Source organism: Salarias fasciatus, chromosome 12 (genome assembly GCF_902148845.1).
Source record: "Salarias fasciatus chromosome 12, fSalaFa1.1, whole genome shotgun sequence".
NCBI classification, from domain to species: Eukaryota; Metazoa; Chordata; class Actinopteri; order Blenniiformes; family Blenniidae; genus Salarias; species Salarias fasciatus.
In genome coordinates, this window is record NC_043756.1 from 12,462,188 (window position 1) to 12,532,159 (window position 69,972).

Here is a 69,972-nt window from a genome sequence, read left to right on the forward strand (position 1 = left end):
TGGCGGCACATGATCTGGGGGCGAGCTTCTCTCGCCGGCGGGGGGCCATAGGCACACGGTCCGGGGGCTAGCAGCCTCGCCGGCACACGCCCAGTTTGCGAGGGCGTCTTTCGCCGGGGGACCCAGGCGCAGGCAGCCAGGCGGGGTACAAAAGTGTTTATTGTCCAAAATAAGGGAATCCAGAACTCAAAGAAAACCGGGAACTCAGGAACACAGGAACAAAACGGCAAACGAAGCAGAGGTGCAGGCAGGGACATGGAGGCACACAGACAGACCCACAAGGAGCCGACAAGACACACCTGGAGCACGGGACTTCAATACATGGCAGGTGAGGCACATTAGGGAGTAACGAGGCGGGAGAACATGAGGGCAGGTGACTTGACAGGAGAACAAGAGGAGCAGGCAGGTGACCAGGCAGGAGAACATGAGGGCAGACAAACAGAACAGGACCCCAGCGCCTCCACGAGGTCGCAGGGGCACAGGGCGTGACAGAGTCATACAGCCGGCTTGCCCTCATGACCAACTCACTCTGTTACACACACACAGAAAAAAAACTGATACACCTCCCAAAGAGAGAGTAGTCCAGAGCAGGTGTTGAGCAGTTTAGAGGAAAACAACCTTGGAAGACAATGCAGTCATTATTGAGATCCCCAACTCTGCAAAAATGTTATCAGAAAATTTCCCAGGCCCGAACCTCAAAACAACGGGTCTTGTGAGTTAAAATGTAAGTTAAAACAATGTATCATGAAGATAACTGGTAATACTTAAGGAACTTTCAGTCATATGGTTTAACTGTTGGCCGAAAGAACGCAAAAACACTATAATATTTCATTTTGCCATAGCACAAGACACCCTCGGTGGATGGGGTGATTGGGAGTGAGGCAGATAGACACAGGTGGGATTGACGAAGCAAATTTGGAAAGACTAGGACACCGAAGAGGATGGGAGACCCAGCCAGGAGATGGGACTCCAATGGTCCTGACAGTGTGGCACAGTAAGGAGAACTGTCTAGTTTATTGACACAAAATCAAACTTGAAAGTGGCACATATGATTACAGTTTATAAAACTATGAAGAAAGAGACGAAGTAATCGAGGTAAATTCAAACAACCTAGTAGCCCAGTAAATAAAGATGAGACATTAATTCTGGAGTAGGAGTTCACAGGAACTGTCTTATGTACGTTAGTAGGTGCTGCAGCATCACCTGGTGGTTTTACGTTGACATTCACAGAAAAACAGTCAAGTTTGCCACAATTATTTGTCCTTTATTTGATGTAAAATCAATGAGTGGATACAAAATTCGCCAAACTTGCATAAGTTTGATAAACTATGGCTTAGAAATATGTCTGAAGGGGAAATGTTTCTCATTCGGGGGTCTGTGAGTGGCTTTAAAATGTCATTTAGATCAGATGTAGAAGCAATGTGATGTATAGAAAAGCATGGATGTCTACTGTCACTTTTTATGAGTGCTGTGATAAAACACAGTGTATTAGATCTTTGAATTTTATGACATTTTCAGAAGCATCAATCGTGTTCTAGCTGGAATAAAGGTGATTTTTGAAGTCAACGCTACAAAACACAAGGGGATACAGGGGATGTTTAAAATACATTTTCCCCTTGATTTGTAGTCATTCTAAAAAGCCTGTTTTCAGTGTGTCAGAGCTTATATATATTGCGATTTGCATTGACTCATTGGGTTTGTTTGGAAGAACCAGCCCCCCCAAAAAAGGATGTTACCAAATCTATGTTTACTGATGCTTAGCAGGGGAAAAAGTAACCCGACTGGATAAAAATAAATAACTCTGCTAACGGAGTAGTTTTGTTTTAAAAGTGAATAATAAGTCTGTCAGTGCTGAGTTGCTTTTGCTGAGATCCTCTGTATGTTATTTTACACTTGATCTGAAACAAAGTTTTTATTTCATTTGTTCTCATTTTCACGCCTTTCTGAAACATTTTATTTTTTAATGATCTAAATTTCTTCACACTAAGCTTTTAAACTACCTTGTTTTAATTAATTACACTGTAAAGTACTGAATTTTTATGTATATGTGTGGTTGTGGAGAAATAAACTTGACATGTGTTTTTGCTTTGTTTTGTCTCGTTCTTATAGATAGAAAAAAAATGAAAATGTTTTACAGAATTAGTTCTGGTATTAATCTGATACAAAAATTAGAATTTTCGAAATGAAAAACTTTTAGAAGACTTTTTGTTAGGCATTGTATTGCAAATTTCATAATAAAACTGAGCTGGGTGAAATTCACTTCACATCGCATGGCTCTTGTACATGGCGTGCTTTATTTTGAAACTCTTGTACATTACTGTATTTTCAATTAAGTCAATCTTTGCCTATAGAATAAATTCACGAGACATAGAAAAGGCTATAGATTCCTTCTTTCCACCAACCTTTACCCAAGAATATAAAATACTGCGAGTAATTCTTTAAACACAAGAGGGCAGCATTACACTATATGTGTACAGCCTGCCAGAAAGGAAAAGAAGAAGAAGAAGAAGACGACGTCACGTTCCTCGTTGTGTTGCCCGCATCTTCCACCAAACCGAAGGCTGCACGGAGAGGCTGCGCCGCCCGGCTCTCACTTCTCTCTCCGGGATCCGTTCACGTTATAAGTGATGAAGGATGGCGACGTGTTTTGCCAACATTGTCGTCGGTACTTATGTGGAGATAAAGCGCAGTGATGGTGAGTTTCGCCCTGTCTCGTTCGCCTCTCCTCGCTCCGCTCAAGTTGTTTTGATGATCTTTGTTGCTGGCTGCTGTTGAATGTAGCTGCCATGGTTCCCAACCGGCCGCGGAGCGTCGCGTTAGCTTTAGCTTTATCAGGGCAGGGAGTTTCAACCACGGCCTAGCAGCCTTCTGAATGGGCGCCTACCTTTGTTAGCAAACCTTCTCTGGAAATTCAAAAGATAGCTGCCGGTTATCAACGTTACGTTGCAGAAAATGCGTCTAGCGTGAAATTAGTAAAGCAGACCAGCTTAAGCTGAAAAGCATCATGCAAACGGTTTATTGTGAAACTGAATCCCATTTTAAGATTGGCCAGGCTAGCTACATTGCTAATCTAAGCTAACCAGATTCAGTTGGTAAGAAAGCGATGCTAGCTTGTCATTAGCTTGAGGCTAACTGTAACCACTGATGGCTTTCAGAAACAGAGGAGTCTGTTATGGAAACCCAAAGCAAGAACAATATCTAACGTGTAGCTTACAGGGTCAGCCATAAAAAACTTCATACATGTGAAGCTTCACACATTTATTTCACGTTAAATGTATATATTGAGGGAAGGCATATCAGGTTATGTTTCAATATAAATGACCGATTATAAAGTCCCATGGTTGAACTTGCCCAAAGACTGTAATGTGTGCCCTTTTTTCTACAAAAAGTCATTCAAAATATCAATTTTGACGCAATTATTATTATTGCCATTTTGTTGTTGGCCCTCCAGACTTCAGAATATTACATAAAAAAGTGTATCTGATATACAAAACATATCGAAGTCAACATAACCTCGAAAAATTACCATAGACTTACCTGGATGTAAATTCAATCATACTTTTCCATCATTAGACAGACAGACAAAAACATATCATATTATTGTTTTTTAAGGATATATGTAAGGCTTGATCATATGGTTGATTTTGTTATAACAAAAAGTTGGTCTAAGACCCATGCAAGTAAATGTACAATTGCATAGGTCATACATCTGATCCTTAACTGATATTGGCAAATTTAAAATTAGTCAAGTACATGGAAAAAGTATTTTCACAAAATTTCAGGGGATGGCTATTAAAAAGTAATTTAAAAAAAGACAAATAATCAAGCAGTAATTGAAACTTTCAAATATGGGATGATGTAGCTTCTTGTGTTTTTGTTGAGGTCCCTAAGATTGTATATGAATAAGGTGAATTATGTAATAGAAATGATCATATTTTAATTTGGATCCACAGTATACTGTAGCTTCCAGTTGCTTTTGGTGGTCGCTTTTATCCACCACCCTCTTCTCTAATCTCCTTGGCGTACGTATCACGATGTACTCCAGTCTCTCTGTGACTGATCCGACTATGTAGTGTTAATGAATGATCATATTGTTTCAGTGACCGGATTGGTTGAGATCATCCGCTGTGTTTGAGAAATCATTTAACCTCACGCCAAGATAAAACGATCATGAAGATGACCAGGTGACAGGCCAAAGCCCGCACTGTGCCTATTATAGGAGATCTACATAATGTAGCTATAGCAGCTCAAGAAGAAAATGGGATTACAATGCTCCCTCTTGAGCTTCAGTTTGTTTTTGAAGGTTAACAGAGGAGTAGACCGAGAAGCGCAGAGGCTGCTGCCTGTGTGACTCCCCTCTGTGTGAATGTCGGCTTTATTCTGCCTGTGCTCTATGGTTGATGAGCTTTGCTCCAGGGCCGAGCAGCCAAGGATGACTGAAAAGTTTGTGTCATTCCTACAGGCTGCTCCAGGACTGGGATACACCCAGTGATCGTGTTTTGCAATAAACATTTCAACAACAAATAATCGTTTCGATGAAGCACCTGAAAGCATTCTGTTGAAACCTATCACTCAGGGTGTGTTTTAACTATTGTTGTGATCGTTGCAGACGAAACTCTTGAGACATTTAGTCATGTCGCACATATGATGAGATCAGAGGCGAAATGTGAACTAATTGCGCAACAGGCCCAGATAGGGAAGCAGTCCCGCCTGTCAGTTTTGTGCGAGCTGCTGTTGTATTGTATCCAGAGCAGGGATTGCCCTCTCTCTGGGGGTTGGCAGCAGGGCTGGTTCAGATTCAAGAGCCAGATTCAGGCTATTAGCCGCCACCCCATCTGTTGCAGCCAGCTCCCTCAATTTTACCACGACTGATGCTCTCTCCCCCGAGTGTGTTTGTGTCATGTTTTTTTAATTTCATGATCACCGCTTTTGTGTGTCAAATTTAACCGAGTTAATCTAATCTAGTTAGTATTTCATGCTGTCATGCTATCAGCTGGGTCCGATTTCATATTGGGCCTGAGTTTCCAGCAGTTATGAGATTTTGTTTTTGTTTTGTTTTTTCAGATTTTTTTTTTAGAGTTTTGATTGATAAAACTGAGTTTTGTCCTTCCAAGGCATTGATCACCCATTGGCCTGGTCTTTTTACACTGTGTGATATTTCTCCATCTGTGACATGCTGACACACATTCATGAATGTGTGGCTTTGGTCTTATATTGAAACTGATGCTCTGAAGGCTTTGTTTGTTTCACGGGCTTAGCACAGCTTGAAGCACCCCCTTTTTAAGCCCCTCCAGCTCTACTGGGAGGTGTCGGCATATTCACTGAGCTAGGTTTTAGTGTAAAAGTGGGACAGTGTGGATGCTGCACTCATTTCAAGGATGTCAGCATCAGTTGCTGCAAGACGGCTCAGCGAAGGGCTGTTTTGTGTGTTTGTGTGGATGTATTTTCACCTCAGAAGAACAAAAACACTTCGTTTTGCATTCGTCCTTGTACTTTGTTTTCAATTGGGTCAGTACAAACTACTTGTGTTACTTCAATATGACACCACTCGCAGGCAGATGAGTACAGTGCGTACTTCTGCTTCCACAGAGGATGTTAGTGGAGTGGGCCGTCCTTCAGCGTGACTGAGGATGTATTCACAATATGGTGTGTGAGGGGTTTCCTCAGGCCAAGCTGGGTGAATAGGAGTCACATTGGTCTGTGCCTAGATCTAGCTATCTGTGATTTGATCCTCAAGATACTTTAATTAAAAAGTTGCACACAGAGCCTATAAGAAGCCACAAGCATCCTGTGTATCTTACTGATGTCTGGTAGGAAACTTGTGTTCTCTAAGGATGCATTGATGAAAATGTCGGGTCGATACTGCAGGATGTATTCACACTTTTTCTTGTGAAAAGTTCCTGATACAACCTGGTGAGTAATATGTGACGCCACAGTTTAATATTAATGCTGTCCACTTTGCTGCTGTAACCCTGCAGATTTCTTCAGGTTGGGATGCACAGATCAAACATCGTGGGTCTTCGTCATACTGTATTGGACTTGTGTGTGCTCAGATTAAGCAGGCCCCCCATGCTGTTTGTTGTGTGTATTGTCTTATTGAGACTGCTTGATAACCACAAGAAGGATTCAGTAGAATAGATTTGCTTTCCCCTTTTCTCAGAAACCTCTTAAACAGAGCTTTAAACAACATACAAGAAGGATATTAAAATCACATGATGCTAAGTTGGTGTAACACACAAGATACCCCTTTGTGCTGCACTGTGCTTCCATACTGAAACCGCCCTTGATTAAACTGTATGGTTTTTCTGTTGTCTCATATATTTCGATGATTCTGGCTTATGTGGCCATAAATGTCCATAAAGATTTTTTTAATCATGTCCACTGACAGACTAGACGAAATGCTGTCGATGTACGATAAAGATGTGAGGCATTATTTGCCAGCTGGCACAACAAAGAAAAAACGGATCGCTTCATATAACTTCATTTGTGTCAGTGCCGTTCACAGTTGTATTGTGTTGCTATTAGGCTGCCCTCTTTTGTCATCTGTACTGAGATCAAGTGTTTGCTGTTCGTCTTAATCAGTGTCAGCATCTGACATGTTCGATCAGAGATCAGCTAACACGCTTCCAGAGTTTCAGAGCTGCCATTCTGTAATCTAGTTTTATGGTCCATGTTGGTAGACTTATATTTGAGATTCATCCCTAATAGTATATGAACGTCGGCTGCGTTTCTGCAGGCATGAATGTGTGGTTTCATCACAAAAATAACAAACTGCTGTTGCAGTGGAAACGGAGATCTTTTTCAGAACTTTGCCATGTAAATGTTAAACTTTTCTCAAATAAACGAGGCGTTGTCAGCTGGAACGTTGCTTCAACGGGACCTAAACCCCTTGAGCTGCTGACTATTGTGTTTCATGAGAAAGACAGAAAGGAGGCTGTCGCCTCACAGCTGTTCCAGCTTTCATGTCAATGACCCGTCCCCTTCTCAGTGGTCACAGAGCCATCAAGTATTCAACCTTTTGGGTTTTTTTTTTTTTTTTTTTTTTGTGCTTCATATTTTTCAGATCAATAAAGAGCTCAACCACTGTAATCTTGAATGTTGAGAAAACAGCCAGATTATTAAAGATGACTATTTATGTTATACATATTTACATATACAGCTTCAAATTTTTTTCTTAACAAGAGATAATTTTGTCAGTGTGTGATTGATAATATTTTCTACCAAACATTCACAAGTCCTCCCTGGTGCAGCTGCTACTGTGATATGTTGCTAGACTTCATCATTGAAGTGGTTTGAAGGAAGGAGGCAACTGACACCTCTAAGTGACTCGGCTGTGGTTTGCACTAAAGCCAAGCAGCCAGACACATTTCCTTTTTTTTTTTTGTTTTTTTTTTTGCATCAAATGGGAAGTAAAACAGATTTAATAGACTTTAGTCTTCTGTGATCATAAATATTGTCTTAGCATTTCTGATCCCTCTGTTGTTGGTGTGGTGTTATGATTAAGACCTTCAGGGCAAAACAGTATGATTATTGACACATTTCTTGGCGTCATGTTACATTTCAATGCTATTATTTACACTTTCATTATTATTCTAGTTGCCAGTTTGATGTTGATATAGATCCGTTTGCTTCTCATGCGTTGCGCAATAAATGTTTATTCATGGTGAATTAAGAAAACTGGGAATTGTTTGAAGTTTTCATAGCGACCAGCTAGGCTGTGCACACCCATAGAGAAGAGCAGCAGCAAATATGAGGAATAATTCTCAGGAAATCAGTGGACTTTGTCTTATTAGAGAGTTGTCGAATTAATTCTAATTTCTGTTTATACATTTTTCAATGATCCATTCATTCAGCTCCTGCCACATGTTCTGCATCATGCGGTTGTAGATTTAACTTTAATCTTGCATTTTAAACTGAGGTTCATCTGTTTGTTCAACTTAATTTTATTTCTGTAACTCCGAATACACACAGTCATCTTAAGGGGCTTAAACAGAGGGGGGGAAAAAAGCCAAGAATTCCACATGAGCAAGCATAAGCGGCAGTGGAAAGCTAAACCCTCTCTCTCAGCAGTGGCACACCACTGGAAATAAATTAAGAAAAAAGAAAAAGAAAAATGAAAGTTCCCTCCAAAGAAATGATGGAAGATATTGTATCGGGTTGCGTCTCATGTTCAGCTTTGACAGTAAATAAATATTTCCTTCATGCTTTCTGTCAATGTGCTCAGCTCTGTCAAACATATGGCCCATGGGCCAATCCTGGGACTCTACAGGGTGGAGTCCGGCCCGTGAGATGACTGTGCAGATAATTGAGTCATGGCTGCATTTTTTCATTGCAGCAGGATTGGAAAAAGACATTTCACTGTATTTTGAAACAGGATAGAAATTTAAAATGGTCATGATTTTGAAATTGTACTTGTACTGGAAAAAAATATCAAGTTTATGTTATTCTGAGAAAAAATATGTATCTAAATATACATCTTAAGGGTGTGTGTTTACCCTCTGAAGCCTCCTGATCTTCTTACTCCACAAATCATTTTTCACAACTCTCTTTTTACGAGCAGTAGTTGTGCTTTTTCTTCCCTCTGCCAACGTAACGCGCTGCATAGTAGATCAAACAGTTTTCAGCAATTGAGGAAGCTGAAAGCTTCCATGCTTGTTCGCTGCGTGTGCCTCTAAATAATGGATCCTGGAACATGTTGTGTCACCGTGCTGGGAATTCACATCGTGCACGAACATCCACAGCGGCAACGATGGGAAGGCTGAAGGGAATTTTCAAATTCAAAAGATTATATTTTAAAATTATATTTGTTGACCTTTATTTAACATGTATTGAGTTATAAATGAACAAGCACAAAAAGCAAGATTAAGGGAATGTATTTTTCATTTTATAGTCTTTTAATAATTGTTTAATTACAAAAAAAATTCAGTTCCTGCCAGTATTACTGCTTACATTTTTTTTTTTAATTTAAACTATATTTGGATTTTCAGTCTGGCTTCAAAATATACCACAGCACTGAAACTGCTCTCACTAAAATAATCAGTGAATTCATTAGAAATGAGTGCAACATTGGATCCGATTGACCACGGCGTTCTTGTCAATAGTCTTGTGAAATGGGTTAATCTTTCTGTGTTGAATCGGTTCAGATCATATGTCAAACGGAGGACGTCTTTTGTCAGCATTGAACATCATGTATCAAGGAGACATATCCGCTATTATGAAGTTTCCCGAGTCAGCAGCAGCTTCCGTGCACTGTTGTTCTTATATGTTACCAACTAGTTACATATTCGGAGAGCTCAGTGTATCAATTAGTCCATGTCTTACAGGTTATTGTAATGCACTTCTTATTGGCTCACTAAAAAAAAGAAATCCTGACAGACTGCCACTTTTTGATAGTGTCAAGTAAGACCCAGACAGATTTTTTTTGGCGTTACATGTTTTAAATTCACTACAGTATTAAACGTAATGAAATGTTTTCCTGTTCTTTACTGTGCTGCTCCATCTAAGCCCGGGTGTGTTTGAACAGGGCTGCTTCCAGATCCGATGGGGTGGCAGGTGGTCATTAGGCTCTTTGTATTTCGTCCAATGATTCTGTTACCATGCAAATGTGCAGCGCAGGGTGTCGGTGAAATCCAATTCATCTGTCCCCATGTGTGTTTGTTAAGCCAGATAAAGCACACCGGCTAAATTAAATGTTTTTTGTTTTTTTTTGTGATGCCGCTATGAAACTGCTTCTGCATCAGAGTTTGGGTCCTGGTGCTGCTGACTCATTCTTGCCAGTCTGATGGAGGGTTTCTCCTCTCTGTGGCCTCTTCCAGGACGTATCCATCAGGCAATGGTGACCTCACTCAATGAGGACAACGAAAGCGTCACTGTGGAATGGATAGAAAACGGAGACACGAAAGGGAAAGAGGTGAGGTGCCATGCATTACCCTCACCGCCACCAGCAGCTGGTTTTTTCATTATTCGCAGCAATAAAAATGCACTCAGAGACTTTCTGTAGCAGCTGTGATTATACAACTATTGCCACGTATATTTATTGATTGAACAATCGTCTGTTTGAGCAGATTGACTTGGAGAGCATATTTGCACTTAATCCAGACGAGAAAATCGCCCCGAGCCCAGAGACCCCGCCTCCTCCCACAACTACATGCGTGAAGGTCAACAAAATTGCAAAGGTGAGTTGAGAGGTGAACTGAAGTGAAGAAAACGAACTCTAACCTCACCCTCTGTATTAAAGCGCTCTCTCTCTCTCTCTCTCGCTCTCTCTCTCTCGCTCTCTCTCTCTCTCTCTCTCTGGTAGCTACCGTGCAGCTCAGTTTCCTTAATATAGAACATGGATCCTTCTTGGCAACCCACTAATTAGTACTGTTAATCTACCATGCACTACACACAGCGTGCTTAAGTGTGGGATTATTTGGGTAAATATTGTGGCAGTGGTCACCTGGTTCGCAGTGCAGTGTCTTCGGTACACTTCTAACATGGTGCACAAATGTTTCCTTGTATAGACTGAATATATAATTGTGTATCAAGGCTGTAATCTGAACAGGAGCTTCCTTTAAACGCATGCAGTGCAGTGTATTCTTCTTTCAAGTGTGTGATAAAGCCAAAAAACTCTGAAAATCTGTTTGAAACTGGCCTCGTAATTTGGTACCAGCACAGGGATTTTTCTATTTCTGGATTTTCGTTAATGTAGCATTTTATTTCTTGCAGAACCGACGAACAATAGCTCCTGTGAAGAACGATGCTCCATCCAGGGACAACAGAGGTTTGTTTCATGCAACGCTGTGACGTTTACGTCATTGAACTCTGGTATCCAGTGAAGGAAGGAAACATGTCAGTTGAAGTATATTCTCCGGTATTGAGTTATAAAGTTGTTTTTGAAAAGGTATATTTTTGCCTCAAATAATAAATTAGTTGATATGAGAAGCAACAAAATTTGTCATATTTAGTAAAACTAGATAAAATGCAGACGTTTTTCCTTACAAGCATGAATGCTGTCTTAATATTTATGGTCTTTTAATTGTATGTATTTTTCTTTAGCAATTCCAACCCGGGCGAGACCCCTGCAGCCTCAGCAGCCAGAGCCGGCTCCGCCTCCTCCATCCCAGCAGCCCACACAGCAGACTCAAGCTCAGACGCAGCAGCAGCAGCAGAACGGTTTGTCTTTAATCCAGCCTCTGTCGTTTTTGTGACTTTTTTATTGTTTCTTTAAAAAAAAAAAAAAAAGATGAATTCAGGGAATGACTTTGAAGCAGCTGAACTGATCTTTCCGTGGGAAATCCTTCAGCAAGCGCAGCAGCTAACAAAGGATTTGATCTATTATTACACAGTCTACAGATGAAAGGGCGACTCCTCCTAATGAGTTATGCTCTCCAGTCATTTTAGATAAATCTGTAATCTTTAATGTGGTATATTTTTTGTTAATCCTGTTCATCACAGAGTCCTCCCATCACCCGATTTCCAGAAAGGAGTCTGGACAGCTTTGTATGTATCACCTGCACGTTTCCCCTGCCCTCACTGCTTTCTGGTGATTCTGATAGATCCCCCGATAGAATCCGCGACACGCCTGATTTTTGTGAACGGATCAGTTTTTGATCAGAGCGGCGGCGTGGAGACGAAGCGGCACTATAACACTATCCCTCCAGCAGACAGGCTTTCTGGGTATTACGGCATAAAAGCATTTGTGCTGCCGCGTGGCTCCGCCGCCTCTCCTCTGATTTCTGCTGAGTCACGCACACGTACGCTCGCGGCGGCGCCGCTGTTTGTACTGTGTGTCGCTCTGCTGATCTTAAACCGTAACCTGATCTCTTGAGCAGCTCACGGGAGCGATTTGTTCCCCCGTCGTCATCCCGCCTGTGATATTCATTGAATTACATGTAGCGGCGGTTCTGTGCTCCTCCTGCGCTTCCTTGTCCTGATGTCGACCCAGCTCGTCTTCTCCTCCCAGATTAGAGCAGATTATTAATCCCTCCTCTGCTCCATCAGTTGGGGTTCTCAGGAACTGGGGCCAGCAGGAAGCAGGGCCGCTGCTTCACTGGGCTTCAGCCAGGCTTCGCAGTGGGAATTTGGAGCCGCGGCAGCCAAGCCGGGGCTAATCAGATAACACCGGGTTTTAGGAAATTTGCAAAGAATCAGAAGTTGCTTTTACTCACGTGTTGGCTAACTGGTGTTCTGTTATATCGGCTACTAATAGATTGTGATTGATGTGAAAACAATACTAATCTGTGGGTGTGGTGTTCTGGGCTAAATTCTGGATTTATTTAGACATTTCCATTGTAGCTTTAAGGTGCTCCCTGAAAACATGCCAGGGTTATTTGATAGTTCTCCACTGTAAGTAGAAAAATGAATGTGAGCGATTAAAAAATGAGAGCAGATTTCAGAGACCCTGTAAAAGCCTGTTGTTGGCCTGATGGTGAAAGCAGCCTGTGTTGAGCTGGAGATGCCGTGTGCCAGTCGTTACATCCTGCTCTCAGGCTGCTTCATCACTTGTTGGAAACAGCCCAGAGTTTCTGTGACAAGAAAGTAGAAGAAACAGGCTGGGAAACAGACGAGAGGAGAAAAGAGCTCTCTACTGAAACACTGAGAGAGACGTAACGCTTATTTCTTTTTTTGCTCTATGGCAGCGAGGAGGAAGTCAAACTGTGTGCTGGAGGTGGAGAAACTACAGGAGAAACGAGAGAGACGCCGATTCCAGCAGCAGGAGCTCAGGGTGAAGAGAGCTCAGGTACTGAATTCTTTTGACAAAATTCCATTATTATAAACCGACTCATTGGTTTTTAGAGCACAGTGTTTCCTGTTGGTGGTTATATTGCACCATTGCATCGTTTTGTCTCCCTTCAGGAGGTGGACACCACCATCCCCAACTATGAAATCATGTACATGATCCGAGATTTCCGAGCCAGCCTTGACTACCGGCCCCTGACCACAGCAGACCTGGTGAGTGGAGACTCTAAATGTTGTCTTCTCTCTTAATAGTTCCCCCTCAATAACTAAATAATAAAATGTCCTTCTAGATTGAAGAGCACAGAATATGTGTTTGTGTGAGAAAACGTCCTCTCAACAAAAAAGGTGAGCTCCTCCGTCTCTGCTTTTCCCGGCCACGCTGTGTCCAGAGCAGGTTTTTACTCGTCGTGTTAAAAATGTCTCCTGTTTTCCAGAGTTGTCCATGAAGGATTTAGATGTGATCACCATCCCCAGCAAGAATGTGGTGATGGTCCACGAACCCAAACAGAAAGTCGACCTCACCCGCTACTTAGAGAACCAGACGTTCCGCTTCGACTACGCCTTCGATGACAGCACGGCCAACGAGATGGTTTATAAGTCCGTAACAAGCCGGCAGTGTGCCGACAAAAAACAAATAGTTTTTATGTAAAGCAGCTAATGTGATGTGTTGTTTTCTCCCGCAGGTTCACCGCCAGACCGCTGGTGGAGACCATTTTTGAGAGAGGCATGGCCACCTGCTTTGCTTATGGGCAGACGGGCAGTGGAAAAACACATGTGAGTTCTATGAACGTGGCCCGCCTGCATTTGTCGTTTTATTCCTTTAGTTGTCAAACGTTCACATTCACTCACACACACACACTCTCTGTGTTGGGTTTCAGACGATGGGTGGAGATTTTTCAGGAAAAAACCAAGACTGTTCGAAAGGAATTTATGCATTAGCTGGTAAGCAAAGCTGCTTTGGTTTTTCTTCTTCTTGTGCTTTCATAAAGGAAGCTTTGCGGTGGAAGAATTTGTGGACTTTTTTTTTTTGTTTTTGTGTCTTTCAGCTCGCGACGTGTTTCTGATGTTGAAGAAGCCGAACTACAAAAAGTTAGACCTGCAAGTGTATGCTACATTTTTTGAAATCTACAGTGGAAAGGCAAGTGGTGAAGCATTTTCTTTAAATTTCCACTGACTAAAGATCAAACCCTGTGCTGACTGTATTGTCTGCGCACGCTGCAGGTGTTTGACCTGCTCAATCGGAAAGCAAAGTTACGAGTGCTGGAGGACGGAAAGCAGCAAGTGCAGGTCGTGGGGCTTCAGGAGAAGGAAGTGAAGTGCACAGAGGACGTCCTGAAACTTATCGAAGTGGGAAACAGCTGCAGGTATATGCACGCATATCAGAAATCTCTTTTGGAAGCACCTTCCTTGCACACTTCTTCACGCTCGGTGTCTCTTTCTGCTCTCAGAACATCTGGGCAGACGTCGGCCAATGCGCACTCCTCCCGCAGCCACGCTGTTTTCCAAATCATTCTTCGGCGGAAGGGAAAGATGCACGGCAAGTTTTCCCTCATTGACCTCGCGGGCAACGAGAGAGGAGCCGACACCTCCAGCGCCGACCGCCAGACCCGCCTGGAGGGAGCAGAGATAAACAAAAGCTTGCTGGCCCTGAAGGTCCGTGTGCCGCCACGCACTGCCTCCTTCATTCACACTGTTTTTGACTCATTTGATAATCCTGCTTGTGCTCTTTTTAATCCGTCACGTCTTGTTTCAGGAGTGCATCAGAGCTCTGGGCCGTAACCAGCCCCACACTCCGTTCAGGGCCAGTAAGCTGACCCAGGTCCTCAGAGATTCCTTCATCGGGGAAAATTCACGCACATGCATGGTCAGTCGTTTGTAATAGTTCACCATCTCTGGGATGATTATCAGTCTTTTGTAAAGGTATAAAGTTGAATGGTTTCCGCTTTGTCCACACAGATTGCCACCATCTCTCCTGGCATGACGTCCTGCGAGAATACGCTGAACACGCTACGCTACGCCAACAGGTTGGAACACGCAGTAAAAATACTTTAAAGCTCCCTGCCGCTTTGAAATGAATCGTACTTCTACTGTGACTGAATTTCTCTCGCTCTGTTGGTTCTTTCTGACTCTCGTGTCTCCTCTCGCTCCTTTTCCCCCTGCTGTCCTTCCCTCTCGTGTCCCCGCTCCGCCCCCTCTGCCGCCGTGCAGAGTGAAGGAGTTTGGGATTAGTCCGTCAGACATCCCCTTCTCCCAGGGCGGTCAGGGGAGTCGCCCCGACCACTCGCCCACCAATACCTTTGAGTACGATGACTTTGCTGAAACCTCTCCCTGCAGGTCGAGCACTCCTTGAAGCACCGCACTGCACGCAAACACACACACACAACCCTTCACCCACAGTGCATGTGGTCCATGGTGTTTATAACTTCATCAGGCTTCTCCAGTCCTCCATCTGCATGGCGTCACGTTTTATTTCTCTCCATCGCCGCTTTGATTCAAGCCGTCATTGTCATCCGTGGCTCAGCTTTCAGTTTCTCCTGAACAGCCGATCATCCGTGGCCGTGTTGTCGTCACCTGTGTCGCACTCGTTTGGCACGACGAGTGGAAGTTGGAAAGCGAGAGCTCAGAGTTGTTCGCAACTGGACTTCAGGAGTTACGTGAGCGCCTGCAGACCGGGCGGCGGCTTGATCCAGCTCTCGGCAGCTAATTCCTCTCACAGCGCCGCTTAATTAGCAGCGGACCCGCAGGCGCGGCATAATCTCTAATCAGCTCTGCAGCGCCTTGTTAAACACGAGCTCTGACCTTCCACGCTCCTGTTAGCGTCGGCTAACGTCTCCACATTGATCACGGCCATCCCTTCCCCGTGCATGACGACACCCCCCCCCCCCCCCCCCCTCCATCCCCACAGCTGTTGGCAGCGGCGGATCAATAATTGCGCTCCGGTTCTGTCCGCAGGGTGAAGGAGTTAACGGTGGACCCCAACCTGGTGATGGAGGGCGGCCGGCCGAACATCCACGCCGTCAACCAGCTGGACCTTCTAGACGAGGACTGGCTGAGTATCTCGCCACAGAGGGACGACCTCAAGCTGCTCTGTGAGCAGAATGTAAGCACACAGGCGCCTGGCCGGCCGGACGGCCAGCAGTTCTCTTGTTAATGACTCTGTTTGGTGCTGAAACTGTGAATGTGCTTGGCAGGAGGAGGAAGTGTCCCCTCAGCTCTTCACCTTCCACGAGGCGGTGTCCCAGCTGGTGGAGATGGAGGAGCAGGTCCTGGAGGACCACAAGGCCGTTTTCCAGGTGAGCCGGTTGCTTCTGTCCGCGGTGCGCGGGGAGGTCGGCCCCTGCCGGAACGAAAGACCTGAGAGGGCCGGTGTGTTTCTGAGCAGGAGTCCATCCGATGGCTGGAGGACGAGCGGGTGTTGATCCAGATGACGGAGGAGGTGGATTATGATGTCGAGTCGTACGCCACACAGCTGGAACAGATCCTAGACCAGAAGATAGAAATCCTCACTGAACTCCGGGGTAGGGGTTCATCACACACACTCACTCACTCACACACACACACACACCTCCAGTGCCTGCCTTTAGTTTCAAACCCCTCTGATGTGCTTTCTTGTCTTTGCCAGATAAAGTGAAGTCGTTCCGCTCCGCGCTGCAGCAGGAGGAGCAAGCCAGTAAGCAGATCAGCCCCAAGAAGCCGCGAGGTCTTTAGACCCTGAAGAGCTTTAAGTGACACAACATTAACCACTCCCAGGGGGCGGGGTCTCCGGCCCCGGAGCGCTCCTGTCCTCCACGTTCTAAAACTAGACACACTTTATCGGGGATCCTCCTTTCTGAATCGAACTCTCTCCCTGAATCTGATGATCCTGTCGCTGCCAAGCTCCAAACAAATCCCAGTTCCTGAGCGTCACTGCAGCAGAGGCGTTCCACCGCGGTGGGGGTGGGTGGGGGGGGGGGGTTAAACCAGGGGGGCCGGTGGCTCTCCAGGGCCGGAGCTCCAGACCTCGGCCCGGCACCAGGCGGTCTGTCCTGAGCGGCCCTGAAAAACACCATCAGATGGACTGAGCGACGCACCGACAGGCTCCGGACGCCGCGCCGTGACGATCCGTCGCCTCAGAAGTGACTCCACACTCACTGTGGTCCGGTGGGAAAACGAAACGACTGTTTTAGTTGACTGCTTTATCAGAGAATGTTTAGTTTCCGTTCCTCGTTCTTAAATTATTTTTCTTTTTTTACTTGTTTGTACTTTGTTTGAGAAAAAAAGAAAAGAAAAACAGTTTGTGACCCCTTTTAAGAAGAGATCTTCATTTAACATGTTTCCCATACAGATCCAGTATTTGGTTCGGATGCTGGCTGACGTTTCTGCATGTGCGCTCTGTGATAGCTTACCTACCTGCACCTTTGTTTCATGCTTTGGGGTCCTCTGTTGGCGCTGTAAAGTCATATTTCATTAGAAAAGATCTCTTCTCTCGTTCTCCTTCCGTCTGTTTCTCAGCAGTTCAGAGGAAGCCTTTAACCACGTCGTTCTGTTCCCTGTGTTCCTGGCAGGTTTTCTTTTTACGTGTAGTTTCCTTCAGTTTGTGCCATATCATTCTGTGGCAACTTGACTTATCGACTCCTACTTAATGTAATAATGTAAAAACACATTTTCCACCCATTTAACACTTTGGTATAAAAATGAAACTAGGGGAAAATCCTAATAACTACAAAGAGAAGCTCACTGACCGACCATTGGGTAATTGTTGCTCAGTGTTTGCGCCGGGTGTAATGCTGGAAGAAATAAAAAAAAAAAGTTCAAGTTCAACGTGTTGACTTGAGTTTGTCAGAGTGAACGGTCTCATGAACATGAGGAAATATAAATTCTCTTTGCAAAACTCAGCCAAATATGTTCAACAAAGCAAAATAAAACATTTCTAATGGAATAGTTGGTCCCTATTTCAGTGGTCTTCGGGTTAGTAACATATTCAGAAATGATACTTTCACAATCTTGGGTACATCACAACAGAACCCCCTCCACGCTGCTTTGCATTAGAAATGGTCTGCTGAGGCCCTCTTGTGGTGAAAATAAATCACTACACCCACATCTTCCTCTTTTTGCAACCATTCAGATTACACGTCTCACTCCCGATCCTGGTGGTGAGAAGGATGCTAAACCTCAAGAATCGCACTGAAAGCAGTTAAAAAGTTTTAAAATATTTTAATTCAGAACCGTGCAAGTCCCAGAATACAGCCTAATCTGAGGCTGCTGACAGTTCTCTTCTTTAAACAGCTCAAGCTTTTCCAGACTGAAGTGAACAAAGACTGTTTTCAAACCAGAGCAGCTGCGGACAGAAGATGAAAAGCCTTTATCGTATTCTCAAAAACCAGTCATTCAGTGGTGAGAGAAAGGGGTTCACCTGAAACAATGAATTTTCTGACACACTACTAGGTTCATTTTCAACTCCTCTGCTGCAGAAATCATGAAGCAGCAGCCAGATGTGGTTTATCAAACTTCTGAATGGTTTAGATGATAATTTAACAATACACACACAGTTTGAAGACCAATCATCATTCAACAGCTGTATTGTTTGTGTCCAATTCCATTCAATATGCTTCCACTGCCTCCAAATAACACTCAATATGAGTTGTTGACGTATCTAACCCTCCTTGTTTATGACACCCACTGTCCAGGAAAGTCGTTTCAGCTCCATCTTGGAATTAAGAGAAGTGGATTCCTGCTGAGTTGAAAGCGTGCAGCAGTCTGAGGATGAAGGAGAGACCAGAGTAAAAACACACGAACCCCAGAGTTCCAGTAACTAAGACACATCTGACACCCTTACACCATGAAGTCGTCGATATCCATGGACCTGGCTCTCTTCTCGCTGAAGTCCGACTCCTGCAGCACGCTCTCAATCTTCTTAGAGATGCTGAAGTCAGCCGGGACTTCCTAAGCAGGTGGAGCAAAGCGTTCTCAATTCAAACCGAGAAATAAAAAACGTCTCTGATGTTTCACTGGGGAAACAAATCCCACATCTGAACGCTGCGCACAATTTACAGATGGAAAAGAAAACCATGATACGACACTTTCTATATAATCAGCGCCTTTCAAGACAGCCAAGGTCACACGACACAATGGACACATTTATCTGAAGCAGACCTGCAGGCCTCATGCGCACCAGCGTTACAGTACATCTCAACCTTGCGGTATGAACTCACCACATTGTGTAAAGAACAGTGGATTCTGTAGTTTTTCTCCAGCAGCTGCTCCACTGCTGTCGACCTGGAAACGAGAAACACTTTCCTTGTTTTTCTCCGTGTTCGCTTCGCAGACGGAATCCACGTTTAACTTTCAGTCAACTCACTTGAAAGCTGCACTGAGCGTCTTGTTTTTCCTCACAAACGCGACTCGGACCAAACCGTCCCACTCCTGCACGAGAGACACAAACCGTCACGTGACCTGCTGCTGGTCTCTGGTTCTGACCGGTGAGTTTTCCTCACATGGAGACGCGGAGCTCACCTGGAAGTTAACGGGAGGAGGGGGGTTCTTCGGCTCGATCCTGACAACGCTGGACTCCACTTTCGGAGGAGGGCGGAAATTATTCTTCCCCACCTGATGATGGAGGACAGGTCAGAGGTGAACGTCTGTACAGCGATCAGGAGAAGACGGCACAGTGACGTCTGGCTCCGCGACCTTCATGAGGTGGTCGACACGAGCCAGCAGCTGCGTGTTGATGGACAGTCTGCAGTACAGCTTGTCTCCCGGTTTGGCCACCAGTCTCATAGCAAACTCTCTCTGGAACATCAGCACAGCACATCTGAGACAATAAGAAGAATAAACAGTATTAGAAACACTGAACCAACACATCAGAATTCCTCACTGAGCATTAAAATGGTCTCTGACCTGAAGAAAGGTCGATGCAGGAGGAGCTTGAAGACAAACGGAGAAGAAATCTGCACGATAAAGAGGACATGAGCTGTAGATGAAGGCAATAAACAACACTGAAGGGCGAAGACAGATGGAGACGCGTCTTCACCTGATACGGTAAATTCGCCACACAGACGTCGAAGAAAGGCAGGTCTGTTTTTAAAACGTCTCCGATCAACACCTGGAGTTTGGTTTGCAGAGGTCTGTTGATGGCAAGAAAAAAAAAAACATGTATCTTTGATCATGCATGCATGTTTTATTAAGCGCTGCTCTCCCCACTCACGTGCACTGGACTCTCTTCTGAAGCTCGGCCACCAGTCTGCAGTCTAACTCACAGGCCACTACCTGAAACCAGATGTCTCAGAATAAGCAACACGGTGTGTCTGTCCACCGGTTCGGTTTGCATGTTAGACTAAACTACCACATAGTCTGATGACGGATTCTGTGTCAACTCTCACATCTCAGCCTGAGTATTTGATGAACACAGTGCAGATCTCACCTTCTTGGCTTTCTCCAGCAGTTTAACCGTCATGTTACCAGTTCCAGGCCCCACCTCCAGAACCACGTCTGTTGGCCTCAGAGCAGCCTGGAAGGGAAAACATCACAGTTCGGGAGCACCGTGAGCCTCGGGTGTTGGGTGCAGAATAGATTTGTGTAGCTTGAACGTATCAAACCTTCTCAATGATCCCATTCACGACCAAGGGGTTCTTCAGGATGTGCTGGCCGATGCCAGTGTTGAACATGATCCCTGCAGGGGAGAGCAAACTGAGTGAGTGTAATGTTAAAGTGAAGGGATCACTTCAAAGCTGGAGTGTTTCATATATTTAAATAAGGTTCAACCACAGCATCTTATTGTGACTTGCAAAAACACAAGAACATTAACAAAAATGTTGTCCAGTCCTAAATTTCCCTGTTGATTCCTAAAGCCAAGTGGATCATATATCAGGGACTTTAAATCTTAAAGTGTTGACACTTCAAAGTTCATCTGAAAACAAATGGCAAAATAACACAAAAAAACCTATAACTCTATTGACAGTGAGGACATCAACACAGAAACAGGATTAAATGTCAGCATGTTGTTGAGATAGGAAGCTCCCGTGAAGCTACTTCTCTCCATCAGCTGATCCTGACGCTTGCTAGCATGCTAAAGCTAACTGTGCGCTCACCCTGGTTTTTCACCTCCTGGTGCTGCCTGCTCTTCTTCTCCGCTCTCACTTTCGGCATTTTCCGCTGCGTGTTAATATCGCTACAAAGCCAGGCAGAAATAAAAAACAAGAGAAATCCAAAAAACAGATTCCCAGAGTTGGTGAGACACTCCAAACACACACGTGTCCGCGTCCTCTTCTTCACTGTGTAGCTGTTACTGCTCCTCCCGTCACGTAGCGCCCTCTGGCGGAGGCGGTACTGCATTGTAACGCACAGGAAAGAAATACAGAGGCGCTCAACTAGGAAAAAAACATGTAAATACCTCTCAAATCTTTTTATTCTCTCAGAAAATACCCAGCAGTATCGTTTGTGTGAAGTAATAAAGTTACTGGAAGATCTACCTTTAATTTTAAAGCCTCCTCTGATTCATGAATATCTCCCAACATTCAAGTGTTTTGGGATACATTCCAAGCAGTTTGTACAGTACAGACAGGGTATCTTAGTATGAAACATCAATTCAGTGTTCATAAAAAATGTTTTGGCAAAACATGATATACAGGAAATACAACCATGGAGACTTGAGATAAAGACTGAGATTAAAGCCATTTATTAGGCTGAAAAACACAAAGCAGATATATGACTTCATCTAGTCAGAGATGGGAAACTCCTCCAGAGTCATGGCGATGGCTCGGACCTCAGGATCATCCAGCCAGTTGACTTTACAGGCCAACAGGATGCCCTAAGGAGGAAAACACTAATCAATACAGCAGCTGGAATCAACACACGTCTGTCGTCCTGCAGTGGCAACAATACCTCAGAAATACAAACAAGAGTTAAAAATGTGAAACTTGAACAGAAACACTGGCTTTGTCGTGAGCACTTACCTTGAGGACGTTCTGAGTCATGACGGTCATCTTCTTATATTTCTCCAGGACGGTTTGGCCTTTCTCTTTTGCGGCTTTATACTTCTCGGAGTCTGGGTGTTCCTTTCTGGACGTCAGCTCTTCTATCTGTCGCATCTTCTCGTGTGTGAGTCGTTTCATCTCTACACACACACACACACACAGAATTATTAGCGACGAGTCTTTAATCTGGGGTCACCACAGTCAGCTGATAGGAATTCATAAAACAGCAGTCAAGTACACAGTGATCAGAGAAAATCAGTTTGAGTTTTTACCGAGCCTGTTCTTTTGAGTTTCTGTGATTTCATCCTGAAGACTTTTGGACTCCTGTAGAAAATTTAAAAAAGTTAAAACAAAGAAAAAGAAAGCTGTCTTGCCTTTACAAGAAGTGGTTAAATTAACCCAAAAACAAATGTGTGATCATTTGGCATCAGAGAACCAGAAACATGAAATCCTCACAACACACCACTTTGTCTAAAGGTGAAAAACTGTTTTCATACATAAAACTTTCTAAATACAGTAAAATGTGAAACTGAAAGGAGGATGCAGCCGTTTACCTGCTGAAGTTGTTTTATACAAGAACAAAGAGCCATGCAGCGGTCACTCATGGCTTTCAACTGGCTGGGAAAGTCAAATGGGACAAATCAAATCACTGAAAATGTGCTCGTGATTTCAATATTGTAAAAAAAAAAAAAAAAAAAAGGACTCACTCTGAATCTGAATCGGCCTCCTTCAGCTTTTCTGAAATAGCGTGCCACATCTGCATTCTGTAAGGATTCATCAAAGCTCACTGTCTCCATCTTATAATTTGCTCTCTCATTTGTATTGAACACAAAAAAACGGGCATCAGTTTACCTGTGAAGAGTCAATGTGCTGTTAAAATGAACCGTCTTCACGTTTTCAAGCTCACTGATCAAATCTGGCCTGAAACATTTAGATACAAAAAAAAAATGAGTCATGACAATGGATTTGGAAGAAGACAAGGTCTTTGGTTGTAGCAAAGTGACTGGATTTGTGGATGGAATTCAGGCTGAATTCAATCATGGCATTCAGATACATGGTTTTCATAACATAGACACACTGTGGCTCTTAAAATCTAACATGACAGGATCTGGCTTCACAAAAGGAAGCCTGCTATTTTTACTGGGGGCAAATCTGTCATTGCAGACCCACAAACATCAACAGACAATCAATTTGGGGATCATTTTCTTTGATTTCATCAACACTCACAAGTTTTTCTCTGCTTCAGATGTGCTGCAGGACCTTTTATTTTCACCTACGGAAGGAAGTCGGACATTAACTCCTTGGTGAGCAGCATGGGGAAACAGTTTCATGCCTGTACTGAACTTTGTTATGTACCTGCAGTCAGCTGTACCGCCATCTCAAAGCACTGGTTGGACATCTGCTGTTTTATCCTGAAAAGAAAGCAAATCTGCCTTTGACACAGGATATAAATGATTTAAAGGTTTATCTCTACACTGGGGCTTTGGGGTCAGGATGAAGACGGACACAAGAAAGATAATGAAGGAGCACCTCAGCATGTCTGTGGGTGAGGTTTCCTTCTTTGTGGTGGGACAGGAGGGAGCAGGAACATCACTCAGCGTTGCAGCCTCCATGTTGTTATTTAAGACAGCGTGACAGCGCCTGGAGAAATAATGGACCAAACTCAATCATGAGTTGGAACTGAGATCAGTGGGATTTAATCTCAGGGTGAAAATAGATCCTTGACAATCTAAACACTGACTAATGAGTTATTCCCTTGAATCGAGGAGCTGCTTGGTTGATTGTTGTGGTTTGTGTGACAAATCTTGACATGACTTTAAACATTTTGTTTTTGTTTGTTTTGATATCGGATCATTAAAGTACAGTGAATTTACTTTTAAAAAAATGGTTCAAGGCACAGTAGTGTAGTGGTTAGCCTCCCTCACATCAGTGTACCTCTGCCTTGACTTCTTAGCCTTTATCTGTGGACTTTGCGTGTTTTTATGTATGAATAATTATTGGTACCGAATTGGCTTGTATGTGGGGGCAATTCTCTGTTTTTGTTTTTTTTGTTGTTGTTGTTTTTTTTTTTTTTGCCAGTAATGAAGTGGTGACCTCTCCAGGAAGGCTGTGCGACACATAGATGTTGAATTATGTGGTGATACTGCATGAGTCGTCGTCTGTCATCTGATCATAACAACTACCGATTCATGCACTGCCATGAATCGGTAGTTTAAAGAGAAAAACAGAGTATTAACAACCATCATCACTACTATACTACAAATATTTGACGAATTGGTGTGTCCCTCAACCACTGTCTTTTCGGTTCATAGTTTACATTAGGGTCAAAAAAAGAAATATTAGGTCATGTTAGCGTGATTTGTAAAAGCGAAACCTCAACAAAGTCCTTTAGATAGCTTTCCTTTGGGGTCAGTAGGCATTGTTAAGATAAAAAAATCCCGATTTTTATCTTCTTGTTAGATATATATTAATAACGTTAAAAGTTAAGGTTAAAATCCACAAACCAGCATCCAACAACCTGAGTCGCTTTGAGAACACGTCTTACCTGGTTTTAATGAGGACGATACAATGAAAGCAACAATAAATAATTAAAAAACAATAAAAAGTTTTTTGTAGTCTTATGTCCTTTCAGCGGAGCGGATGTTGTCAAAATATACTTCCCGCCAGGAAATGACGTCACGTGACGTGTTCTTCTTCTGTGAATTTGGCAGACCAGACACGTCATTGGTGCATTGCTGCCATCTTCTGGGTGTTTTTCATACTTCACAGAGAATAATCAGTGGCTGTAAGATAGTTGAGAAGTTTCTTTATATTAGTTCACTAAGTCGAAAGGATGGAAAAACACCTAGTCCAGCTGCTCTAAGAGCTTTATACAGTTTCTTCCAATTAGATGAATAAATCTTGCTCTCAAGACGAACGCGCCTTACAAGTATCTTTACTTTACCTTTCAGTCAAAGCTGAAGAAGTGACATTCAAAAATTCAATTGACATATATCCATCTAATCTATCTAAAAAAACAGAAAGAAAAAACTTCATGTATGAATGGTTTCTGCTGCTAAAATGCCGCAGCGCCCTGTACTACAGTGGCCCAGAAGGGCCAATGTCACAATGCAACTGCCAAATCCACCATGCAACAGCAAAAACCACAACGAAACAGCAAAACCACACAAACGGAACCCCATAGTAAAAGTTAAAAATGAAAAAAAAAAAATGCAAAGCCTTTGCTATGGTGTTGTGTATATGTACTACACGTGAATGTTTATTCTTCGATTGTGAGTGGAAACTGAGGTATGTGGAGTTTGTAGAGAGCGAAAAGCCTCCAAAACCTACAATCAAACTTTTGTTTTTCTGATGTGAAGTGGAACAGTGACTCACAATAGATGAGTAGGTATGAGTTTTTGAAGGTACAACCAGAGTGATAACTTGTCAAACACTGACTTATCACTGACTCTCTCCCATGATAAAGGATTGCCGCGGCTCTGGGTTATCGTTCAGCTGTAATGTTGAAGGTTCAGCCCTCATTTCTTCTTGTACACATGTCAAAGTGTCTTTGAGCAACACAGTGAACCCTGACCTGCTCCCACTGAGCACCTTGCACTGTGGCACAGGTGTCTGAAAGGTTAATGTGACTCGGGGACTATCAAATCAGTGGGAAAAAAACACAAGATAAGTGAAATTTGTCTTATAATAGTGTAGTTATTTCAATGCATTATACACTGTATGCTTCAATCGAAACACTGTATTATGAAGCTGTGCTGTGGGAAAGACTCGGCTCAGTGTCTCAGCCCCTCTCTCGCTCCTCCCAGTCTCCTGACATTATCCTCTTTTCATTTTTTTAATTCGCATACTGAATCTGCAGACGACTGGCGTGAACTCTACTCGAACTTCAGGCTGCCATGGCGAACCAGAAGAAGAGGGTAAGTCTGCGAAACACCGCGCAACCAGAAATATGACGAAACCTCCTCGTGAACGAAGCTTTTTCACGTGACGAAATCGAGACGAGCGGAAACGTAAACGGGGATTATGTGACGATAATTATAATTAAATATATCGTGCAATATCTTTGACGGAATGAAAACGAGACTAAATGTGGCTGAGAATATAAAATCTCTGCAAAAAACGTCTCTTCATATTCGTTGACGGAGACAAGACGAGACCGAAAAAGGTTTTAGTGTTTAGTCACGTTGGTTGAGTTTCTGTTTCGCAGCGCAGCGCAGCGCGGGCGGGCGGAGTTTATAACTTCCTCAACCCCGCTGCTGGAGCCGAGAGCCGCGCTGAGAGGATGGAGATATTTATCTGTTTTGTTGATGTAGTTGTATGCAGTCAGTGTCATCTGTTGTGTTGTTTTGGCACTAAATACAAGCAATACAGTCACATTAAGCAACACACACACACACACACACACACACACACACACACACACACACACACACCCTTTATTATGTTAATGTTGTGAATTATATTCATGTATATTCTGTGTATGTTAAACTTGAACATATTCCTGTTTTTTTTCTGTCAGTCGAGCTACTATTCTCTTTATTTATTTTATCTAAATTTATGAGTGTGTGTGTACCTACACACACTACTAAAATATGTTGACCAGAGCATCTACCATGCCTGGATTGGGTGTATTGTTGAGTTTAGAAGGTAACCATATATTAATAGTAAGATAAACATGTTTGATTTGTGAAATGATTTTTAATTAAAAAAAAATTGGTTTTGTCTATACTAGGAGACTATATTATATTGATTGGTTAAATACAATTACATTACTAAAACGAGAGGAAAATACCATTTTCATTGACTAAAACTAGAGTAAAATTATCCTGGGTTGTTCTGACTAAAATGCTCAGACTTGAAGTTGTCTAAAACTTGACGAGACAAAAAAAGAGTATGAATGTGACTAAAACTAATAAAAACTGAAAAGACACTTTGACACAAAGGCGAGCCTAAAACTAATATCAAAACAGGCTGTCAAAATCAACTCTACTGCAAGACAAATGCTTTTCACATAATAAATTAATAGAAAATAAACATTGGCACTTTTTCATCATTGGCCGGATTTTTACTAACAAAGATGAGGAAACAATCAGCGATTTCAGCTTTCTTGATTTTGGCCTGAGCTTAGTTTGATTCCACATTAAATATTTAGTAATAGAACAAATTTCTATCTCTCTAATTATGTTTGTCCAGTATGTTATCTATTCGAATCAATACCCTACTGATTTAAGTTAGATATTAATGATACCTGAATGACACCTAGATTAGTTATATCTAACAGATAATAATAAGAAAAACATGATGACTGTAAAATCATGATAAGATAGAAAAAAAAAAACCGTTGGAGACAGACTTAGATCTGTCAAGGTCTCTGTTGTAAAATTCTCTTCCCCTGCTGTAAATGATTCCTGTTACAAGATTTTAATATGAGTAAACAAAAATAGAAGTGTTCTTCTGGTATTGTCAACTGCAGAGTTCTGATTCAGTTTACATGTATGAAATATCTGCGTTCAAAGCCGATTTCTGGGACAAACAACAAATATGTGTAAAGTACAAATGTAGATGTCCTTAAAAATATGAATATATTCACTACAGAACAGTACACATAAAAGCTTTAATGTTGATACATTTTATGGACTTATTCAGTAATAACTGGTCATTTAAAAAAAATAAGAATGAACATGATTTGACAAAATTACCAATACAAAATAACTCAACAATAGTCACTTAATTAGGGTATTGTGAATAGTTGTAATTTGTGGAATTAGTTACTTCCACCCTTGTTGTCTAACTCGCCTCAGCATATCTGAATGTTTTAACTTATATTCAATTAAAAAATGGGCACCATTATGTGCATTAATCAGAAAAAATGGTATTCCACTTAAACCATGTGAAAATAAATGTTTGCAGTTGCTTGGACAGAATAAAAAAGGGATGAAAGTTTATAGCAGGTGGAATAACAGGCGGTGTTGGTTCCTCTCCAACTGCCCTCTGTGTCTGTTAAACTTTAACCACAGTGTCCTCACATAAACTCCTTCAAAGACTGGACGATTCAGGGCACATATAACTAAATTATTATAAGATTCCCAAAGAATGAAGTTCAAACTTTTTTTTTATTTAACGGAAGGAATTACACAATACATGTGAGCAGGAATATTTTCTTCTCAGTGTGCTAAGACAACATGCAATCAGATTACCAGCCACTGCAGTCAAGTGTACATGGAGTGAATTTTTGTGTGTGTGTCTGTCTGGAGGGTATCTTAGAGCGCCTGGATGCCGGGGAGGTGGTTGTGGGAGATGGAGGATATGTGCTGCAGCTGGAGCGGCGTGGCTACGTGAAGGCAGGGCACTGGACACCAGAGGCTGCAGTGGAGCATCCTGAAGCTGGTATACATGTTAAATAATCTGTTTCTTATTCCTGAATTCCTTACTGACCATTCTGAAAATTGATAACAGTAGATCAACATTTAATAATTACATTTATTCAGCCAAAAAACTACGACAGAAGAAATGTTTCCTGCTCATTCTGGGAGTCTGCTTCTCCCTACATCTTCCTCTGATGTCCTTTCTTCAGTTGGCTCCATCAGCAAGCGGTCCTCACGTCTCCTCTGCTCTCCAAGTGGTTGTTCCAAATGACCTTTCACCCTTCTGGGTGTGACTCTCAGGCCGATTGATTAAGTCCCGTGCCCGTTGTCCTTAATTACTCCCCATAAACTTCACTGGAACATCAAGATAAACTCAAATAAAAGCATCTTCATTTCCCTTATCTCCACACCCACAAACCTCTCTTCTAGTGAGATCTCACATGAAGGTCTGCTTCAACTGAAAACTACCAGTGTGTGTGTAACCAAGTGCTTCACCTTAACCTTATATATATTTCTGTCTTTGTTTCAGTGCGGCAGCTGGAAAGGGAGTTCCTGAGAGCTGGAGCCGATGTGATTCAAACCTTCACTTTCTACTGCAGCGAGGATAAACTGGAGCTGAGTGGCAATGTCTCCAACATCACTGTCAGTGTTGTTTTGGTTTTTTTTTTAGGAGAAACTAAGAGTTGTTACAGTTGACATTGCTTGATTGTGTAATGACTCGAGTCTTTTCCCGTCTACCTCAGGGTGCCCAGATCAACAGTGCAGCCTGCGACCTGGCCAGAGAGGTCGCCGATGAGGGTGGCGCTCTGGTGGCTGGAGGTGTGTCCCAGACTCCACTCTACGTCAAGAAGGGCAGTGAGAATGAGGTCAAAGCCATCTTCAAGAAACAGCTGGATGACTTCCTGAAAAAGGACATTGACTTCTTCATGGTGGAAGTAAGATCATCATTAAAAACAGCATCATTCAATACTGAGTACAGTTTATGAAGTTGAGTGTGTGTCTTTGATGACCGAATGCACATCTTTTCCTGCAGTACTTTGAATATGTCGGGGAGGCAGTGTGGGCCGTGGAAGTCATGAAAACCGGTGGGAAACCTGTAGGAGCCACACTTTGCATCTCACCTGATGGAGACAGGGAAGGAGTCCCACCTGGAGAGTGTGCTGTGAGACTGGTCAAAGCTGGTACATAGCATCTACTGTGCTGCTTTTCATGTATTTCTGAAATTATACCTACATCCTGTAGGTGTTTTATGTGACTGTGTCTGACTTGCAGGGGCGGACATCGTGGGAATAAACTGCCACCTGGATCCACTCACATGTGTTCGCACAGTGAAACTAATGAAAGAGGGTCTGGAGAAAGCTGGTCTGAAAGCACATCTCATGGTCCAGCCGCTTGGCTTCCACACACCAGAGTGTAACATCGGAGGATACGTCAGTCTACCAGAGTACCCCTTTGGTTCGTATTCTAAAAAAAAAAAAAAAAAAAAAAGTTTTTTTTTCGGTTTTGGTTATCTATAATCGACACCGAAAGATGTGACCTGTTCTGTGCAAAGAAAAAGGTTTCGAAAGCTCCTGGATCGCGTATTGTTGCTCTTTATGTTACTGCCTGGAAGGGTTCCTAAATTAACGCTGGAAGCTTTTGAATGTGCTGCTTTGGAAGTGGGCATCCGGCCAAGTTCACTCCAAATGGACAGTGTTAAATACTCTGTGAAGCAAAAAGTAGAAGTTTTTGAAGGTAAAAGAGAAGCTCATGTTGTGAAGGTGACTCTGAGATCCACAACAATGACTGATATACATGGACAAAGCTTTATTTCTCCAACCGAAACTCTGAAAAAGCCCTGTGTCATGTCAGGGGACATCAAAGAAACTGTTTAATGAAACAATTTAGAAATGCAAGTTTGAAATGAGTCAAAAAAGTGTCTCAATATGACTGGGTTATGTTTTAACTCTGGCTAATTGGAAAGAAAACAGTCCTGTGGTGTGAGAATGACAAGAATAAAGTGAATCTATTCTTTCTGAAGAATTCCACCTTCATTATTGAAGGACAGAGCTTATACTGTTATTTATCTAATATTTTTTTATTGCATGTAAAAGTTTGATCAGATTAACTGTGGATAATGTCGTTTTCCGAGATCAGTTTACTGAGAAAACTGAAAGATTTTAGGGTTTTACAAGCTTGCTCCTGCCACTTGAAGTATGTGAGCATGGCCGATTTAAACTTTTTACATGTGAAGTTTGAAGAGAGCTTTAGAATTAAATTTTTCATCTCTTTTCAGCTCTGGAGACCAGAATCATCACGCGCTGGGACGTCCATAAATATGCCAGAGAGGCTTACAATGCAGGAATCCGCTACATCGGTGGCTGCTGTGGATTTGAGCCGTACCATATCAGGGCCATATCAGAAGAGCTGGCAGAAGAGAGAGGATTCCTCCCACCGGCCTCAACGAAGCACTCACTCTGGGCATCTACTCTGGAGACACACACTAAACCCTGGGTCAAGGCCAGGTAAGACACTGACTCACGCTTCATATATGGACGCATGGTGGTAGTTAACATAACAGAGGACAAAATCCAAGTGAAAATGACAGAAGATTTTCAACAGATGTTGTTTTTTAACTTACTAATGTGCTAAATTTCGTCTCAGGGCTGGTCGACAGTACTGGGAAAACCTCCTGCCTGCCTCTGGACGCCCCAAATGTCCATCAATGGCGACGCCCACTGATGGAAGACCTTAGAAATGAGTTAAAATTCAGGTTACCAACATTGTCAAATATCAAACAGTGTCATCTTAGCAGGCTTGCCTAGATATTCAAGGTTTTCTTTTTAAATCACACCTGCGATGGTTTCAAAATCTAAAATGCCTCAACTGACAATGTAATATTTGTTGATCAATTTAATTTTAGCCTCTCCAATTGAAAATTTCTTGATGAATATTGAGTGAAGAAAAGGGTTTCTGTCTGTTTCAGTCTTTGGAGATTGTCCAGGCTGGTGTGTGTTTTCTCTGCTGATGTTCAGACTTCGTTTGTGACTCCGTACAAACCAAGCTTTACATTTTAACTGCTGCAGAAGTGTGAATTAGTATAAAATACATGAACAGTTTCAATCATCGATTAATCAGTTCATAGTGGATTGCATGAATGTATACATTTTCTGTATTAGCCTACAGACAGTACATGTGTTTTCCATTATCATGCATTGCTTGTGGTGTATGGTATATCATGTTTTCCTGTGAAAATATGAAACTGGTGCAAATGCCTCCAAATGTGGAGATGAAAAACATTTGGTTGTTCACACAATTCTCTATTGTGCTGAATTAAGCTGAAATTGTGTTTACTCTGGGCAGCAGATGAGGCCAGTGGCACAGATGTCATTTTCATGCTTTTATTTGTCATTGTCTGTGTTCAATTTTCTTGAAATTCCGTTAGATTTATCAGTATTCGGGTATTAGGACACATTTCTGTGCCGTTAATGGAAACGTCATCTTTGTGGGAGATAAAGAAGGAAACTTTCATTGACGAACATTTAGTGGAAGACTGAGAAATTGTTCATGTTTTCCTTATTCAATGTAGTATCATGATCAGCTGACAATGCAATAGAACTGTATGTCTGTCCCTGAGCAACACACGTGCCCAACTTGTTTGTTTACAATCTCCTCCTCCTCGGCATCACAAGTCAAACCTCTCCATTTTCTTGATGTGGTGTGTAAAAAACACGTAGTCCACCGTTGGCTGTCAGAGGTAAATCAACAATAAGTCATTAGCTTTCTGAGTGTGTCAGCAAAAACTAAAGACTCTCCCAGAAATGTGAATCATTTTTTGTTTTTGAAATTGCATTATTGACTACATATTGATTTGTGAGATGTGCTGTAAATGATTGTCATGAGTTTCCTTTCTAATAAACAAAAAAAAAAAAATACCTCGAAGTCCTATGAATGAAAATGTAGTTAGAGTGGAATGAGATTTATTTTTAACAGCAGCTCATAAAGAAAAAACAGACATTTAATTGAAATGATTTCTACTTTGAAGCTGTGCCCATTATTTGAATTAATGTTGTCCCTCTTAAATACGTGTGGCACTACACAAAATGTGTGTGACATTACTTCAGGATGTAGATGAGGAAGAGGTATCTTGCTGAAGTGGATGAGGTAAGTTTTGTTGTTTCTTTTGTAAATGAGCAATTTCATAAAACTGCATGATTAAAAGTGATTATAATCCAAGATGCTAACTGTATCAAAAAAATTTAATCTGTATGTCTTGCATGTTCTGGCTCTGGCCTTTCGTGCATCTATTCAAAGGGGGTTGATGTCTCTCAGGAGCATGTTTACATGTCTCAAATTACCCATCATCACCAAAGTGGAGGCCACATTAGAGTTTATGGATCTGTTTAATCAGGTAGGTTATAGGAACTTTTTTAGTGAAACACATTGGACACTCAGCAAAATATATTCCATTAAATCCAATAATACAAAATAACAGCACAAGGTTAAAAGAGCTACCAGTGCACACAAAAAAAATGTTGGGTTGCTTTGTTAACCCAATCGCTGGGTTATGAAATCAGTAACCCAATTTGGGCTATTATTATGCGTTTGGAGTTATTTATTGCAACTCATGTGTTGGGTTCGAGTCCATCAGACCCAACATCGATTTTTAAACTCAGCACATGGATTGTTTTGACCACTGTTGGGTTGTCAACGGGTCCAAATAAATTCAAAATAAATACTTTAAACTACACTGTTACCACTACGTGTTAGGTACTACGTGTATGTTAACGTAGATGAACAGCAAACCAAACTCGTTTTCACAAGCCAGGATCCGAGCGTCTTGCTCCTTTAATACAATCTTCTGAAGACAGCTTACAATACAAATTGTGGCTTGAAAAGGTCGAGTGAAAAGCCGTTGTTTTCGGAGGCTTAGATGAGCTTTGAGACACAGGAGAAACTCAGATGATAGCAGACAGACTGATAACACGTTTCCTAGGCTGAGCTTCTGATTCCCACAATGCATCCCACAATGCATCAACTTCAAAATAAAAGGCAGATAAACACACATTGACTGTATAACATTTTCTTCTTTTTAGCATTACTTTTTAATATAAATTCCAAACTTATTTATCAAACACTGAGGCAGTTACTGAGGGCGGAACACTCCCCGCCTGGCATTACTAATGCCACTGCTAATTTTCTCATCAGTCACTTTTCAATCGTTCTCCAAGAGAACAATAACATCCGAGATGGGACGCAGGTAAGTCTTTGAGACACCTTGAGATGATGTCTTCACTTCCACTTTCCTAACCTTCCCATCACTGCTCGGGATGGTCGATGTGATCATGGCCATTGTCCATTCATTCCTCGGTGCCTGATTTTGTTTCAGAAGCACAATGTCACCTGTTTGAAGATTGCGACATGTTTTATGCCACTTGCACCTCGACTGAAGGGTGTTGAGATACTCATTCCTCCAGCGGCCCCAGAATTCATTTGCAAGCGCCTGCACCTGCTTCCACTAGATCTTTGGCAGTGAAATCTCCTGGCGGAGGAGGCACATGTTGCTTTTGGGTTAAGAGCATCGCTGGGCAGAGCAAGAAAGGGGATGATGGATCTGTTGAGATGGGAACTAGAGGTCTCGCGTTGATGATGGAAGATACCTCAGCCATTAAGGTACAAAGCACCTCATGTGTCAGACGGGTGTGTTTGTTCTGCAAAAGCATTGAGTCCAGTATTTTGCGTGTCACCCCGATCATCCTCTCCCAAATACCTCCCATGTGGGACGCATGAGGAGGGTTAAACTCCCACGTGCAGCCGTTGGTGTGGAGGTAGTTGAGGATGTTTGGCTGATTGTCGTTCAATTGCGTCATGCCGAGTTCCACGCTGGCTGCAATGAAGTTTGTGCCCCTATCTGATCAGAGTTGCTTTGTTGGCCCTCTAATAGCAAAGAATCGGCGTAATGCGTTTATGCAGCTGTTGACATCCATAGACTCAATGACTTCCATGTGGACACCTCTTGTAGTCATGCACGTGAACAATATGGCCCACCTTTTGCTGTCAGCTGCACCGCCTCTTGTGCGTCGTGTGATGACTGTCCATGGACCGAATACATCCAGACCGACGTAGGAGAAAGGTGGGGAGGTGTCGAGTCTCTCAGGAGGGAGATCTGCCATTTTTTGAGTTTCCAATTTGCCCCTGAGTTTTCGGCATGTTACACAGTGGTGAATAATGGATGACACCAGTCTTTTACCAGCCACAACCCAGAGTCCAGCTTGCCGAATGGCTCCCTCTGTGAACTGCCTTCCTTGGTGCATTACCTTTGTGTGGTAGTGCTTTGCTACCAGCTTCGTGACATGGTGATTGTTAGGGAGAATGACAGGGTATTTGACCTCTGTCTTCAGAGACAAGTGTCTGAGACAGCCCCCAACTCTGATGAGGCCTTCACTCATGTAAGGGTCAAGAGGTAAGATGGTACTTGAACTTGGGACAGGTTGCTTGGCTTGGAGAGCAGCATACTCCTCTGGATAGGTAGTTCTTTGAACAGATTGGAGAATGAGCTCCTGAGCTTTTTGCAGTTCTTCAGGAGTGCGTGGCTTGTTACACTGATGCCAGCCTTTGCACGAGTGATGAGATGAGTTGACAGTTGTGTGAGAGCGGGCTTGATGAATCAGAAAGGCAATGGCACGCACTGATGACTTCCATGTCGAGAAGCGGTTGAAGCGTTCTGGTGTGAGGCCCTTTTTTTGAATGTTTGTGGCAAGAGTCGTGACTTGTCTGATTTCAATGTCTTTTTCAGGGTGTATGAGATCAAAGGACTGAAATGTCTCTGGTTCGGGAGGTTTGTGGAGGAAGTCAGGCCCTTTGAACCACATAGTGTCCATGAGCTGTGACGGGGGAACAGATCTGGTTGCTAGATCTGCAGGGTTTTGCTCTGATACGACATAGTGCCACTGACGCATCTGGTGGACACGGTTGTGGACGTACACGTAGAAGCGCTTCACCTCGTTGCAGATGTAACCAAGGACCACTTTGCTATCACAATAGAATGTAACAGCATTTGGTTTGTGATCCAGTTCATCCAGGATGAGCTCAGCTATCTCAACCCCGAGAACAGCTCCACATAGTTCAAGGCGAGGTATTGTGGGCTCTGGGCGTGGTGACAGTTTTGCTTTTCCGAGCACAAATCCGACTTCACAATGTCCTTGTTCGTTGACTGTCCTTAGGTATGCCACTGCTGCAATCGCCCAGCTCGAAGCATCTGAAAAGATGCACAGTTCAGTGTAGGTGGACTCTGAGAGCGAAGTCGGTACATAGTGTGATCCCCTCACAAATGTGATTTATTTCATATTTCAAAAATAGGCAAATGCCTTAATACCTTTATTATTTGCATTTATTGTTGCCAGTGTTAATTGTTAAAAGTAGGGATGTGCGAGTACCGATACCAGGTATCGGTATCGGGCCGATACTGGCCTTATTTCAAGGTATCGGGTACTCGTGAAGGCTACCGATACCAGCCGCCGATACTCACGGCAAGAAAACCCCACGCGTAGTAAGCCCTCCTCACCAGCAGTTGGCGGTAGTGCAACCAAATGGGATGCAAGCTGCCGACAAACATGAAGGAGGAAGAAGCTCCTCTCTGGAGCGCTGACAGGCACAGGCAATGACGTATAGAATAGTATTCTATACGTCATTGGGCGCAGGGCTACACTGCAGCGGGCTGACTTCTCCATGAGTCTCATCCAGAGCAGAGACAACAGGAATGAGTCCAGAACGGCTGCTCGTCTCACCAAAACTTCGCCGGTGTGGAAATTCTGTTATATAAGTGAAAACGAGCCGAGCTTTGCAGAATGCTGACTCTGCAATGCTAAAATTGCTAAAGGAGGTGCGCGATGTTGTTCATTTGCCACTAGTAATTTGTTTAAACACCTCAGGGCGAAGCTTGTGGACGAGAGTCTGACGCTGTTGTGCTGGAAAAAAGAAAACTCCGGCAGCAACTTGACGGCAAACTCTGCAGAAGACCGAGAAACTGAAGAGCAGAGATCCTAGAGCAGCACAAATAACACGAGCAACTCTTTAAACTCAGGGGTTTTTCTATCTTTGACTTTAGTTCATAAAAAAAACATTCAAATTAGTACATTTAAAAACCTTAGTTTATGTAAAGTGTAAAACTCAGAGAAATTGTTTTATCTTGCACTTAATTTCATTTAAATAAGTGCAAACTCAGTTGCTTGTTTTATTTTTCAGACTATTATTTGGACTTAAACATAGTGGCTGGGCTGCCTTTTTATTGGAAATAAAATTCATTTTCAAAATAATCTCATTGCATTATTTGAAATTTTATGTGTATAAAGTATCGGTATGCAAGTATTGGTATCGGTGAGTACTGAAGATGAAGTACTCGTACTTGGTATCGGTCTGAAAAAAAGTGGTATCGCACATCCCTAGTTAAAAGGGTTAAAACCAGAAGAATAACAGTGAGGGCCACTGTAGCATTTAAAATTGAGGGTAGGAACCTTTGGGTGTGTTCGTTGTTTCTGGATGCTCCTCTTAAGGTGTGAGACCGCCCCTTCATCTTCAGATGGATTTTGCAGCAGAACAACACCTGTGTGCCTCATTTTCATGCACTTTTCACCTGTTTTTCAGGCATTGAATCCAACAACTTAATCTTATTGCTGTGAGGTACCCAACCTAGCTTGGGGCCCATAACAATAGCAGTGTGGGACTTGAAGACTGCACAGATCTTGGAGGAACATTTTCCATGCTTCCCATGTGTTCATTCTGTCCTCGGGGAGAGGAGCGTCCCAATCTTGAACACCGTTGCAAGTTCACGCAGCAGCAGTTTGCCTTTTATTGTCACAGGTGCTGCTAATTCTAAGGGGTCAAAGATGCTGTGTAGGGTTTGTCATTCACCGCTACCTTGAACGAAAAGGTGTCTGTGTTTATGTCCCAGCAGAGGCCCAAGCTTCTTTGTGCTGGTAGAGTGTCGTCGTCAAGGCTTAGGTCTTTGATACCTGTGGCTAGATCTTCGGGCTCAAATGCCTGCATGACCGAAACACTGTTTGAGACGATTTTGTGGAGCTTGACATTAGACTCGGCTAGGGATGCACATGTGCGCTTGAGCAGGTCTATTGCTGCAGTTTCGGTAGGAAGCGAAATCAGCCCATCATCCACATAGAAATGTCTCTCGACAAAGTGCCTTGTGTCGCTTCTGAACTTGGGCTCGCCCTTCTGGATTGCTCTCCGAAGGCAGTGGATTGCTACTGCTGGCGATGGGCTGTTTCCGAAAACGTGTATGCGCAGGCTCTTCCTAAACCGAATGAGTACACCGACCAAGGTGTTGTTGAGGTCTGGGCCTGTCAGTAGCACTGAGTTGAGGGACACACCAAACTGTTTCGGCGCTGGAATCAAAGACACCCTTATCTGACCGGGGTTTCTAGGGGTGATATACCCCAAAGGTAGGCAGGTACCAACATTCAGCATCATCATTGATGGGTGGTGCAATTTCTGCATGCTTGTTCTCGAACAGCTTTTCCATAAACTCTGAGAACTGTCGTTGCATCTGTGCGTTTTTGTGAGGTTGCGTCTTAGGGAGCTGAGTCTCGACACTGCATGGTCTCTGTTGTTAGGGAGTGGCAAACGGGAAGACCGGAATGGCAAGGGAGCAACCCCAATTGGCTGTTTTCATCCTGATAGACCTCTTTCTCCATTATTTTAGAAAGGTCTCATCCTCGAAGGACATGGCACATTTGTTGTCACTCTCTGTACGTTCGAAGACATTCTGTCCAATCTTCTCTTCAGCTGTAGGTGTCTTTCGAATGTGTTTAGAGAGGCCTGTCCCATGCTCCCCACCGTAGCATGATTTCTCTTTGATGTTGATGCTGTTATGGCAAGGAGTGAGGTGAGATGACGGCCGTTAGGAAGCACGTGAGTTTTGTACACACGTGACAGTTTGTTTATGAGCACGGACACATACTTCACCCACGATCACCCACCCTAAGTCCAGTCTCTGCGTAAGGGGGTATTGTGGGGCCCGTTGGCATGTTGCTGCACCTTGTGGACTTGAATGATGTCTCTGCCCAGTAGGACTGCTATCTGGGCACAGGATCGCGTTTGGGAATGTGGGGGGCAGATGTTTAAGTGGGCATGTGCAAGGGCGATTTCAGGTGTTGGTATTTCATCCCGGTTGAACATTATTTCATCACAGTCGATGAGAGGGGGAAGATCCAGATGCAAACCTCCGTTGACTGGCTCGATTTGGAACCCACTGCCTTTCTGCCAAGCATTTCCCTTAGACCAGCACACGTCCTCATATTCTATGTTAGCGGGCTGCCTTTTATGCCAAAGAGTTCAAAGAATTCTGGTTCGCTAATGAACAATTGCTCTGATCGTCAAGGATCACATACATCTTGACAGAGCGTTCTGGGTGGTCTTTGGGGAACACTTTGACTAAGCACACCTTGAGAGCAGGAACGTGGAGGGCTGCCTTCACCGCAGATCTCAGTGCACCGTGATGTCACCTCAGGCGGAGCGCTTTCATGGGATTCTGTCTCTAGCTCAGGTGTGGGCGGTGACTGAGGTTTGTTGAGTTGTATCGGGGTGCAAGGCAGAGCAGTGTTTTTCACTTTGACACTCATCACATTTAAAATGTTATTTGACAGTCTCTGACAGTGTGATTGGGAGAGCACATTGAAGCAGCGCCTGTGTTCTTTGAGTATGTTGCGTCTTTCTTGTAATGGTTTCATCCGAAGGCCCTGCACTTGTTAAGGGATGCGGTTTTCCTGTGAACTGGGCAGTAACGTGTCAGATCCTCATCTTTGTTACTTATGGCAGTGGTTGCATTGATGTCAGTTTTGTGGACAGAAATGGGTGTTTTGTAACTGTTTGGTTTGAATGGAGCTCTCTCACCTTTGCTGTAGGGCCTGGCTGTTGCATGTTAAGGCAAAACTTGGGTCGTTTCTGGCTTTGGCCTGCTGCTGAATGAATGTCACGAAGAATGAAAAGGGGGGAATGTGACCTCATAATTTTGCTTGTATTTTGAGCCTGTATGGACCCACTTATCCTGTAGGCTTGGAGGTAGTTTTTCAACAATTGGCCTGATGCCACGTGGAGTGTCAAGATAAGTCAAACCTGGAAGGATAGCCCTCATTTTAGCAACCAACAGCTCCATAAGCAAATCACTGAGCTCCCTGAGTTTTACATTGTCTCTGTTTGTAAGGCGAGGGAAAGAGTCGAGCTTTTTGAAGAGGGCAATTTCAAACAATCTCTGGAGTCGCATAGCACTCATGGAGTCTGTCCCATGACATTTCTAATGCAGCTTTGGGGTCAGTGATGTAGACAGCTCGAATTCTTTTAACATGGTCAGAGGACTCTTTACCGAGCCACTGACAAGGAGTCTAACTCCTCACTGTATGTGAGCCCCGCTTCTTCAGTTGCTTTAGGAAAGATGACTGCCACGCTCTAAAGTTCTCTGGGGTGTCGTCAAACTTGAAAAGTCCTGTTGTGATAGCTCTCTACGTGCGAGGAACTTGGCAAAGTCCACCATAGGTGAGTTGTTGCGATCATTGGGATGAGGGTTGTGTGGACTTACTATTGTCTCTTTGTTGGCTGAAAGACTGATTTACTGTGGGTGTCTTATTGTACATTGGGGGAGAGCGGCTTTGTGCAGGGTCATTGATGGGAATGTCAGCAGTGTTTTTGGGAGGGGGATTTTCATCATGTTGAGGTGCTTTATCTTGTTTTCTTTATCTTGTAACATTTCTTCTTTTAGCATTACTTTTTAATATAAATTCCAACAAATGAACGATGAATATTTATTAGAAATTATGATCTTTTTAAACTTATTTATCAAACACTGAGGCAGTTACTGAGGGCAGAACATAAACATTGTTTGCAAGTGTGCCATTGCATATTGTATTATTTGCACAACCAGTATAGATTGAATTTTAAAAAAGTTTGAAAATTAGCTGTTTATAAGATATGTATATTATATAAATTTCTCTAGGAATCAACATGGCTGCATGGTGACGCAGTGATTAGCGCTCTTGCCTCACAGCAATTCGGTCCTGGGTTCAAGTACCGGTCGAACTTGGGGCCTTTCTGTGTGGAGTTTGCAACGTTCTCCCTATGTGTGCGTGGGTTCCCTCCAGGTACTCTAGTTTCCTCCCTGGACTAAAAACATGCACGTCAGGTCAATTGGTCACCCTAAACCGCCCCTTAGTGTGAGTGGTTGTGTGTCTAAATGTGTCAGACTGATGACCTGTCTGAGGTGTACCCCATCCTTGCCTGCAGCAGCTGGAACTGGCACCTCTAAATGCAACCCTGAAAAGGAAAGCGGCATAGAAAATGGATGGATGAATCAACCTTTTTGGAAGATTGTGTAGTTGAATTAACACAGAATTGTAGTTAATTTACCCAGAATTTGGACACATTTACCAGTATATATGGTAAAATGACCAGGGCTGAATTAATTGGATGCAATATTTGGGGTAAAAATGAGGACAATATTCAACCCAGTCATATGGTAAAATCGACCTGGGGCTGAAATTTATTTGACCCAATGATTGGATAAAATTTGTTAACCCATCTGTTGGGTAAAAAGACCAATCCATTTTGCTGGGTAAAAATAACTACTGTTGGGCTGGTCCAATATTGATAATACTGTTGGGTTAAAAAATAAACCAATTTGGGTTGTTTTTACCATTCAATTTTTAGGGTGTGGTGACGAGCTCTCAATGACAGAACTGCCAAGTTTCAGATTCAACTGAACAAAATGAGTTAATGTCATTATGACCTCAAACCTTTTCTCGTAAAATGCTTTACATTTTAAATTTTGTACATTTTAAAGGATATCCTTTCATTTTCAATTTAATCTTGTTTATTCCATAATTGCAAACCAACTGGGTACTACCCCAATCTGATCCCATACAAATTAAGGATAAAAAAAACACATTGACTAGTTATATTCCATGAAATGTCATAAAAATGTGAAATAATGATAACATTTACATTAAATGTTTATCAATTACGGTAAATTAAATATGGTGCATTTTATTGTGTTTTATAGCGCTACAAACACAAAAAACATGTTGCTTTTAAACCAAAATATTGTTTCAAACTCCTCAGTCAGGAACGTTCTGATGACATCATCAAATTTGCAGAGCTGCTCATTTGCATATCTAGGTCAATTAGATGATGACGTCAGTTAAAAAATGATACATTGTGCCAGCTCCTTGCAGGCTGGCCCAGGGTGCTATGCATTGGTTCCCTTGATCTTTTGTTTTTTTTTTTGTTTTTTTTTGACAGGTGGAAAGTCATTGTCCTGCGCCCCCTTGTGAGTTAATACAAGAACAGCAGTTGCAGCTGGTGGTAATTTTTTAAGGTGGAGCGTTTCATCATTCTTTAATATCAGTGCTTTTCTAAACCAGATCGCCATGGGCAACCTTAATTTGGCCCAAACCTTAAATAGCGCTGGTTGGATTAATTTCATGTCGTGCAAAATATTTAATCAGTAATTAGTAGAATGGACCCGCCTCCTCGGGGTGACTTTTCTGTCACCCCAAGCTGTTTATCTGCTTTTTATTGCAGATTACTTATCGACAATGAAGTACAGTCATTATTAGTATATTATCGTTTAATATTAGTGTTTATTTTGCTGGTTTTTTCTGTCGAATGTAGTGTGTGATAATGTCGAGGTTCGACCAATCACATTTACATCCGGTTTCAAATGCTCAGTATGGAGACATACTGCTCAAATCTTCAGCACGGGATTTCAGAACGCTGTGATTGACATTACATAAGTTTCTTCCATCTTTGCAAACAGTTAATGAGAGCAAAACAGGCCTGGACTTTTCCTGCTCCTCCGTCAGGAACGTTCTAGATGACGTCTCATCTAATTTGCGTAGCTCCTCATTTGCATATCTAGGGCAAACTAGATGATGATGTCATTTAAAAACCAATAATTGATTGATTAAAACTGAATAAGCACAAATTTATGAATTATACTAACTCACAATTTCATTTCAACCGTCAATTCATTTGTGGATTAATGCTTATAAATCGTTTCTACTGAAAGTAAACATGCCGCTCATCAAATTTATTTTTAATTCCTTCACTTTCTTCCACCATTGATCCTGTTCAGAGTCACAGAGCCCATCCCAGCTACTTCTGGGTGAGGGTGGGTGTCTGCCCTGCACTGGTCAAAGACAGACTCCATCCCAGACAGGTCAGGTCGACCCTGGACCAGTGTCCATCTGTCTCATCAGGACACACAACCACACACACCAAATGAGTTTAAGTTTTTGTAAGAAACCAAACGCTATTACAAAATTAAAAGATGAAAACTTCTTACGTACTTATAGTAATCATCTAACATGGCCCACCTCCACACTTTGAGAGTCATCGATCAATATAATAAAATCCTCTATATTCAAACTGTTTTCCTGAAGTATTATGGGAGAAATGTCAGTATAAGCACCATCTGGAGCTTTCTTTGTTATGCTGTCACTCACAATGCCCCTCACAAATTTCATTTTTTTCAATCGTTTTTTTTAAGTTTAAATGTCTTCAGCTTCATAGATCCTTTTATTTGACTTACCTTTATACTGAGACAACACATTTATACATCATCAATTAACACAAGAAGTTACTGGACAACCTTGTTTTATAACTTTCTCTAAACAAAATCTTTGTGTGGTGCCCTCACTTCATTTAACTGATCGAGGCCATTGGCAAAGAGATTTTCAAAACTTTACAAAGGAAAGACATAACATCGCAGACGGTGTGAACTCTGCAGAGCTTCAGGCTGCCATGGCGAACCAGAAGAGAAGGGTAAGTCCGGCAAACAAACGCTTTTTAGTTAATAAATTAACAGAAAAGAAACCTTGGCGCTTCTCTTCATTATCTATCAACATTGGCTGCCTTTTACTTACTAGGTTGATAAGGTAGAAAAAAACTGTTGGGGACAGAGTCAGATAGCCTATGGACTCTATGCACACTTCACCATTCTGACTTCAGGAGGCTCCTTGTTTCCTGTCTTTCATGATAGGACGAGCTGATTAATGCAGGTGTGTCTGACCTCTGGAACAACTTCAGACACACCTGCATTAATCAGCTCATCCTATCATGAAAGACAGGAAACAAGGAGCCTCCTGAAGTTCAGGAAATGGTTGAGTTGTGCATAGAGCCTATAGAGGACAAAAGAGTCAAAATCAAATGAATAAGTACACCAGTAAAAAATATTTAAAATTATCAATAATTAATTGAGATTGGAATTAAATGCATAAATGTGTGCCATTAATTAATTAAAATACTAATTCATTTTTTGGGCAAAAAAAAAAACATGAATTATTTAATTATTTATTTATTTACTTCTCTATTAGATTATTTGTTTGATGGTCCAGCGTTGCAGTGCTTGATTAACATATTTTCTCAATGTGAGAGTTCGGATCGTTACACCTGATTGGTTGCTTTCAAGACTGATTGATCCCAGATAACAGGCCGATTCAGAGCTAATGAACATGCTCCAATGCTCTGGGTGGCGCTATTCCCAATATTTACTGAGTGTTATCAGTGGAAACATGCATGGTGTCTGCATAGAGGGAAGCTATGCTGCAACATTAAATAAATAATTAAACAGTGAAATAATTGCATTTTTTGTTTCTGTGTTTCTGTTTATATGGATTGTATTTTAATCAATTATAGTATATAGTATATATATATACTGTATTGTTTCCAAATTTTATGAATTAAAGGTGCTGTAGGCAGGATTCAGCATCTCTGCCATCTTGCTTAGGGTTACCTAAGCAAGATGGCGATTTGACCCATCTAAGATGGCAATTTGAAACCCAGCACAGCCAATCCTGTCCTGTTTTCTCTGACATCACGCCCTTATGCAAGTTAAGCCCCTCCCACAAGAACGTGCGACGAACGCCCCTCGACCAATCATGGTTAGAGCCTCATGGGCTCTTCTGATTGGTCAAAGATACCTGGAGCTGTCGAGATTCCTTTTCAGTTCAGAACAGAGACAGATGGAAACGCTGCGCCCTCGCGGTAGTGCAGTTATGCTACACTCCTAAAGGATTATCAATGGATACTCTAACATTTAATCCAAAGAAATCACAGAAAAATTAGCATTGACTAGCAAAATCCTGCCTACAGCACCTTTAAAGATACATTTAAAGTTATAGTTACATGCATAGTTTACATGTAAGAAATACCTACGTTCAGCACCAATTTCTGGGACAAACACTACATTTGAGCAATGTCCGAATGTAGATATAAAGAGTACATTTGATTTAAATATTGATATAGTCCCTCCAGAGCAATACAAGTAAATGCTTGAATGTCGATGCATTTTGTGGAGTTACTCAATAACAACTTGTGATGTTACAAGTAGTGAAGAAGATTGCACAGTGTAAGACATACTGAAATTGATATGCTTACAAATACAAGGTGAAAAACTCAACAATGTCACTTCATTAAGGTATTGTGAATATTTGCAGTTTGTGAAATTAGTGACTTCCACTGTTGTTTTTTGATTAGGCTATGCATATTTGAATGTTTCAACGTTTGTGTTTAGGTAAAATAAGAATGTGCACAATTTGTCTGAGAGAAAGTAGTATCCCACATAAAGCATGTGAAAACTGAAAACAAAGTTTTGCAGTTGCTTGGATAGAAAAAATAGATGTAGGTTTATAGTAGATTATATAACCAGCGCAGCACTGTCACTGATTCCCCTCCAACTGCCCTCTGTGTCTGTTAAATATTAACAACAGTGTCCTTACATAAACTCCTTCAAAGACTGAACAATACGGGGCAGGTATAATTTAATTAAATTATTGGTGCACAAACACTCCCAAACATTTTTTTTCTCAGTGTCAGCATGCTATGATAACATGTCAACAGACTGCAATGCAATCAAATTATCAGCCACTGCAGTCAAGTGTGCATGGATTGAATATTTTGTGTGTGTCTGTCTGGAGGGTATCTTAGAGCGCCTGGATGCCGGGGAGGTGGTTGTGGGAGATGGAGGATATGTGATGCAGCTGGAGCGGCGTGGCTACGTGAAGGCAGGGCACTGGACACCCGAGGCTGCAGTGGAGCATCCTGAAGCTGGTATACATGTTAAATACACTGTTGTGGTTTTTATACATATATGCACACACACTCAAACAGCCACACCCACTTCACACACACACACACACACACACACACACACACACAAACACACACAGTCTCGTATTTCTATCCTTGTGGGGACCTTCCATTGACTCCCATTCATGTCTAGCCCCTAACCCTGACCCTTACCCTAACCCTAACCCACACCACAACAAAGCCTAACCCTAAAGAAATGTTTTTGCACTTTTACTTTTTTCAGTAACAACAACATGGTCAAGAAAACACTGTTTTTCCTACTTAGGACCGGAAAAAGGTCCCCACAAGGCACGTCGTTCCACGTTTTGCTATCCTTGTGGGGACATTTGGCCCCAACAAGGATAGAAATACGAGAACACACACACAACACCACACACACACACACCACACACACACACCACACACACACACACACCACACACCACACTTTTCTGTCTTTGTTTCAGTGCGGCAGCTGCACAGGGAGTTCCTGAGAGCTGGAGCCGATGTGATTCAAACCTTCACTTTCTACTGCAGCGAGGATAAACTGGAGATGAGCGCCAATGTCTCCAACATCACTGTCAGTGTTTTTTTTTTTTGTTTTTTTTTTTTAAGAAGAAACTAAGAGATGTTACAGTTGACGTTGCTTGATTGTGTAATGACTCGAGTCTTTTCCCGTCTACCTCAGGGTGCCCAGATCAACAGTGCAGCCTGCGACCTGGCCAGAGAGGTCGCCGATGAGGGTGGCGCTCTGGTGGCTGGAGGTGTGTCCCAGACTCCACTCTATGCAAATAAAGGCAGTGAGAGTGCCGTCAAAGCCATCTTCAAGAAACAGCTGGATGACTTCCTGAAAAAGGACATTGACTTCTTCATGGTGGAAGTAAGATCATCAGAACAGCATCAGATCTTAGTTTGCATGCGTTGTTCAGAGGCAGCAAATATGGACTCTGTTACTGCACTCCATTAGGCTTTTCAGGTATTTGTATTTAGCTTGACCTTCTTTTCTGATGATTGTTTACTTCTGCTCCCTAACTTGGAACAAAACAAAGTCTCACAGCAAGCATGTTACTGTCTAGTTCCATGTCTTTACAATGAGAGATGAAAGCAGGTGATAAGTTGCAGAAGGGAAGAAACATAGGAGCGATCAACTTTGGTTTAAGATACAAATTCTAAAACAATTTTATAGTGTTAACATGGCTTACAAATAACATTGTGTATCACTGAGTTTAAAAGTTAATTTTCATTATATACTCTACACAGAGGTGTCTCAGGCTGTTTTCAGTTTTTGTTGTGGGATGTTTTCAGTATTTCTTTCACACTGATTTCAGTATTTTGGCTGAAGTTGAGCGCGTGTCGTTGATGACTGGGTGCATACCTTTTTCTGCAGTACTTTGATTATGTCGAAGAGGCAGTGTGGGGCGTGGAAGTCATGAAAACTGGTGGGAAACCTGTAGGAGCCACACTTTGTATCTCACCTCATGGAGACAGGGAAGGAGTCCCACCTGGAGAGTGTGCTGTGAGACTGGTCAAAGCTGGTACATAGCATCTACTGTGCTCCTTTTCATGTATTTCTGGAATTATAACTGCATCCTGTAGGTGTTTTATGTGACTGTGTCTGACTTGCAGGAGCGGACATCGTGGGAATAAACTGCCACCTGGATCCACTCACATGTGTTCGCACAGTGAAACTAATGAAAGAGGGTCTGGAGAAAGCTGGTCTGAAAGCACATCTCATAGTCCAGCCGCTTGGCTTCCACACACCAGAGTGTAACATCGGAGGATACGTCAGTCTACCAGAGTACCCCTTTGGTTCGTATTCTAAAAAAAAAAAAAAAAGTTTTTTTTCGGTTTTGGTTATCTATAATCGACACCGAAAGATGTGAACTGTTCTGTGCAAAGAAAAGGGTTTCGAAAGCTCCTGGATCGTGTATTGTTGCTCTTTGTTACTGCCTGGAAGGGTTCCTAAATTAACGCTGGAAGCTTTTGAATGTGCTGCTTTGGAAGTGGGCATCCGGCCAAGTTCACTCCAAATGGGCAGTGTTAAATACTCTGTGAAACAAGAAGTACCAAGTTTTTGATGGTAAAAGAGAAGCTCATGTTGTGAAGGTGACATGCTGGTGATTCTGAGATACACAACATGACTGATATAAATGGACAAAGCTTTGTGATTTATCTAATAGTTTTTATTGCATATAAAAGTTTGATCAGATTAACTGTGGATAATGTCATTTTCCGAGATCGGTTTACTGAGAAAACTGAAAGATTTTAGGGTTTTACAAGCTTGCTCCTGCCAGTTGAAGTATGTGAGCATGGCCATTTTAAACTTTTCACATGTGAAGTTTGAAGAGAGCTTTAGAATTAAATTTTTCATCTCTTTTCAGCTCTGGAGACCAGAATCATCACGCGCTGGGACGTCCATAAATATGCCAGAGAGGCTTACAATGCAGGAATCCGCTACATCGGTGGCTGCTGTGGATTTGAGCCGTACCATATCAGGGCCATATCAGAAGAGCTGGCAGAAGAGAGAGGATTCCTCCCACCGGCCTCAACGAAGCACTCACTCTGGGCATCTACTCTGGAGACTCACACTAAACCCTGGATCAAGGCCAGGTAAGACACTCACACTTATCCATTTAGGAATGGTGGTAGTTAACATAACAGAGGACAAAATCCAAGTGAAAATGAGAGAAGATTTTCAACAGATGTTGTTTTTTAACTTACTAATGTGCTAAATTTCGTCTCAGAGCTGGTCGACAGTACTGGGAAAACCTCCTGCCTGCCTCTGGACGCCCAAATGTCCTTCCATGGCGACACCTGCGGATTAGAAATAGGACAAGGAGTTGAACCAGTGTCATCTTAGCAGGCTTGCCTAGATATTCAAGGCTTTCTTTTTAAATCACACCTGCGATGGTTTCAAATCTAAAACGCCTCAACTGACAATGTAATATTTGTTGATCAATTTAGTTTTAGCATCTCCAATTGAAAATTTCTTGATGAATATTGAGTGAAGAAAAGGGTTTCTGTCTGTTTCAGTCTTTGGAGATTGTCCAGGCTGGTGTGTGTTTTCTCTGCTGATGTTCAGACTTCATTTGTGACTCCTTAAAAACCAATCTTTACATTTTAACTGCTGCAAAAGTGTGAATTAGTATAAATTACATGAACAGTTTCAATCATGGATTAATCAGTTCACAGTTGATTGCATGAATGTATACATTTTCTGTATTAGCCTACAGACAGTACTTGTGTTTTCCATTATCGTGTATTGCTTGTGGTGTATGGTATATCATGTTTTCCTATGAAATATGAAACTGGTGCAAATGCCTCTAAATGTGGAGATGAAAAACATTTGTTCACATAATTCTTTATTGTGCTGAATTAAGCTGAAATTGTATTTACTCTGGGCAGCAGATGAGGCCAGTCATTTTCATGCTTTACTTGTCATTGTCTGTGTTCAATTTTCTTGAAATTCCGTTAGATTTATCAGTATTCGGGTATTAGGACACATTTCTGTGCCGTTAATGGAAACGTCATCTTTGTGGGGGATTGTGGAGGATGGGCGTGGTTTGCTCTCTGCTGCAGGAGAGAGGGAGGCGGGGAAGCGGCTCAGGGAGCCAGTGTCCAAGGTGCAGCAGGTGCTGGCAATTGATTTGATTACTCTCTCCTGCTTGAAGTAGTGTGCTGGACCTGGCGGAGAGGAGAGAGAGGAGCACTGGACTGACAGCAGACTGGAGAGGCCAGCGCAGGCAAGCCTGAAAAGGCTGAAGACTGGAATGACCAGGATCGAGGACTGCACGGTGTGGCGGCGGCTAAAGAAGCCTGCCGAATTGAGGGGTGGGGATTAGGCCCACTGATGGACAATAAAGGAGGTTCGAACTCACTGGCTGTGGATTCACCTGTGTCTAGCCAACCCGCGGGGGTGGCACTTGTGTGCTACAGAGATAAAGAAGGAAACCTCCATTGACGAACATTTAGTGGAAGACTGAAAAATTGTTCATGTTTTCCTTATTCAATGTGGTATCATGATCAGCTGACAATGCAATAGAACTGGATGTCTGTCCCTGAACCACATACGTGCCCAACTTGTTTGCTTACAATCTCCTCCTCCTCGGCACCACAAGTCAAACCTATGCATTTTCTTGATGTGGAGTTTAAAAAACACGTAGTCCGCCATTGGCTGTCAGGTAAATCAACAATAAGTCGTATTAGCTTTCTGAGTGTGTCAGCAAAAACGAAAGACTCTCCCAGAAATGTAAATCACTTTGTTTCGTTAAATGCATTATTGACTACATATTGATTTGTGAAATGTGCTGTAATTGATTGTCATGAGTTTCCTTTCTAACAAAAAAAAAAAAAAAAACACCTTGAAGTCCTATGAATGAAAATGTAGTCAAGTGGAATGAGATTTATTTTTAACAGCAGCTCATAAAGAAAAACAGACATTTAATTGAAATGATTTTTACTTTGAAGCTGTGCCCATTATTTGAATTAATGTTGTCCCCGTTAAATACGTGTGGCACTACTCAAAATGTGTGTGACATTATTTCAGGATGTAGATGAGGAAGAGGTATCTTGCTTCAGCTGATGAGGTCAGTTTTGTTGTTTCTTTTGAAAATGAGCATTTCATAAAACTGTATGATTGTAAGTGATTATTCTAACTATAAAAAAAATTAATTTGTACGTCTTGCATGTTCTCGCTTTGGCCTTTTGTGCATCTATTCAAAGAGGGATGTCTCTCAGGAGCATGTTTACATGTCTCAAATTATCCATCATCACCAAAGTGGAGGCCACAGAGTTTATGGATCTGTTTAATCAGGTAGGTTATAGGGACTTTTTTAGAAACACATTGGACATTTAGAAAAATATTCCAATAAATCCAATAATGCAACAACAGCACAAAGTTAAAAGAGCTACCAGTGGGAATAAAGAGAAAAAACACTATTTTAGATATATAAACCATATTCCACACATGTGATGTGGACAAAGTATTTTCAGCCTTCATATTTCTGCAGAAACTGATCAAACAAAGGTATAAATCAAAGTCCCTGTGAAAGACGGATAAAACAGTTTATGATCATTTATAAATGCAAAAATTGTTATAAATAATCATATAACCATTTTTTGGTGTCAACAAAGAAAAAAATCCTCAAATAACTAAACATAAGTTGCATCAAGGTTGTCACTGATAAGCCTTGACAAACATTCCACTGTTTGTGGAGCTCTCAATGCCAGAATTGCCAAGTTTCAGATTCAATTGAACAAAATGAATTATGTCATTATTACCTCAAACCTTTTCTTGTAAAATGCTTTACATTTTAAATTTTGTACAAAATTTTAAAGGAAATCCTTTTCATTTTCAATTTTAATCTGGTTTATTCCATAATTGCAAACCAACTGGGTACTACCCCAATCTGATCCCATACAAAATTAAGGAATAAAAAAAACACATTGACTAGTTATATTCCATGAAATGTCATAAAAATGTGAAAAAATGATAACATTTACATTAATGTTTAGTAATTACGGTAAATTAAATATGGTGCATTTTATTGTGTTTTGTAACACAACAACAAAAAAAACAATATTGCTTTTAAACCAAAACATTGTTTCAAACTCCTCAGTCAGGAACGTTCTGATGACATCATCAAATTTGCAGAGCTGCTCATTTGCATATCTAGGTCAAATTAGATTATGACGTCAGTTAAAAATGATACATTGTTGCCAGCTCCTTGCAGGCTGGCCCAGGGCGCCATGCATTGGTTCCGTTGATCTTTTTTTTTTCTTTTTTTTTGACAGGTGGAAAGTCATTGTCCTGCGTCCCCTTGTGAGCACATAAAGAACAGCAGCTGCAGCTGGTGGTAAATCGCTGGGAGCGAATGAGTTTGAGGTTTTTGTAAGAAACCAAACGCTATTACAAAATTAAAAGATGAAAACTTCTTACGTACTTACAGTAAATCATCTAACATGGCCCACCTCCACACTTTGAGAGTCATCGATCATATAATAAAATCATCTATATTCAAACTGTTTTCCTGAAGTATTAATGGGAGAAATGTCAGTATAAGCACCATCTGGAGTTTTCTTTGTTATGCTGTCACTCACAATGCCACGCCCCCCACAAATTTCATTTTTTTCAATCGTTTTTTTTTATTTTAAATGTCTTCAGCTTCATAGATTCTTTCTATTTGACTTACCTTTATACTGAGACAACACATTTATGCATCATCAATTAACATAAGAAGTTACTGACAACCTTGTTTTATAACTTTCTTAAACAAAATCTTTGTGTGGTGCCCTCACTTCATTTAACTGATTGAGGCGACTGGCAAAGAGAATTTTCAAAACTTTACAAAGGACAGACATCAAGCCAAGTCTTTGAAGGCAGTTAAAAAGAAAAGGATGCTCAACTGAGTCAAAGGCTTTGTAGAAATCTGTCTGGCTGACTCCAGCATGCACACTAAACACCTCCTGTGACTTTAAGCCAGTCGCTGCTTTTTTTAGGACATGCAGACTAAACGGATATTTATACAGATGTAGTGTGAGTCACAGCAGCACAACAACACTGGAAGGCTGTCTGTTTTCGTTTTCTCTGCAGCTCGTGAGCTGCAGCTGGAGTGACTCATTGATCGAGAGAATGAACATGATGAGTCGTGAGTCACCGTTCAGTAAAGTGACTCGCTGCTTTTGGACAATTCGTTCATACTTGAACTTCAAAGTTCACACGCTCCTCCCAGTCTGTTCACTTTATCCCCCTTTTTTGAGATATTTTTCTTAATCACACGCTGTATCTGCAGACGGTGTGAACTCTGCAGAGTTTCAGGCTGCCATGGCGAACCAGAAGAGAAGGGTAAGTCTGCAAAACAAACGCTTTTCAGTTCATAAATTAACAGAAAAGAAACTTTTGGCGCTTCTCTTCATTATCTATCAACATTGGCTGCCTTTTACTTACTAGGTTGAGCAAACAATCAGCAGTTTATTATAGCTATTTGCTAAAGCCCACAGCCTTGCTGACTTTCACTTCAGTTTGATACCACACTTTAATAACATTTTAACAAATATTTTTTTAAATATTTCTAGTTATGTTTGTCCAGCATGGTCTCTATTTGAAACAATAGCCCACTGACAGAAGTTAGATATTAATGATACCTGAATGACAGCTAGATTAGTTGTATCTAACAGATAATACAACAAAGCAGGAGGACTGTAAAACACTGATAAGGTAGAAAAAACTATTGGGGACAGAGTCAGACATGCCAATAGAGGACAAAAGAGTCAAAATTAAATGAATAACTACACCAGTAAAAAAAATTTAAAATTATCAATAATTAATTGAGATTGGAATTAAAGACATAAATTGTGTCATTAATTAATTAAAATACTATTCATTTTTTGGGGTAAAAAAAACATGAATTATTTAATTATTTATTTATTTGCTTCTCAATTAGATTAATTGTTTCATGGTCCAGTGTTGCAGTGCTTGATTAATATATTTTCTCAATGTGAGAGTTGTGATCGTTACACCTGATTGGTTACTTTTGCACATTAAATCAAGACTGATTGATCCCAGATAACAGGCCGATTCAGAGCTAATGAACATGCTCCAATGCTCTGGGTGGCGCTATTCCAAATATTTACTGTGTTATCAGTGGAAACAAGCATGGTGTCTGCATATGAGGGAAGCTATGCTGCAACATTAAATAAACACTTATAACTTATAATTTAATTCATTATAATTATTCAATTATAATTATTTTTTGTTTCTGTGTTTCTGCTTATATGCATTGTATTTTAATCAATTATTGGAAAATTCGTGCACTGTTTTCCAAATTTTATCAGTTAAAGATACATTTAAAGTTATAGTTACATTTAGTTTACATGTATGAAATACCAACGTTCAACACCGATTTCTGGGACAAACACTACATTTGAGCAATGTCTGAATGTAGATATAAAGCAGTACATTTGATTTAAATATTGATAGTCCCTCCAGAGCAATACAAGTAAAAGCTTGAATGTCGATGCATTTTGTGGAGTTACTCAATAACAACTTGTGATGTTAAAAGTAGTGAAGAAGATTGCACAGTGTAAGACATACTGAAATTGATATGCTTACAAAATACAAGGTGAAAAACTCAACAATGTCACTTCATTAAGGTATTGTGAATATTTGCAGTTTGTGAAATTAGTGCCTTCCACTGTTGTTTTTTGATTAGGCTATGCATATTTGAATGTTTCAACTTTTGTTTTAGGTAAAATAAGAATGTGCGCAATTTTTCTGAGAGAAAGTAGTATCCCACATAAAGTATGTGAAAACTGAAAACAAAGTTTTGCAGTTGCTTGGATAGAAAAAAAATAGATGTAGGTTTATAGTAGATTATATAACCAGCGCAGCACTGTTATTGGTTCCCCTCCAACTGCCCTCTGTGTCTGTTCATTAACAACAGTGTCCTTACATAAACTCCTTCAAAGACTGAACAATATGGGGCAGGTATAATTAAATTATTGGTGCACAAACACTCCCAAAACATTTTTTTTTCTCAGTGTCAGCATGCTATGATAACATGTCACAGACTGCAATGCAATCAAATTATCAGCCACTGCAGTCAAGTGTACATGGATTGAATATTTTGTGTGTCTGTCTGGAGGGTATCTTAGAGCGCCTGGATGCCGGGGAGGTGGTTGTGGGAGATGGAGGATATGTGATGCAGCTGGAGCGGCGTGGCTACGTGAAGGCAGGGCACTGGACACCCGAGGCTGCAGTGGAGCATCCTGAAGCTGGTATACATGTTAAATACACTGTTGTGGTTTTTATACATATATGCACACACACTTCACACACACACACACACACACACACACACACACACACACACCACACACACACACACACACTTTTCTGTCTTTGTTTCAGTGCGGCAGCTGCACAGGGAGTTCCTGAGAGCTGGAGCCGATGTGATTCAAACCTTCACTTTCTACTGCAGCGAGGATAAACTGGAGCTCAGTGGCAATGTCACCGACATCTCTGTCAGTTTCAAAACAAATGAAGAAGAAGAAGAAGAAATGAGAGACGTTACAGCTGACATTTCTTGATTTCTCCCTCAGGGTGCTCAGATCAACGATGCAGCCTGCGACATGGCCAGAGAGGTCGCCGATGAGGGCGGTGCTCTGGTGGCTGGAGGTGTGTCCCAGACTCCACTCTATGCAAATAAAGGCAGTGAGAGTGACGTCAAAGCCATCTTCAAGAAACAGCTGGACGACTTCCTGAAAAAGGACATTGACTTCTTCATGGTGGAAGTAAGATCATCAGAACAGCATCAGATCTTAGTTTGCATGCGTTGTTCAGAGGCAGCAAATATGGACTCTGTTACTGCACTCCATTAGGCTTTTCAGGTATTTGTATTTAGCTTGACCTTCTTTTCTGATGATTGTTTACTTCTGCTCCCTAACTTGGAACAAAACAAAGTCTCACAGCAAGCATGTTACTGTCTAGTTCCATGTCTTTACAATGAGAGATGAAAGCAGGTGATAAGTTGCAGAAGGGAAGAAACATAGGAGCGATCAACTTTGGTTTAAGATACAACTCTAAAAGAATTTTATAGTGTTAACATGGCTTACAAAGAACATTGTGGATCACTGAGTTTAAAAGTTCATTTTCACTATATACTCTGCACTCAGATGTGTCTCAACCTGTTTTCAGTTTTTGTTGTGGGATGTTTTCAGTATTTCTTTCACACTGATTTCAGTATTTTGGCTGAAGTTGAGCGCGTGTCGTTGATGACTGGGTGCATACCTTTTTCTGCAGTACTTTGAATATGTCGAAGGGCAGTGTGGGGCGTGGAAGTGATGAAAACTGGTGGGAAACCTGTAGGAGCCACACTTTGCATCTCACCTGATGGAGACAGGAGTGGGGTCCCACCTGGAGAGTGTGCTGTGAGACTGGTCAAAGCTGGTACATAACATTTCCTCAGCTGTTTTTCATGTATTTCTGAAATTATAACTGCATCCTGTAGGTGTTTTATGTGACTGTGTCTGACTTGCAGGAGCGGACATCGTGGGAATAAACTGCCACCTGGATCCACTCACATGTGTTCGCCAGTGAAACTAATGAAAGAGGGTCTGGAGAAAGCTGGTCTGAAAGCACATCTCATGGTCCAGCCGCTTGGCTTCCACACACCAGAGTGTAACATCGGAGGATACGTCAGTCTCCCAGAGTTTCCCTTTGGTTTGTTTCAAAATATTACTTTAATACTAAACAACAGCAATGTCATCTACCAGCATTAGTAAATAGTCCACATGACTAAACGATATAGCTTTGACTCAAGGGCCTTCATAAAATGACACTTTATATTTCCAGCGATTTGCCTCAGTAAGATGAGCGTGTGCTTATATATGTAGGATTGATTATATTTAGTCCAGAATTAAGCATTTAAGTCAAACAAATCATAAATACAAGTTTGAAATGAGTCAAAAAGTGTCTCGATGTGACTGGTTTATGTTTTAACTCTGGTTAATTGGGAAGAAGACAGTGCTATGGTGTGAGAGTGACAAGAATAAAGTGAATTTGTTCTTCCTGTAGAGAAAATGGTGAAGAAGTCCACCTTCATTATTGCAGGGCAACACTTGTACCGGATTTGTTGATTAATGATTTTATTGCATGTACAAGTTTGGTCAGTTAATAAATCAAAGGTTAGCTTTGTTTCTCTCTTGCAGCTCTGTGAATGTTTAATATTTGTGACCAGTGACCATAAAATAATTAATTTGTGGGGTAAGAAGTGAGGCAACGAGTTGTTTTTGTCAATGCAGAGACTGAGCTGTAGATAGTGTAGTTTTCCGAGATCAGTTTACTGAGAAAACTGAAAGATTTTAGGGTTTTACAAGCTTGCTCCTGCCACTTGAAGTATGTGAGCGTGGCCGATTTAAACTTTTCACATGTGAAGTTTGAAGAGAGCTTCAGAATTAAATTTTTCATCTCTTTTCAGCTCTGGAGACCAGAATCATCACACGCTGGGACGTCCATAAATATGCCAGGGAGGCTTACAATGCAGGAATCCGCTACATCGGTGGCTGCTGTGGGTTTGAGCCGTACCATATCAGGGCCATATCAGAAGAGCTGGCAGAAGAGAGAGGATTCCTCCCACCGGCCTCAACGAAGCACTCACTCTGGGCAGCTACTCTGGAGACACACACTAAACCCTGGGTCAAGGCCAGGTAAGACACTCACACTTATACATGGGCGCATGGTGTAGTTAACATAACAGAGGACAAAATCCAAGTGAAAATGAGAGAAGATTTTCAACAGATGTTGTTTTTTAACTTACTAATGTGCTAAATTTCGTCTCAGGGCTGGTCGACAGTACTGGGAAACCTCCTGCCGGCCTCTGGACGCCCCAAATGTCCTTCCATGGCGACTCCTGCGGATTAGAAATAGGACAAGGAGTTTGAATTCATTTCAATCAAGTATCACACACAGCAATGGTTTCTTTTCCAAATCAAAATGCATCAATAATTTGTTGATTGATTCGCTTTTGTCATCTCCAAATGAGCATTTTTTGATGAATACTGAGTGAAGAAGTAAATGGTTTTAGTTTGTTTCAGTCTTTGGAGACTGTCCAGGTTTTTGTGTGTTTTCTCTGTTGATGTTCAGAACTATTTTTTTGATTCTTTTCCATATGTCAAAAAGGAACATCAAACTGAAGGAAACAGCCAATAGCTCCTTCACACTTGTCAAACATAACTTTATAAAGCTTTTTCATAAATTTGTATTTACAAAATGATTTAATTTAATTCTGCTTCAGGTTGTCTGAGAGATTTTAATCTTACTATATATTTGTCAAAGTTTGCTGTGATGCTTAATCTGGATATCATCACAGTGGATGCTTCTACACACGGGAGTGACCGAATGTTAAAATATCTTTAAATGTAATACTGAACAAGTCATGGATTACAAAATTAACAATGAGTAAAATAAGCTCTCTGAGTGTGTCAACAACAAAGATTCTCCCAGACTGTGCAACATCTTGTGTGTTTCACAAACTACATGATTAACAATGTACTGTTTTTATTTGGTAGTACTATAAATTATTGTCATGAGTTTTCTTTCCAAATAAAAAACATGTTTAAGTCCTACAAATAAAAAGGATTTGTCCAGTTAAAGTGAACTAAGATTTGTCTTTAACAGCTGCTCAATAAAAACAAAACAGATATCTCATTGAAATGAAAATTTGAAGCTGTTCTCATCATTTCACTTAGTCTTGTCCATACTTTTGACACTACACAAAAAAGTTTACTTCAGCACTAAAAAGTGGGATCTTGTGCTGAAGTTGAGGTAAGTTTTGTTGTTTATGTGATATCTCTTTTTAATGCATAGCATTTTTTTAAAGTAAATGTCCAAGCAGTATAGTTAAAATACACTGTTAAAGGATCAAACAACCTTGAATATATTTAAAAAGTTTAATCAAACAACATAGAACTGTATGTGTTAAACACTTGATAAATTATTATATTCTGAAATCCTAGCTATCAAACAAATTAATTTGCATGTCTGGTAATGCACCTGCTGTTTTAAGAATGAAAACACCATGACATTCAATCTGAGTCAAGCACGTAAGAGCTCAGATGTGAGTTCCATCTTTCACAGTTTTTTTTTTTTCATAAAATTAATATTGTTGTATGAAATGTTTGTTTTTTTTCGTGGTTACAAAAGGACATTGATTTAGTCTCACACACACACACACACACACACACACACACGCAAGACGGTTTGCCAATGGTATGCAACAAAAAACGCATTAGTTCCCTTTGACCTCAACATTTATTTAACTGTACTAACTGAGCTTATGCCAAGATTTAGTGGAAAGCAGCATATTTTTTCAGATATTTGAAATGAAAATATTTTTTTTTATGTAGTTTTAATGTTATTACAGTGGGTCAAATCATGACAAAGCACTTTTGCCAGAGGCCTCTGTTGGAATCATGGCTGCTCGTTTCACCAAAAAAAAAGTCATTTTAAAAAGCAACTGAAAATCTTTATTTTATTTAATTTAGCATTTTGGTTATCGACTGCTTTCTGATTGTCTTTCATTGTTTTTGTTCAGTCTAATATTATCATCCTTCACTGGTCGTGTTGTTGTTGTTGATGACGTCACAGTTTGTTTGTTTTTTTGGTCGGAATCCCAGTATTTCCCACAGCCCGTGAAGGCAGCGCAGTCCAGAGTCTGCGGTCCTGAAGGCATCATGCGGATGTTGTGAGTTTTTCAGACGATGCTAATGTGCGTGGTGGAGCCTTGTTATCCTGTCGATGCACGGCCCGAGTCGGCTGTGTGTGCACGATGCGCGCCGCAGCTCGGGGACGCGGCTGTCGTTGCGTTGTGAGAGCGGAGGTCCGGAGCTCGGCGGACCGCTGGACGGATAAACTCACCGCCGCCTCTGCGTCTGCGTCTCCCTGACGGCTAGCTGGAGGCTGCGGGAGGAGCCGGAGGGAGGCAGGTGGGCCAGAGATGGGAGATGACACCGCGCTGCTCCACATCCATCCGCCCGAGCGAAGGAGGAGAGCCCCGGAGGCCGAGTCTCCTCGGAGAGGAAGCGGTCTGGTGTTTATAACGGCATAGCGCACACCCGCATCCCGCCGCTGACACGGCCAGCGTCGCTTCCGTCCGCGGAGCCTGTTTTCTGCAGAAATGTCCTTCACGATGGAGGATAACTTGGAGTCGGGGTGGGTGGCCGTTCGCCCCAATGCGTTCGAGGAGAAGGAGAAGCATAAATTCGTGTTCATCGTCGCCTGGAATGAAGTGGAGGGTAAATTTGCCATTACGTGTCACGACCGGACGGTCCAGCGGAGGAGCTTCGGGAGGGACCCTCCGCTGGATGGAGACAAAACAAGATGGCCCGAGAGTCCCGTCAGAGAGAAGGTCTTCCGCAGCCCGGGCAGAGGAGCCGCCGAGGCTGCGGCCAAAGGATGCAGCCCCAAAAGCAAGCCTGCGAAGGCAGCGAAACCGGGTCCCGAGAAGAGTTCTGCCTCCCCCGTCAGTCCGGGCACGGAGCTGGTGGAGCCTCCGGAGGACCAGCTGTCCCCCTCCATGGACTGCCTGGACCTGGAGGAGCTGGACACCCTGAGCAGGGAGGACTGCAGCTGGGCCGGACTCTTCTCCTTCCAGGACCTCCGGGCGGTCCACCAGCTGTGCTCGGTCAACTCCATCCTGGAGCCCTGCCTCCCGGTGTTCCCGGAGGAACCGGCCGGGATGTGGACGGTGCTGTTCGGCCCGGCCGAGGTCCCGAGACGGAGATGGACGAGCTGTGCTGCCGTCTGCAGGTGTACCTCGGTCACGCGCTCGACACCTGCGGCTGGAAGATCCTCTCGCAGGTTCTGTTCACGGAAAACGACGATCCGGACGAGTACTACGAGAGCCTGAGCGAGCTGAGGCAGTCCGGGTACGAGGAGGCGCTCAGCCGGGAAACCAAACATCTGCAGGAGGTGAGGCCGTGTGATCCTCCCACTGCACCACTGCACTGGATGCACATCTGGAAAAAACTGTCTGCAATTATGCCTGTGTTGTACTGACCACACACAAGCTTTTTGTGTCCATATTGTAGGTTCAACGAACTCAAACTGTCTTGACAGTAGTGCAGTAATAATTAGATTCAATTCACATTAGAGTGCTTAAAGCCACTCATCTTTTTACAACTTTATCCACTGTCAGGGTCACAAGATGCTGGCGCTCACATTGCTCAGGGTGTGAAACAGGTTACCAGTCTTCTACAGGGCAACAGACACACATTAACCAAAAATGCATGTGTGTGAGCAGCAGGAGGAAAGCAAAGTTCCTGAAGAAAACCTTCACACTCACAGGCAGAACATGCAAACTCCACAAACACAGACTCCTCCTAAGAAAAACCTGAAAGTGAACTGTTGACATTCTCACAGTGGGCTGCGAACTGTGGCCTCCTCACATTAGTGTATAACTCATAAAAGGGTAAGGACAGCAAAAGTCTGATTTAGAAATACTTTCTACATCAAGGTTAAATGACATCACTTCACATACACACTGCATTTAATATAAAGACACAAATTAGAGATGCATCAACAGATTATGTTACATGTACAGTATTTGTTCTCAAAGTGGCATGTGAACTAATATTTGAATTGATTGTTATTCCTGTTTGGTATAACTTATTAAGTTATATATGCCAGTGTTAGTGATGCACATTTTTAAGTGACATACTTAATTTCATATAAATCATAACAGTAAAAATTTAGCATAGTTGGACAGCAAAGGCAAACAGAAAGTGATCGACAAGTATTGTGATTATATTTTTCATCATTACACAAAGCATGAAAGAAGAACATCTGAATCATCACTTTGGCTGTGTCATTTACTGTTCAAATCAATGTTTTGCTTGAGACCAAAAACTGGTGCAGTGGAGCTGTGTTCTGTGTCCAGCCTGAGCATATCATGTTTTCAAAGACAAAAATGAAATGCTGTCTATTCAGCAAGCTGTCTTTGGTTTCATAAATTGATTGGATTTACATTATTATCTCTCTGCACAGGAATATGCCAACTTCACAACTTCAGGGCAGTTTGTGCAATTTGAGGAGGTTGACAAATAAAACCTGCTCTTTATTTATGGTCTTTATCATGACTTGAAGAGTTTTGTATGAAAGGAGGGACGCCAGACGTTACAGTCGGTGAACTGACATCAAGGAGACAAATAAGACCAATAAGAGGAGGAGGAGGAGATTCAGTGGAAGATAAATATCTGTAAGTCATTTATTGAATAAGCTTGTTGAAGTACTGTGGCAACTAAGCTTGTGTGACATCTTTGCAGCAACCATGACGTCTATTTTCACCCCTTATTGTTCAGAACATGGCCATCAAATAGTATTTCTAATTAGTTCCCTTGGATATATTCCTCTTGTCTTTTGCGTTTATCCATGGTATTTCTAGGAAGTCACATTAGGTCACGACAGAGAGCTGTTGGGGGTCAAGGGTCTTGCTCAGGGAGCCGCAGTGGTGACCCGTCTGTTCGAATCAAACCTGCAAACTACTGATGCCAAGTCCACTTCTTTACCCTCCAGACTAAAATTGATCAGACTGACAGGCAGTGGCTTCCACGATCGATCCGACTGACGACAACAACAACCAGCGGATATTTTTTTCTCACCGGATATCTGCTGGCTGCACTGGAACCCTTTTCCCCCTGAGGCTTTTGGCCTTTTGCTCTGACAGGGTGAAGCAGACAGACAAATGCGGATTATTGTTGATTGGTTGTACTAAATGAAATCCAACCCACTAATTGTAGATTACGACAATCACAAAACAATCATGTTGAATTAAAAACCTGCATCTTTATCACCAAAGCTCATAAATGTGGCTAAAATACCCTTGTTCTTTATCTATAAGTGCAAGTGCAGATATTAGTTTAGAAAATGTTACAAGAGCAGATGTACTGAACCCTCACCGAATTAAGTTAAAAATACAGCTTCCCAGACATCCGCAACATGATAAAGTACAAAGCAATCATCCTTTCAAGGATCGTTTTCCTGGCTGTGTCTCTTGTACCAGCTGGCAGCCTTAAACAATTCTATTAAAAAAGACCGTGGATGAGAAACATCCTGCTTGTCTGAATGTGCTCTGCCCTGTCTTATCTGACGCACTGAGGGCTGTGCTGCTACTTTTTCTTAAATTCACAGACATCTATAGTCTTTTCTCTGTAATTGTCATGATATTCAGCGACGTCAGTAACTATCCTGTGATGTAAGTTAATGTAAAATGATTAAATGAAATATAGCTGCACAAAAGCTACTGATACAGAGTAACTTTACCGCAACAGCAATTTTATTTATATAGAGAGAGACTTCCGTCACAGACTGACAGTGTTATTATGCGGTGTGTACACAGTGGAGACACACTCCAGGTCAGGCTTGTGATTGTTGAGCCTTTGTTAATATAAGCAGACGCTGGCACTCACTTCGTACACATTAATGCATCCTTGACTGGTCGAGCCAGACAGAGCAAGAAGTCCTCTGAGAGCGGAGGTGAGAAAACCCTTGATGGAAGGCTTTTCAATTATTAGCATCACTACATTACTCCCAGCCAGCGCCAGGGAAGCTGCGTCAGCTTTGAGTGTTACTGGTATTTATGGATTACATTTCTTTTAAATACTCATAATATTCACAAAGGAAATGTGGGTCTGGTGTGGCATAGCCATTTTTGTGATGTGTTCTGACTTCACCCTGCATCAAGTATTTAAAACATGATTATCTTTAGTGTTATTCAGCTTCCCAGGTGAAGAGCCTTTACAAAGAATAGACTTTTTCAGTGAAGTTCCAGATCCTCTGGAGCTTTGTGATGGAGGAGAGGTTGAAGTATGATGCTAGCTAGTTTAGTTTTTTTTTTTGCATTGAAATAGTGTCAAAGCCAGACTGTGATTGTACATTTGTGAAGAGAATCATGCTGAATGCTGCAGATAATATGTCCCTTAAGAAACCTCAAACTTTTTCCGAGATAGTCTGAAGAGAAGCGCTGTGGCAGGCATGATGCCCTTTCAGCCCTTTCAGCAGGTTTGAACAACCAAACAAGCACAAAGTCAGGACATTTCCTGCAGTCTCATTAAACGTGGAGCAGGCTTTGTGTCCATTTCAACCTATTTACACCTGGGGGCATCATGAAAAATATCACATACACTTTCTGAGAACATATCCACACTTTGAAAGAAACCACAGAACAATGTTGGAGTTGTTGACCTTCAGATAAAATTATGCAGTCTTTTTTTTTTTTTTTTTTTTTTTTGCTCTGCTCCAGTCCACTTGAGTTTTTATATCTGGCTTTATGTGCTCCCTTAACTGAAATGAGTTGGGTGTGCTCACTGATATAACAAAGATATTAAAACTGAAAGACTACAGTTATGTTGATGTTAAAATGAGAATGTCATCCAGGTATTTCCTCTCCGTCCCACCCTTTGGCAGTGAAGAGACATGATAAGTGACACAGACATATGTCCACCCAGTCGGTCCCCACTCACACTCGGAATACAACAAAAGACCATTCACAGGAAGTGTTGCTTTTTTTTCCTTTTCCTGAGGGAAAAAAAAAACAAAGAGCGGAACATTCAGTTTCACAGAAGGGACAACAATCAGCCACAGCTAATTTTTTTATTGTTTTTGTCAGTTCAGGAGTCCCGGTTTATTTGAAAGTGTATATTGAGCTCTTCATCACAGCCTGGGCTCTGTAATCTGTAGTTCATTTAAAAACTGTTATTTTGGTTAGCTCTGCTCTCTCTGTCTCTCTCTCTCTGTCTCTCTCTCTGACACACACACGTACGCACACACACACTGACTGACCTATCGATCCCCCCTCCATTTGGGGGCTGAGTTAATGGCTATTTTAGTGCTTGCTGGTACCCTACAGGACTGTTCAGTCTGGCAAAAATGTGTGTGTATTGATCTTATTCCCAGCAGCAGGAGCAGCTCTGCTCATTTAGCCACAGTCTATGCATCCAGATATAATTTACAGTTACACAAAGCGTCCTCGTAGTCCCACAGTGAGGAGCAGCTTCTCACGGAGTGCTGAGTGAACACTAAAAGACGGGCAGTGGGTGTAATGTGTTACAGCACTGCTTTGCACCAAAAACTGGATCCAACTATTCTATCCTTCAGAGTCAAAAACTTCACAGGCATATTAGCTGTTTATAACTTTTTTTTTTTTTAAAGAATCTTCTTATTTTTGTTGTGTTCTGTTGCTAAAAACCTTCAAGCAAGTCCAAAATCCACCTAAAAGTGGATTTCATGTTGATAGTAGGAAATAAAAAAAGACCTTCTTGTCTGTCTTGTGTGCTGCAGCTGCTGGAGAAGCACAGGAGCATGGACAGCATGGTGGAGCTGCTGGAGCTGTATGAGGAAGAGGACCAGGCCTACGGAGGTCTGCTGGAAGCCTCCACACAGCTGTACCAGTACCTGCTGCAGCCCTTCAGAGACATGAGGGAGCTGGCGATGCTGCGCAGACAGCAGATCAAGGTAACTGTTCGCACCTCACTAGACAGACATCCTTGGAATGGAAAATATTTGTCGGCAAAAATTCTCTCAGACTGATATTTTGTGAACCTTTGAGTCACACTATCCTACTAAGTACACATGCATGTGGATGACCTCTGTAAATGCATTGTTTCTTGTTGGTGTTTATATGTTCATCTGTGAAATTGCTGGCAGAGATTCAGTGTGTTTCTGGATTTGTCTCCAGGCACAGACGCTGAAGGTCATAAAACACAACTGGCGGTCACACCAAGTCCTCATGTGTCTTAAAATAGACGCTGCTCTGCGTGTATCGCACATTGTGTTTGTGCATGTCTGACTGCACTGTACAGCATAATGAAAGGAAAGTTATCTTGTATATTATGATTGAAAAAGGGAGATGCATTCAAAAGGAGGAGGGGATCTGGTGAATGAATGGATGATAGAAAAGCTTTGTACAGTCTTTGCTGTGCTGTTGGTGGACTTAGACATAGATAGGTGTTGCTGACACTGAAAACAGGAAGCTCAGAGTTCTAGAGATGGAAATAAGGGCTCTAGTTTAGGTGTAGCTGAAAAGAAAATCACCTTTCCTCTGTGGATCTCATGTCAGCGTTGCTTGTTTTTTCCATTCATATCAGAATCAAGTCAGATAAGTTGCTGTCGCTCTTCCTTTGTGTCTCTGCTGCTACACACTCTCTGGTTTTCACTGCAGTGCATTAGGAACACTCACAAAACATGTCAGCGCAAGGCCACTCCGAGAGGAAGTCTTAGAACAAACAAAACTCAGGTCCCACCGAGATTTGAACTCGGATCGCTGGATTCAGAGTCCAGAGTGCTAACCATTACACCATGGAACCTCCCATGAGTGCAGGAGGCCGCGAGCGAGGGTTAGACTTAAACTTCCGGGTCTATTAATAGCTCCAGCACAGCGTGGTCTTCTGTAGCTCCTCCCTGGGAATTTCTCTGGTGCCTGTTTGCAGGCCCAGTCTGTAGGTTATTATTTAATGTATTATTTTCATAATCTTTGGCCATAAATTGATACTGTTTTAACAGTTTGACAGAATATTAAGCTGGTTGCCCAAAGATGTAGTTTTGATTGTCATGTGTTATTTGTTTCTTGGACATATTGTCAGGTTTCATCCACTATTTAGACAAAAATACTGACACAGAGCACAGTTCATGAACATTTTTGTCCAAGAGAAAGTTTTTAATGAGATCTTTGAAATAATGTTGCAATAAAAGGATGTTTTTCCTTTATAGGAAAAAGAAAGCTTACCTGACAGGTTTCTTTGACTGTGAAGTATTAGGGTTTAGAAAAAGGCTAAATCTGGAAATATGAGTGTACGGTCATTAGGATGAGTGTACCTCACAAAATCCACAGTTTGCACATTTTCTAAAAGTAGCATTAGACTCTGACATCTTTAGTTTATTTTCATTTTTCATCATGAAAATTTGATTCGTTCTTCAAGGTTCATACAACATTTGAAGTCCACCATCGTAAACCACAACACTAAAACTTACTGTGAATGGCATCAGTTGTTTTGAAACATCAATTTCTGCCTATACCAACTATAGAATCCCGAAAAAATAGATTTTTTTTTTCATGAAAAGGAATTCCGTTAAGACAACAAAGTGAAAGGAAAAAGAGATATTCATACATTTGTAATACCGTATGTGGAAAGAAGAACTTGTGGAGAAATAATTGTGGTGTTGAATGACCAATCATTTTCTTTTATTTCAATAATGCTGCTCTCATTTAGTTTGGGCAGAGTGAAAATGTTGATAGCAATTGGCAAAATTATTAAGATAATCTCGATACATGGAGTGTAATTACAATCATAAACCCCACATCTGTATTTCAGTTGACATGTTGATACGGAGCTGCTGGAGGTCGATAATGTAAGAGGACAAGAGGAGAACTCCACAGTTTTTATTTAAAGTTCACAAATAAGTGCATGTGCGATCAATATAAGGATGTGGACGGAGGTAAAAACAAAGGAGAAAGCAATTTGCTCAGTTCAGACTCAGACTTCAGGAAGTTGCAGAGGCTACTAATACTGGTGCATTGCTGAAGAGTGCAGCTGAGCTGCAGCAAGGTTACTTGGGGTCAAACGAGTGCGGTGCAGCTCTGTAGCACTGCTGTGGTGGGCTGTTGGCAGTTTTCTGGATACTGCATTTGTAATTTTCTTTTTTGTTTATTTGATATTTAGTTTTTTGTTGTTGTTTTTTTCCTTCTTTCCCTCAAATGCATGTGGTGGTTTGGCTAAAATATTAAAACATTTTCTTTAATAAAGTACATTGCAGCGCAACAATATTGCAAAATGGAATTCAGAAAATATCATGCAATTAAATTGTATGAACTTTCTTGGGAAAACTGTATTTAATCACCTTCCCAAAAGTGGAACTGATGACTGAGCTGCTGAACTGGATTGCATTAGATTGTACCTAAAGTAACATACCAGTGTTTGCATTTCTTGTTTTTATAAGACAGATTTTAATTGCTTCTTCATTCATGTTGAACTCAAAGAAGAATAAAAGCTTCTTTTAAGTTAGTTTTAGAATGGAGGACACATGTGTGACAAACCTGCTGTAATGCAACTAAGGAGGAGAATTTTGGGAGGACCTGATGTTGCTTCTGTGTGCATTAGTGTCAGTTTCTAATTTGGTTTTTTCCTGCATGAAGCTGTTTTTCTCTGTCATTGATTCTACGTGACCTTATTTCCCTGCACTGATTGACTCAGATGTTTAGGACAAACACCGTGTGCCTCTTTTTAGCGGTAAACTTACCCATTTTTGCCACTAAGTGGCAGTAATGTATGACATTTTACTGCTGCAACTACTCTGTGAATTTCAAATCGGTGAGCAGCAGTGTTGTTTTGTTTCCTTTGGCTGTTATGAGTGCCTGTAGCTCGGTGCAGACGTACTTTTTTATTTCATTTGATTACTCATTTAGTGTATCCCGCATGTATGTGTGTATTAACTGCAAATAACTTTCTCTGATAATAATAAATATAATTCATATTTTACTTTTTAAATAAATCCATCAATCGGATCTGTTGATCAATGTTCATTCTCATGTTGCAGATTTCTATGGACAATGACTATCTGGGCCCGAGGCGGATTGAAGCTCTGAAGAAGGACTCGGACTGGCAGAAGAAAGCTCAGGACGCCGTCCTCAACATCCAGGAGTTCACCGTTAAATACTTTGAGATCACTGCCAAAGCCCAGAAAGGTGCCCAGCATCCCGTCACAGTCACTGGCAATATCGAGTCTGTGCTCAGCAGCAGAAGACTGACTCTGAATAATTGCACACACACACAGTCACACACACACACTGGCATGGCATTGATCTGTGTGTGGATTTAGATGAGTGGATCAGTGCAGACGGCCCTGCTCTAACGGGGACAGGAAGAAACAAGGACAACCTATTGATCGAACAGCTCTTTCCTGCAGACTGTCTGTGCTGCTGCTCCACAGCGCGCCCCTGCTTATCCTAGTTTTTTAATCCTCCCTGATTGGTTCAATTATTATCTGATATTATCTGATTGGATTAAATAGTTGCAATGCTCACTTGTGACCAATAGGTGTCTCCCTTTGTATTCCCACTGAAAAACATTTGCCTATGTGAGGCTTCTGTTATCAAAGGACAGGAAATAGTGGGTAACGACCCACTCACTGTACCAGTGGAGACAACTGAACATGAACGCACGTCTCGTTTATCTGTGTGGAAGTCTCCGTCATGCATCTGAACAGTGACTTTTGTTTGTGTGTGTGTGTGTAGGGTGTATGAGCGTATGAAAGTTGACCAGCGTAAATTCGGCAAATCGTCGTGGACGGCGGCGGTGGAGCGCATGGAGAGACTGCGCTACTCTGTCGCCAAGGAAACGCTTCAGCTGCAAAGAGCCAGAGAGATCTGTCTGGAGCAGAGGAAACACCACTCAGAGAGGAGGTCTGGCACTCAGCGCCGCAGGGTCACACGCACACACACCTGAATACAGGCGCGGCTTGTTTTCGTTACAGATGTTGCCGATTTATCTCCACAGATGCAGAGTCTGTGCAGCGGTGAGGATGCCATGGCGCTCTTAGATCACATGGAGACGCAGTACTACGAGCTCCAGCTCCAGCTGTACGACATCCAGGCTGAGATACTGCAGTGTGAGGAGCTTCTCCTCACCGCTCAGCTGGACAGCATTCGCCGACAGATGACAGGTATTTTCGCAAAATTTGCTCACTGCGTTGTTTGAAAGTTTTCAACAACATTAAGCTTTATATTAAAACAAACTGCTGGAAACTGTGTGTTCATGGAGTGACTTGATGCCGTACTGAGGCCCCACCAGCACAGACATCGGGAGGAAGTTGATAAATATAGACATCTAGACGCAAAAGCCAAAGTTTGAGGCACATTTCAAGCATTCTCAGCACAGCTGTCCTTGAGGACAACTTTTCGGTGCTCTCTCCAGCTCTGGTATTTATGCGTGTGTGCTTTCAGAGCGTCAGGATGAGGTGGTGTACTATGATACCTTTGAAAGTGCAGATGATATAACAGGGGATGATACTGCAGAGAGAGAGCTGCGCAGACTTCAGGTCAGCACCCGACAGCTGGAGGCGCGACGAGGGCGCATCACTGCCAAGCGGTCCTATCTGAGGAACAAGAGGGTGCGTGCGTCTCGCTCACCTTCATTTTCATTCATTTGGAGTTCATCACTGCTACTGTGAGCTGTTTTTGAAGGGGAGAGTGTATTTTATGTTTTAAATAAAGACTGAGGTCAGTAAATCTGTAATGATGTTAGGGTCCTCCGATTGTGTTCAGTGTTGATTTTTTTGTGTGTGTCTCCCCTTTTTGTAGGAGATTTGTGTATCCAATCACACCCAGAAACAGCAGAGGCGTCAAGCCAGGGACTCCATATCCCACCAAGTCTTACAGGTGCAAGATTTTCTAATGCATCTCACATATATATGACACTCCTTAGTCCAATTCTGATTCATGTGAAAGCTCTCGAATGCCAAGACACGATGTATCCACGACGGACTGCTGACATGTTCAGTGTGTTCGGATGTGATCTGCTCCTCGCAGCCCTCAGTCGGACTAGTTGATAATATCATTAACTCTCTCCTACTGCAAACGCCTATATTTTCCAGCTGAAAAATGAAGAGGAAGAAGATGAGGAAAGAAGCAGCAGAGTGAGTCAAGAAAGGCAGAGAACTCTGGACAGACTTCGAACTTTCAAACAGGTCGGAGTCCTCTAATGTCTTATTGGCCTAAAGTTTCTCTGCATAGTTAATCATTTTTTTACAGACGGTTTTGTATCACTGTGTGTTTCTCCAGCGATACCCGGGCCAGGTGATTCTGAGTCCACTCGACTTCGTGCGGCTCACACGCGAAGGCGAGAGCGAGGCAGAGGCATGGAGATGAGTGGCGTGAGCGAGAGGGACGAGCCCGTGGACTCGGTCTGCGTCCAGACGCAGAGCCAGCCGCTGTGCCTGAGCACCAGCGTGCAGACGGACCCCAGCCCCGGCTCCACGCTCACCACCCAGCCCGTCACCACCCTCACCGTCTCGCTGCCCCCGCTGCCCGTTCCCAGCCCCGCAGACTCCTCCTGCTCGCCCTGCTCCTTGTCCTCGCTGTTGGTGTCTCCCATTTCCCCTCCTCCTCCCCCACCGCCTCCGCCGCCCCTGCCAGCGAAGGAGCGCTCCCTCCGGAGCCCCGGACGACACGGACAGCAGGCCGAGGGGAAAGGTGCGGGAGAGGAGCTCGCTCTGTCGCCACTCGGCCCTTTCATCCCTCGCTTCTTTGACAGCAGCCAACTGGTGAGCGCCCGCAAGA

General features: G+C 42.2%; 4 protein-coding genes, 1 non-coding gene and 3 pseudogenes across 8 annotated transcripts; 5 read left to right on the top strand and 3 right to left on the bottom strand.

Annotated features, from left to right (window-relative positions):
- The first annotated feature begins 2,543 nt into the window (after positions 1 to 2,543).
- Positions 2,544 to 16,654, top strand: LOC115398488 (kinesin-like protein KIF2A). Of its 4 annotated transcripts, XM_030105277.1 has the most exons (22): positions 2,544 to 2,695; positions 9,816 to 9,910; positions 10,065 to 10,175; positions 10,711 to 10,765; positions 11,041 to 11,157; positions 11,440 to 11,484; positions 12,624 to 12,724; positions 12,841 to 12,936; positions 13,014 to 13,068; positions 13,158 to 13,320; positions 13,407 to 13,497; positions 13,602 to 13,665; positions 13,770 to 13,861; positions 13,945 to 14,087; positions 14,172 to 14,376; positions 14,477 to 14,587; positions 14,680 to 14,747; positions 14,932 to 15,057; positions 15,676 to 15,823; positions 15,915 to 16,016; positions 16,106 to 16,241; positions 16,346 to 16,654. In XM_030105277.1, the coding sequence occupies exons 1-22, from the start codon at positions 2,635 to 2,637 to the stop codon at positions 16,429 to 16,431; spliced, it is 2,271 nt and encodes a 756-aa protein (XP_029961137.1). In that variant the 5' UTR covers positions 2,544 to 2,634; the 3' UTR covers positions 16,432 to 16,654. The 4 variants fall into 4 exon arrangements, with proteins under 4 accessions (XP_029961137.1, XP_029961139.1, XP_029961138.1 ...); XM_030105279.1 differs by lacking the exon at positions 14,932 to 15,057; XM_030105278.1 differs by lacking the exon at positions 11,440 to 11,484.
- Positions 16,655 to 17,909: 1,255 nt separating this feature from the next.
- LOC115398214 (probable dimethyladenosine transferase) lies at positions 17,910 to 20,959 on the bottom strand. The gene is made up of 12 exons (XM_030104888.1): positions 20,790 to 20,959; positions 20,298 to 20,371; positions 20,123 to 20,209; positions 19,907 to 19,968; positions 19,733 to 19,826; positions 19,600 to 19,649; positions 19,390 to 19,513; positions 19,216 to 19,308; positions 19,061 to 19,125; positions 18,915 to 18,978; positions 18,539 to 18,645; positions 17,910 to 18,459 (listed from the first exon to the last, which is right to left on the bottom strand). Exons 1-12 carry the CDS (start codon positions 20,845 to 20,847, stop codon positions 18,417 to 18,419), a joined length of 921 nt encoding a protein of 306 aa, XP_029960748.1. The 5' UTR covers positions 20,848 to 20,959; the 3' UTR covers positions 17,910 to 18,416.
- A 168-nt stretch (positions 20,960 to 21,127) lies between these two features.
- LOC115398163 (centromere protein H-like) lies at positions 21,128 to 24,294 on the bottom strand. The gene is made up of 10 exons (XM_030104824.1): positions 24,220 to 24,294; positions 23,205 to 23,315; positions 23,031 to 23,086; positions 22,902 to 22,947; positions 22,527 to 22,595; positions 22,382 to 22,438; positions 22,229 to 22,292; positions 21,947 to 21,998; positions 21,654 to 21,814; positions 21,128 to 21,508 (listed from the first exon to the last, which is right to left on the bottom strand). The coding sequence occupies exons 2-10, from the start codon at positions 23,285 to 23,287 to the stop codon at positions 21,416 to 21,418; spliced, it is 681 nt and encodes a 226-aa protein (XP_029960684.1). The 5' UTR covers positions 23,288 to 23,315; positions 24,220 to 24,294; the 3' UTR covers positions 21,128 to 21,415.
- Positions 24,295 to 25,525: 1,231 nt separating this feature from the next.
- LOC115398161 (betaine--homocysteine S-methyltransferase 1-like) lies at positions 25,526 to 31,846 on the top strand. Its single transcript, XM_030104823.1, has 8 exons — positions 25,526 to 25,591; positions 27,929 to 28,061; positions 28,569 to 28,681; positions 28,783 to 28,974; positions 29,073 to 29,220; positions 29,312 to 29,494; positions 30,315 to 30,543; positions 30,683 to 31,846. Exons 1-8 carry the CDS (start codon positions 25,571 to 25,573, stop codon positions 30,771 to 30,773), a joined length of 1,110 nt encoding a protein of 369 aa, XP_029960683.1. The 5' UTR covers positions 25,526 to 25,570; the 3' UTR covers positions 30,774 to 31,846.
- Positions 31,847 to 42,823: 10,977 nt separating this feature from the next.
- On the top strand, positions 42,824 to 47,973 carry LOC115398162 (betaine--homocysteine S-methyltransferase 1-like; annotated as a pseudogene).
- Positions 47,974 to 53,805: 5,832 nt separating this feature from the next.
- On the top strand, positions 53,806 to 56,357 carry LOC115398165 (betaine--homocysteine S-methyltransferase 1-like; annotated as a pseudogene).
- Positions 56,358 to 58,806: 2,449 nt separating this feature from the next.
- LOC115398164 (junction-mediating and -regulatory protein-like) overlaps positions 58,807 to 69,972 on the top strand; it is an 11,615-nt pseudogene continuing 449 nt past the window's right edge.
- Positions 64,934 to 65,005, bottom strand: trnaq-cug (transfer RNA glutamine (anticodon CUG)). The gene has a single exon. It is a non-coding gene; the product is annotated as a tRNA-Gln (tRNA).

Bases quoted from the DNA above. Each gene is read 5' to 3' on its own strand.
- LOC115398488 (XM_030105277.1), top strand. From the start codon at position 2,635: ATGGCGACGTGTTTTGCCAACATTGTCGTCGGTACTTATGTGGAGATA. The intron at 11,158-11,439 runs GTTTGTCTTTAA...TGTTCATCACAG, and splicing joins GCAGCAGCAGCAGCAGAACG to AGTCCTCCCATCACCCGATT. The intron at 13,069-13,157 runs GTGAGCTCCTCC...CCTGTTTTCCAG, and splicing joins ACGTCCTCTCAACAAAAAAG to AGTTGTCCATGAAGGATTTA.
- LOC115398214 (XM_030104888.1), bottom strand. From the start codon at position 20,847: ATGCCGAAAGTGAGAGCGGAGAAGAAGAGCAGGCAGCACCAGGAGGTG. The intron at 19,514-19,599 runs GTCAGAGACCAT...TTATTGTCTCAG, and splicing joins CTGCATCGACCTTTCTTCAG to ATGTGCTGTGCTGATGTTCC. The intron at 18,646-18,914 runs GTGAGTTCATAC...CCACCTGCTTAG, and splicing joins ACTGTTCTTTACACAATGTG to GAAGTCCCGGCTGACTTCAG.
- LOC115398163 (XM_030104824.1), bottom strand. From the start codon at position 23,287: ATGGAGGCTGCAACGCTGAGTGATGTTCCTGCTCCCTCCTGTCCCACC. The intron at 23,087-23,204 runs GTGCTCCTTCAT...CTTTCTTTTCAG, and splicing joins TCACCCACAGACATGCTGAG to GATAAAACAGCAGATGTCCA. The intron at 22,948-23,030 runs GTACATAACAAA...TTCCTTCCGTAG, and splicing joins GGCGGTACAGCTGACTGCAG to GTGAAAATAAAAGGTCCTGC.
- LOC115398161 (XM_030104823.1), top strand. From the start codon at position 25,571: ATGGCGAACCAGAAGAAGAGG. The intron at 25,592-27,928 runs GTAAGTCTGCGA...GTCTGTCTGGAG, and splicing joins TGGCGAACCAGAAGAAGAGG to GGTATCTTAGAGCGCCTGGA. The intron at 28,975-29,072 runs GTAAGATCATCA...CTTTTCCTGCAG, and splicing joins TTGACTTCTTCATGGTGGAA to TACTTTGAATATGTCGGGGA.